Below are 72,089 nucleotides of genomic sequence, written 5' to 3'. Positions count from 1 at the left end.
GAAATGGAGATGTGGAAGTCCCCTCAGAGCAGCATACTGACACGTGGTCTGCCATTCTCAATATGTTGTGGACTATTTACTCATTTGAACTATTTTACCCCTTCTGTTCTCATTAACTTTGCTGATGAAAGGAAAAGGAGTATTTTCATGAGAAATTTTCATTTTAACAAACCGTCACACCAAACACCTCTTAACTTCCTAGGTACACAAGGAGCTTGTTAATAGAGACAGAGGGCCTCTCTTACTAATACATATTAAAATGTGCGTCAAGGCTAATGACTCTGCTATCCAGCCCAGTGAGAATCCAAAACACAAGGGAGCAATACCCAGGAAGGTGGTGGAGACTCACGCTTAGGTCAGATCTGCAGAATTTTTTCCCCCAGTTTCAAGACTTTAATACCCACACATAGTATAAATATGGTAACATTAAAAGTTGTATAATGACAAGACATTATTGAAGTATGCAAAATCTACCACTGATTCATGGAATGAGCTATTTCTGCAAGGAATGAAAATGATGTGTTGATTTCAATCGAACTATTCTTACTTGCACCAGCTGCAGATCAGGTTCAGGATATGTAAAAGTGCCATTATTAGGCATAGTGTTTATGTATGACATTTTTTTTATTATTGCTCATCACTGATGTATATTCCCTTTCCTTTTCTACTGCTGTAGTATTTAGAGAGATGAAAAATTAAAAGAAGTAGCCATTTTACTGCTGTGCTTGTCCTTTTTCTCTTTATTCTTAATACTAAGCAATATGCTTTTTTTCTACATGTTTTTCAACTCTATTATGTATAGAGCATCAAGTTATATTCACAGAAATGATAGTCAAAGAGAGACAAAAATAAAATCACTGGATGTTGATAGCTTGGTCTGTTTTGTTGTGGTTTTTTTTCTTTAAAAAACAGTGTACACCAGAACTAAAAGAAAAGAAAAAAGAAAAGAGAAAAAAGAAAAGAAAAAAAAAAAAAAAAGAAAAAAAAAAAGAAAAAAAAAAAGAAAAAAAAAAAGAAAAAAAAAAAGAAAAAAAAAAAGAAAAAAAAAAAGAAAAAAAAAAAGAAAAAAAAAAAGAAAAAAAAAAAGAAAAAAAAAAAGAAAAAAAAAAAGAAAAAAAAAAAGAAAAAAAAAAAGAAAAAAAAAAAGAAAAAAAAAAAGAAAAAAAAAAAGAAAAAAAAAAAGAAAAAAAAAAAGAAAAAAAAAAAGAAAAAAAAAAAGAAAAAAAAAAAGAAAAAAAAAAAGAAAAAAAAAAAGAAAAAAAAAAAGAAAAAAAAAAAGAAAAAAAAAAAGAAAAAAAAAAAAAGAAAAAAAGAAAAGGAATAAATAGAAAAAAAGGAATAAAGAGAAAAAAACTTGTTGTAGGAAGGTTTTAAGCCCTGAGGATTTATTTGTACCTGCCGGGTTAGAAATAGCCAAAGAGCAGAAATAATGATCAGACAGACAAATACACAGCCACAAATAAGCCTGTGCCATTGCTCCTGGCAACTGTTCATTATTTAAAACAGTGCTACTTTGAAGAGAAGCAAACTGCTTGAGACCTGCTCTTTGTATAAAGGTAGTGGAAGGCTACATTTAAAGATCGAGCATCCTGAGAGATCTTTGAAGGTAAAAGGCAGTTTTCCAGAAACATCTCTTGTGATAGGTATTTGGAAACAGGATGTGATGTGTTCTGAGTAAATCAAAAGTGTTTACAAAACTGCAAGTGCCTATCTATAGCAGTTCACAAGGGCTTGTATATATCCATGTCATTTTGGTGCCTTGTGCTGAACCAAGTCATTCAATTTAAATATTGGTATGATTTACATACTCAGTGGGCCAAATTTATTCAAAGAATGTAAATAGGCTAGTAAATGTCACAGTTTGTTAGAACAGAGGGGGAAAATGACATCCACGCAAGCTTTTGATTGTATCCACCACAGAATGAATCAGAAGGAGTAGGGACAACCCTGACTCTGCAGGATTGCATATGACCCTTCATACATTAAAAAGGGTTGTTTGAATATCCCACAGGCACAAATATAACTAGCCCATTCACTCAGAGAGTAAATAGTTTTTACAGTGCCATTGAACTGCTAGTTGCCTAATTTCCACCATGAAAAAATGCACAGGGAGCTAGTAGTTTTGCTTAATCTTTTTCATCTGGCTACTCTGCATTTATATTAATTCAACATGCTTTCCTGAAGAACAACAAACTGACCAAATACAAGAAGGGAGCTTCATGCAAGGTGATGGGGCAACAACATTTGCTGCCTTCTTTTTCTTATTCACTTTATCTTCTGAACAACCACATTGTAGCCCAACAGTTTATCAGACTGACACATCTGGTTGTGTTCCTGCCTGATGTGATGTGGCATAGCCCATCAGGTACTTGAGAATCAAGTTCTACTTCTCCATTTTGATAGCGGCCACTCAGCCCCAGTACAGGCTGCTTTTAGTGACTTTATTTGCTTTGCTTGTTTAGCATCACAGTAACACTTATTTGAGTGTTAAATAGCACAAGCAGAACCAAAGTCACAAACTTGTGATGCTACTTTCAGTATCCGTTGTTCCCTCTCAATGCTACATGACTACACTGGTGTCTCTACAGTTTATCTGGATCCCTTAATTTTAAAGAAAAACGGAAAAATCATAAATGGATGTTTTTTCCAATTTCATATTGTGCTCCAGGTATGTCCCACAACATTACACAACCACCCGTACTTTTCTCTTCCCCTGTTATGACTGTCTATTTAAAACTCAGTTCCTCCAAGTGACACCAAATTTACAGACACAAAAACATGTGCAGTTGAAGAACCTCACTGCTTTGTTTGTAGGTTTCAGTTTTAAGTGAATAAAAACAAGTCTCTCTGGTTTCAAGTCCTCAGAAATTCTCTCAACCTCAAAGAAAGAAGCTCGTGTGCTGAGGTATCAGCATACAGGTGAAACCAATAATCAGGAAATACACACCAGAAGAAACTTAAACAGTTCAATTTGTTCCATTATTTTTATTATTTTCAGCTAAGAATGATGTTACATAAATTAATTGTACCTAGTGTTTTTTTACTGTAGTTTGTATTTGGTCCCAGTCTTCTGTGAGTGTCAGTGAAAGTATTGCTTTTAACACAAGGTCTAAAGGTTTCTTTGTAGTGAATAAAAAAATGTATTCAAGTAATATTTTTCCCCTTAAAAACAAATATTTAAATAATTTTGACCTTCTCTTTAATTATGTATAACAGTGCCCACTTTCATCCTCAGACAAGCCCCATACTTAGAAGATCAGGTTTGCACAAGGACTGCAGGCAGTTCTGAGCCAGTGTTTGAAGACCTCTGAAAATGGGCCTAACGTTACTTGCCTCCAGGGTGGTTCTCAGAGTTATACTCTCATCAAGTGCTTGTGCTAAAGAATTAGCACTATTATACAGGAATGAATTCTGAGTGCCTTCAGCTGAATTAAAAGAACAAAGGGAGCTGGATTTTATAAATTTCGTAAGGGATTTTAGTGGGTCAAATGCAGGGAGGGAGACTAATAGAATGGCATGGATCAGTTGTGTAAATGAGAGAGCATAGCAGGTTACTTGTTTCCAAACTTAATCTCCTTGCTCTGGGAAAAGAAGTTAGGGTAATGTTTACAGTGAGAGCATTTTTTGCAGAATCTCTTCCTATCCATCAATCTTCTCCTCAGTAATATGGAGAGTTTGTTTTTATGAGCTCCAAAATCTATTTTATCGTTGAAAAATGTAGAAGCATGGATTACTTATGGTCTGTTTCCATTTGATTTGGTGTGTGGGGATGTTTTTTAAGAAATGAACCCTTTGGCTTTTGATTGCCTTGCAATTGCCTAACTTAACCGAGGTCACAAGGACAAATTGAGATTTAGAAAGGAAAAATGTACTTAGGTCTGAGGATCTGCTGTGCAGTTGCATGATCTCATCATCCACAAACTCATCCTTTCCCACAGCCCTTCACTGACTTTGCCACTTGTACTCCCACTATCCTTGTCAAGGAGGGTGTAAGAAGAGGACAAGTGCTCTATCCACACTCATCCCCCAAAGTACAGCCGGCATCTCCAATACCATGTGCATCGCAGAACAAGGAGGATTATTCACTGAATTTCACTGAATTTCACTGAATTTCTAGAGTTGGAAGGGACCATAGAGATCATCTAGTCCAACTCCCCTGCTGAAGCAGGATTGCCTAGAGCTAGAGCATGTTACTCAGGACTGCATCCAGGCGGGTTTTGAAAATCTCCAAAGAAGGGGACTCCACAACCTCCCTGGGCAGCCTGTTCCAGGGTTCCGTCACCCTCACCGTGAAGAAGTTTCTCCTCATATTTGAGTGGAACCTCTTATGTTCCAACTTGTGCCCGTTGCCCCTCGTCCTCTCGGTGGGAACCACTGAAAAGAGTCTGGCTCCCTCCTCCTTCAACCCTCCCTTGAGATACTTGTAGGCGTTGATAAGGTCTCCCCTCAGCCTTCTCTTCTCCAGACTAAAGAGTCCCAGCTCTCTCAGTCTCTCCTCATAAGGGAGATGCTCCAATCCTTGAATCATCTTTGTAGCCCTACGCTGGACTCTTTCTAGTAGTTCCCTGTCCCTCTTGAACTGGGGAGCCCAGAACTGGACACAGTACTCCAGTTGTGGCCTCACCAGTGCAGAGTAGAGGGGGAGAATGACTTCCCTTGACCTGCTGGCTACACTCTTCCCTATACAACCCAAGATACCATTGGCCTTCCTGGCCGCAAGAGCACACTGTTTACTCATTGTCATTTTACTGTCCACCAGGACCCCTAGATCTTTCTCTTCAGTAGTTGCCTCTAGCGGGTCCACCCCTAACCTGTATTGGTGCCTGACATTCTTCTTCCCCAGGTGCAGGACCCTACACTTTTCCCTGTTGAACCTCATGAGGTTCTTCTTTGCCCAGCCCTCCAGCCTGTCCAAGTCTCGCTGGATGGCAGCACAGCCCTCCGGGGTGTCAGCCACTCCTCCCAGTTTGGTATCATCAGCAAACTTGCTGAGGATACACTCTGTCCCCTCGTCCAGGTCACTGATGAATATATTAAACAGCACGGGTCCAAGTATTGACCCCTGGGGGACTCCACTGGTTACAGGCTTCCAACTTGAACCTGCTCCATTAATAATTACCCTTTGGGTCCTGTCACACAGCCAGTTCTCAATCCACCTCACTGTCCCCTCATCCAGCCCATACTGCCTCAGTTTCCCAATGAGGATGTTATGGGAGACAGTGTCAAAAGCCTTGCTGAAGTCAAGGTAGATGACATCTGCTGCCCTCCCCTCATCCAACCAACCGGTTATGGCATCATAGAAGGCTATCAGATTGGTCATACATGATTTACCCTTGGTAAACCCGTGTTGCCCACTTCCAATAACCCCCCACTCTTCAACTTGTTTGGAGATGACATCTAGTATGAGTCTCTCCATCACCTTCCCAGGGACAGAGGTGAGACTAACTGGTCTGTAGTTCCCAGGGTCCTCCTTCTTGCCCTTTTTGAAGACTGGAGTGATGTTGGCCTTCCTCCAGTCCTCAGGCACCTCTCCTGTTCTCCACGACTTCTCAAAGATGATCGAGAGTGGTCCAGCGATAACGTCTGCCAGCTCCCTCAGCACTCGTGGGTGCAACCCATCAGGCCCCATGGACTTATGAATGTCCAGTTTGGCCAAGTGGTCCCGAACCTGGCCCTCCTCTACTAGAGGAAAAATTTCCTCTCTCCATACCATCCCCCTTGCCTCTAAGGCCACAGATTCATGAGGGGCAGTCCTAACAGTGAAGACTGAAGAAAAGAAGGCATTCAGCAACTCTGCTTTCTCCGTGTCTTCCACTACTAGGGTGCCCACCTCATCCATCAGTGGGCCCACATTATCCCTCACCTTTCTCTTGCTGTTAACATACTGAAAAAACCCCTTTTTGTTATTGTTAATATTGGTGGCCAAGCTGAGCTCCACTTGAGCCTTGGCCCTTCTAATTTTCCCCCTGCATATCCTCACCGCTTCATGGTATTTCTCCTTATCTGCCAGGCCCTTTTTCCAAAGATTATAAGCCTTCTTTTTGTTCCTGAGTTCCAGCCGAAGCTCTCTATTTAGCCAGGCTGGTCTTCTTCCCTTCCTGCTTGATTTTAGGGACTTGGGAATAGCTTTATCTTGCGCCTTTAAGAGTGCCTCCTTGAAGAATGACCAGCTTTCCTGGGCACCCTTGCCCTCGAGGACCATCTCCCAAGGGACACCCCCAATCATGCTCCTGAAGAGGCCAAAGTCTGCCCTTCGGAAGTCCAGGGTGGCAGTCCTGCTGGCCCCCCGCCTTGCTTCAGTGAGAATTGAAAATTTTATCATTTCATGATCACTTTGTCCAAGACGGCCTCCAACGTTTACATCCCCCACAAGACCTTCCGAGTTAACTATCAGCAGGTCCAGTAGGGCACTTTCCCTGGTCGGTTCCCTCACCAGCTGCGTTAGGAAGTTGTCTTCCACGCATTCCAAGAATCTCCAGGACTGTTGCCTCTCTGCTGTGTTATATTGCCAGCAGATATCAGGGAAATTGAAGTCCCCCATGAGTACAAGGGAGAGTGATCGTGAGGCTTCTGTCACCTGCCTATAGAATACTTCATCAGTCTTTATATCCTGGTTTGGGGGTCTATAACAAACTCCCACCACAATGTCTGCCTTACTGGTCTTCCCCTTGATCCTTATCCACAGGCACTCGACACTGTCATCATGCATATTGCTAAGTTCTAGGCATAGAAGACTGTTCTTAACATAAAGGGCCACCCCACCTCCTCTCTTTCCTTGCCTGTCCCTTCTGAAAAGTTGGTAGCCATCAATTGCAGCACTCCAGTTATGCGAGTCATCCCACCACGTTTCTGTGATGGCAACTAAATCGTAGTTTTCTTCCTGCATGATGGCCTCCAGCTCCTCCTGTTTGTTGCCCATGCTGCGTGCATTCATGTAGATGCACTTCAGCCGGGCTAGTCTTCCCACTATTTTTCCGGAAGGGCTGGCACATTTACCTAATATCATTGGTGCGCTGTTCCTGGGCACCACTTTGGTAGCCCCGGTTCCAACCCCGTCCCCCTTCAAATCTAGTTTAAAGCTTTCTTGATAAGTTGTGCTAACTCCCGTCCCATTGTGCTTTTTCCCCTTTGGGTTAGGCTTCCCCCATCTGCTGTAAGCATCCCTGGTGACCTGTAGATCATTTTATGTTCAAAGAAGCCAAAGTTCTGCTGCTTGCTCCAGTCTTTTAACCATGAGTTGATTAGTTGCTTCTTCCTACTTACCCCTTCGTCCATCCCTATGTCTGGTGGGATAGCAGAAAACACCACCTGTGCTCCTGACCCCTTGACCAGTTGTCCCAGAGCCCTGAAATCCCTTTTAATTGCGTTGAGGCTTTTGGTGGTCGCCTCATCATTGCCCACTTGAAATATCAGTAAGGGGTAATAATCTGAGGGATGAACCAGGGAGCGGATTTTCCCTTGTATGTCCTTGGTACTCGCTCCAGGGAGGCAGGTAACCTCCCTGTGGGATGGGTCAGGCCTACAGATTGGGCCCTCTGTTCCACTGAGGATGGAGTCCCCTATTACAATCACCCTCCTTTTTTTTTTTTGTTGATGAGGTCTTGAGGCTTCTGTGTGGGCGACCCATCCAGGGTGCCTCACTGGGGAGGTCGTCCTCTCCAGTCTCCTTTGCCTCGTCCCCAAAATCCAGGACTCCAAACCTATTTTGCAATTTTAACTGTAACTGGGGGTGTGAGGGAGGCTGTTGAGGGTTCCGCCTGCCTCTCTCTTTTCTCTTCCTTCTGCCATTCAGTTATGAAACTAACAGGAATGCATCAAGTGGTAAATACAAGAGGGGTAACCAGAATCAAGTTATTAGTGTGCATTCAGCAAACTTAAGAGGTATGTGAGGAATGAAAGAAGCAGCAAACCCATATAACAAGTAGTTTTATCAACTTCGGGGGGCCAAATGTGGCTCTACCGGCTTTCATTGACTTTTGTGATGTTACTCCAGAGTGAATATGGTTTGTAGAGAGATTAGTTCTCTAGGTGTAAATGACACCCTCTCATCAGCCCCTATTTTGCTTTCTGGAAAACTGGTTATGTCTTGAGAGCATGGAATAGGGCATGAAACAAAAGGAATAAGAGCAATTACCATTCAAGGTGGATATAATTAGGCCTAAATCAATGTGATAGAAATTAAGTACCTCATTTTTATAAGATAGCAAACTGTGCAAGATACAAACAAATTAGAGATTTTTTTTATTTTTTTTTACAGTAATAGAGGCTCCTTGGAAAGTAAACAAACAGCAAGCACTAAGAAGGTTTTTGTCACAGCACTAATTAAAATCCCAGCCAAGAAAGAGAAAAATACCTTGGATTTAACAAGAGCAATAAAAACATTTTTAAAAGAACATATGGACAAACCGCCTAACAAAACACTTAGATTATTACAGGAAAAAATATGGAATAAATGCATGTGTGCAGAAACAAGACAATATGTCCTAAATGAGAATTTAGAATTGAGGAACAAGGTTTCATGGACAGTTTTAGTAAATGCAAGAATTGGGGTTCCCTTTAAGCATCTGATAGCCTCTTAGTCACGGTCTTGGAAACACTCTCATGGCTCCAGGACAGACCATTAATGGGCCAGATACTCCACCTTTACTAACTGCATCTGGAGCTGTCAGCCTGTGACTCCTCCAGGGGACAGAGAAGGAAAAAATATCACAAATCTCAGTAGAGATAGAACAGAAGAAGACTTCAACGTACATCTGTTAGCTAAACTGGAACAAGGGAGGTGCAGATGAATGTTCCCTTCTCCAGCTGTGCAAGAGAGGTGCTACTCTCTAGCAGGAGGACAGTAACAGCTAACAGGCAGGGCATGGGGCATGTTAACCTCTTCCACCACCTCATCTGGTTGCAAGGATTAGCTAGAGGAACTGAGGTGGCAAAAAAACGCTTAAACACTTACCCATTTAAACCCAAAGCCAAAAATCAAAACTGAAAAATCAGTTTTGTGAATGTTCTTGTACGGTGGACGCTGAAAAAATGTGATCCAAGTTTTGTGTGTGTGAGTGTGTGTTGAGACACTCTACTGGTTCTAATTATTAAATAAAAGACCAGAAATTTTGGATAGCTGGATTGTAAATCACATAAACATCAGAAAATAACAAATGCTGGAAATTAATTTACTTTGGAAAGGGAATACCTCATAATCTTTCGATCACTTTATAATTTTTTACCAAAGAACCAGTAAAAATAAACTAATGTTAACTCTATGTTTGTAAGATGAATACATGGTTTCCAAAACAGAATTATATTTCAAAACAGAGTAAAAATTGTCATGTATAAGATATGACAATTAGGGAATTATTTCTCCTTGATATATCAATCATAAAACACAACAAATTGGCAATGAATAAATGGGAAGAAGCATAGTAAATAAAGATGGGATGATCAGGTAGGGTAAGTAAATGGGAAACAAGTAAGAGATGCTTGGAGAACACTTTTTACACGTACTACTTGAACAATTTCTGGATTATTCAAGGGACAAGTCAAAGACTGATGCTACTAGGCTTAGAAAACAAAATTCTTAATGAGGAGGAGATTTATTAGAAGGAAAGAACAGAACCAACTAACAGGGACTTGTACCAATATCACCAGAACTTACTGTATCTTTCTTTTGTATTCCCCAGTCACAGAAGAAGACTGGCTACACTGTCCCCCAAATCCAGAGTGTTTGCATCCAGTCTTACATTCACTTTCTTTCTCCCTAAACTCTCTTAATTTGCTTCAATTACCCAAATATAGGTCTGTACTACAGTTTGACATATCTTAGAATATAAAAGGTATGTATAAAAGGTATCCACATGGGACTAATATACATGAGACCACTGGAAGACCTACATTCCTCAGGATGATGGCTGGAGGCAGGATGTTCAAGAGTGTCTATTTAGCTGAAGCATGTCTGTTTTCCTATGGTTTTTCAAAGTGTCCACACTAATGTTCTAGGCTTTCTACACTTCATATGTTGTTTTCCTGCTTGCAAAAGTTCTGGCCTCCTTTTGTTATATTCATGGGTCATTACCTAGGTTTTATGATGCACTGAGAGTTCTTCCTCACATTTTTTCACTTTCCTCAGACCCTTTGCAAGACGGTGCATTAAAAAATGTATACTGAGTCCACTTATAATCAGAATTGCTAGCGATATATCCTTAAATATATATGTGCATCTCCTGTTGATAAGGGATGCTCAGTACAATGCATCACATTAGGGAGTAAAATTTGCTCCTGTCACTTAATGTAATGTACATCACATGGACCACAGTATTAACAGTTAACTAGTTGAAGCCTATAAGTTGATTAAAACCTCTTTATCAAAAGATTTTTGTAGAAAAAAGGACTGCTTTGTTTTCCCACGAAATTTGCATTTTCCAAAACCTGAAAAATACAGCTCAATCAGTTGAAAATCCACAGTGTTAAAAAAAAAAAAAAAAAACATTTTTACTAAAAAGTAAAGCCATTTTATTGACCATTAAAAGTGTCAATCTTTTCCTTTTTTTTTTTTTTTTAATTTAAATAATTAGAAATTAGTGAATGCTTATGAAGACCTGGTCATTTCTTTGCTTTCTGTCTCTCCTTTATCCCTTCCCCACCTTTGTGTTCACCAAAAAAATGCATTCAAAAGCGAGACCATCATTTTAACTTCTAAGCTTTAATACATGCCAGCCCGTGCTGCAAAACTTCCCAGCTCTTGAGTTCAGACTCCTGGCCACGGGGACAAGGTTGCAATACTCCTTTACAGTCACCACTTCCAGAGCTCCTAGGCATCCTGCCTGTATGTAGACCAAGGTCAAGATATCCTTTTTAGTCCTTTAATCATGATTATTTTAACTACATATTTTTTATAGATTCATAGGACAATTTAGGCTGGAAGGGAGCTATCACTATTATTAAGGTCAACCCTCATCATTCAAAGCACGGCCAATATCATACAATACATTGCTTTCATGAATAATACCTGTTTTAAGTCCTCAGCTTGTAAGGAATATAGCTATTATCAATTTTATAAAATTAGAACGATAGGGTAATCTGATCTATTGTAGCAGAGCTTGGAGGAGAAGAAACGAGAAAGAGTAATGAAAGAAAATAACAGGAAGACTGTTTTTTCAGGAAGCTAAGTTCTTATTTCTCCTAAAATATTTGTTTCTTAATGAAAACTTGCAGCTATTCCAAAGTATTCTGGAGTCTGGTTTTGCATTTCCCTTTGGAAGGGACCTTACTGCACTGTTGTAATTTAACCACTAAAACTTCCACACCAGGAAGAGGCCAGGGGCAAAGTTGCTCTGATTTTTACACTGTCCCAGCACTGTGTTTTATTACTGCATCCCCTCAGGTCCCTATGCTGCAACAGATATCAAAGTCAACTTTCCAAATCTATTTTTACAATAATTCAAGCTGTTTTAATACCTTTTTTTCCCTTTCCCATTTTCCATCTGTAGCACGTTTAATGTATGAAGCCAATTATATGTGAAAATGTAAAGTGGTCTGAGTTAATGAAAAAAATAAAGACCACATGTACACATGAGGACTACAAGCTCTGTTTTATTCCTTGCATTTGTCCTATGCAGCTGAATATAAATACAGTTTTTTTCAGCTTGTTCAGAAATGTTGTTGGTACTATTTACTGCATTCCCATGTCTCAGTTTTACTCAAAGTAGATGTAAACAATAAATAAAATTATTGCTAAGGTTACTTCTTTTTTTTTAAGTGGCTCTTATAATCAGAAAAGTGATGCTATAAAAATGATATCTCAGTGTTTCACATTTATTCTCCCTCAGTGACTTCTTTATCAAATGTGCTCATTTTGCAAGTCAAAACAAGATTCTTCTCACTGCCAGTACTGCAGCTCCACATGTTACTTGGAAAGCAGGCAATATTCTTCTCCTCTCTTTTTAAGTGATAAAGGTTTCAGAATAAAAACCATACCCACCTATATGAATGATGGTGCAGGAAGTAAACCACAAGGCTTTGAGGTTCTACTTTGCAGTGCAGATAGTGGAAAACATGTATTTATAGTTAAATATATGAAAACAATACAAACCCTGAGGCAAGTATTTGGGCCGCCATTTTGTGGGTTTTTGCTGATTGCAGTGCCTTGACTCCAACAACAGGCCTGGAGGTATGGGAAGCATAGACATTAATGGAGCAGTGATTTTGAATAAAAGTATCAATGTTTAAAATAGCTGAAATCATATTGAAGGGTTGTCTTATTAGTCAACATCTCTAGCGAGCTGACTGAGAGGTCAAGTCCGGATCTGGTTCAGAGGACATCCCCTTCCCTCTGGTCAACTGGGAAGGCAGTAAACAGAAAAGTGCTGTTATAAAGGGACGAAAGCAAGTTTTGTAGATAGGAGTCAGGTCTTCTATCCACCATAGTTTCAACAACTCAACTGCTGGAGAGAAGCAACAGCATCCCAGTGACATTTATGGCATAGTTTCTAGTAAATTAGTGAGACTCTGAGGGCCCTATTTAGCCCTGAGTGCTACTGCAACAACAACTGTAAATGAAAAAGTACTCAAGCCTGTGTTAAAATTTTGTGCGTTGTGTCAGTTTCCATGTTTTCTGGTGGACTTTTGGCATATGTATGTAACAACCAAGTGAATCCATAATCAAGGTTATAGATTGTTTTCCACCTTGAGTTGCCTTCTGCCTTCTTGAAAGCAGGCCTATGTTTTTTTCAGATTACCTGTTGGTCGTCAAAGGTGAAGTATGGTTTGTGTATAGCAGATACGATTCACACAGAACGACTGCTGGAACAGAGACAGAATTAAGGCTGCCATTTGAATGCTGCTTTGCCTTATTTTACAATATGTTAGTGTTAGCATTTTTTGGATTTTTAGGTTGTATATTTGAAAAGTATATTTATGGCACTAGCTGTTTCTTGCTAAGAAATAATGTCTTCCAGTTTTACATGGGCAGGATCAGAACTGATTGCTTGTATGAACCTGAAGACTTCTGTTAAAACAGTGAAGGAAAAGAAAAAAAAAAAAGGAAAAAGATAAATTTAACAGTCTTTGCTTTGGGAATGATAATTTTTTCTCTCTCATAAATTTAACAATAGAAAGCCTGTTCTTACAGTAGGCTTAGAAAACATAAAATTTAAAAGAAGTACAAATGGCTGACACATTTAATTTAAAAAAAAAAATAATATTTGCTCTACCTTGCTTCCTTTGGTTTGCTTGGACCAAAGCAAAATCATTCTTTCTACCACCTGTTAGCTATGCAACCTATTGTTTGTTAAGCAGCCAGGATCAATTTACAAACCTTTTGTTCAAACAATCATTAAGCAGAGTAAATGAATGGCATATTATGTACTGTTTCTGATAATCCAGTTAAGACAACAACAATACATCTCTAATAAACATTTTCAAAGTTTCACTGAACTGTCATTGGAGGAACTGCTATATTGATCATTCTCTCTTTTCTTCTGTACTAAAAGGCTGTATTTATACAGCTCTGATGTCTATCAAAAGAATAATCTTTTCTTCAATAATTTTTATTTTATCTGAGCTCTTAACACATTTGACACACTGTTCCTTAGAGTCTAGAATTTACAAATGGCGCTTTGAATGGCATACACGGATTCAGTGCAAGGTCCCTAAACATATGTTTTTATTTAATTGTGGAAATTGTTCCATAGTTAATTGTTCCATGGGTCTACGTGTAACTCTGAAATTTTATGTGCTCAAATATTTTGTTGAATGTGTGTCAGTGCCAAACTCCGATTATCAGATCTCCTAGGTGTTCATTTACATACGTATCACCCCAGCAAACTTTCCAGGGCTTAACTTCTCTCATATTTACTTTCTCCCATCCCATCCTCTCCACTCAGCTTTAAGCCAGCATGCATTCTAAATTTCAGTGAACAAAACACACTGCCCTCTCACAGATATTGGTGCAATTCACATGATTTGCACCAGAATAAGCAACAAGCAAGCTGTGTTTACAGTGAATACATTTTACTTTAGATGTTCAGCCTTGGGTGCTGGCAAGTTACCCTCAGAATCTCCTCCAGCTTGCCCTTTCCTCGATTATTTTTTCCCCCTGGCAGAAACCACTGAATAATTTTTTTCCTTTACTACTGTTTTTTCTTTCTTCGCAGCTGCCTCTCTTTCTCTCTACTATACAGCTCACCCACCACAAATAGCTATTCTAATTGTAAATAAGGTAGGCAGATGCTGAATTGTAGCTGTACATAGACTACCCAAATTAGCTGTAGCTCTAATCACATTTCACCTTTCCTGCCTGAAATGGACAACAACCAAAACTGGCTGCTATTAAAATTCTGCAAAGCATATTAAAGGCAAACTCACCAATAAAGTTTCACCATGTTTTTCTGAGCCATGTTTATCTGGTTCATATTACTGGAATTTATGATGTCTGTGTAGTACTGGATCTTTGCCCCCTACTTTCATTTGCTTTCCCCATAACTGAAAAGCTAGCCTAGGTTAAACAAAAAACATAGCAGCTATAATCAGTAAAAAGAGAAAATCAGATGCCGTGTGAGATGTTTGAGTCAAGCAGCACAGTTAGAAACTCAACCTAGACGTGCTGTTGATTCAGTTTATGTGTAATGCTGAATAAGCTGGATGCTGTTCTCAGGACCCTTTGTTTAAAAACTGAGTACCACAGAAAGAATTTCAGCCAAGTACTGTCCCACAGCAAATGTAAAAGTAATTTCATTCCTTTCTCTTTTCTTCAGATTACAGGCAGTCAAGAGTCATACAGAGACAGAAAATCTATTCTTGGATTCACTGGAATGGGTGAATCAGTTCAGATTAAACAAGAAACAGCACAAATTTTTGACTGAAACTTCAGCCAAACAAATTCAGACAGTCTAGGGTACAAAGAAGTTTAATTATCTTTGTGTTATTCTTTCTAGCTAATCACTTAATCATTTCTAGTCAAATCAGAATTGAAAATTTGAAAATAACAGAAAAAAATACTCTCATGTTTTTTCCAAAACCTAGAGGCTCTTTGTAGACATACACCTAAGTGTATGCAACATATTTTTTCACGTCTGGCTGCATTTGGAAGCAAATGAATGCACAACAGGAAACTATAATAAATCATTTCAAAAAGACTTAAAAATGCATGCTGGGGCAGATATGCAAATTAGCCATTTGTAAATGAGCTTCTTGATAGAGTACTAGTAGATGGATCCATACCTCCTTCCTAGCTAGAACTGATGTGCAATGCATGTGTCATATTTAAATCCTGCTATCTATTGTTTGAAGACCTATTGTTTGAGTGTCAAACAATCCATTCTATTTAGCTTTGAATACAATATATTATATATGAAAATCTAGTAAATCACAAAAGCCAGACAAAGCAGAAGAGTGCACAATATAGGATTGCCCATTTGCAAATGTTTGGGACCTTTCCGAGCTTCTGCTACTAATGATGTTACCGTGTGCTGCTGGAAGCTTTTTTCCAAAACCTTCAGGATTAATTTGCTATCAAAATGGATGACAAGCATTCACACACCGAATAATGATATTTTTAATTCATAATTTATCATGTTATGTGATGTCATAAATTAAATAAAGCTATATTAATTCTGAGTGAAGACATCCTTTCAGTGAATAGCAATCAGCTCCCACATGACTGTACTTTTCAGACAAAGGGGGAGGGTGTGTGAAATATTTCTCCTGTAAGGAAAAAGTGTTTTCAAAACCTGGTTGAGGGAGTTTGCAGGAAGAAATGTCTGGAACAATAAACTGAATACAATCACTGTTAAAACAAAAAAAGAGCACTGCAGACTAAAATGTCTGTTTAAAATGTAGAAATAAGTCTGATGTCACTTTTCAGTCTTCCTCATTCAAACAAGGTGGTATTTGTTGCCAGCAAGTTTTGTTCCAGTGAGGATCGGACATAAACGGAGTGCCAGACTGAACATCCTTTTTCTAGTGGAAAACCTGTGGGTGAAATCATATGTGAAAACTGACATAGAGAGATATTCCACAAATTCTTATTCCTACTAGTTCTTCTTCTGAAGTCAGAGGGTCAAGAGGCAGCATAAGTTAAATGAAATGACAACAGACTGAACACATCTTGAACTACTTCTTTAAACTGACAGATCCAGAAACCCTAATCCATGGGCCCTTTAGCATTTGTTGAAAACACAAAAAGGCTCATCAGACTTCCCATTTGTAAAATTTTTATTCTAACACAGAAGAAAGAGACTAGAAAAAGCTGGATTTGTCAATAGCTGAAATTTATGTCTGATGGGAAAGACACACTTAAATAAAAGGCATGAAGACAGATCAACCAAGTGGCCACTAGATCCCGTCATAGTGGCATTATATTTAATTTACAGCAACTCTGAGTGGATTCTTGCATCAAGCAAGTTTTATGCAAACCCTTTTGTATTCCTATAAAGGGATCTTTATTACCATATCCTTGGAATCCAAGGTCTGTTGCTTCTCTCTGCTGCATGTTGGCTCCCTGTATCTCTCAGGATCTTCAAGGAGGGACTCACACTAGTAAATCTCTTCCTCTTGGGTTTGTACTTCATAGCCACATTCTGCCTTCCAGGATATGAAGAGAGTGTCTCCATTGCTTTTTTAATTCAGGACAGGAGTGTATAAAGTTGCTGTCTTGGAGCACCCGAACTAACTCATTTTGGGATGAAAGCAGTTCTCCATGAATGCACCTAATGGGTTTCAAGCAGCAAAGGACGTTTAACCCAAAGAACTAGAGTAGAGTTCATCCAAAACAATTGCCTGCAATGTGGACAGCGTGGATGTTGGGTCCCCAGTGCCAACTGCTTCACTGCTACCCTGGGCCACACTACTTGCTTAGAGAGGCAGGCCCTCTTCTGCTCCAGTGAGAAAAAGCAGCCTTCTACCCTGCATTCACATGAGGTTTCAGCCTGCTTCACAATATTCAGGAAAAATCAGTCAGGTAACCTTCCTCCCAGGTGTAATGACAGAGAGCACAGCCCATTACATTTAAGTAGGAAACTGAGCAAAAATCAAGCAGTTCTAACAACTCCCAGCATCTGTTGCACTTGTGAATATCACAGGAGGGAAGGCTTCACTTTTGGCTAGAGGAGTCCTTGGGGAGGTAGGAGTTCTGGCTCAGATCACTCTCTTCAGTTTGCTTTCCCTCCCCTTGCTGGCTGTCTTCTTTCTCCTCAGAGAACTGATGCTGCATCAGATGTTGTGGGAGAGACTATAAGGCATTATCATCTTCATTCCAGGAGATAGCTGAGAAGTTGAAACTAAGCTGCTTGACTATATTTGGACTTCGTGCATTATGAGCATACAGAAAAGAGGCACTGAAGAAAAAATTCGACCAGAATTTAAGGTGCATCTAGATTTTTAAGGGCTGAATGGAGATGTAAATGCCAATGAAACAAAAAAAGGACATTTAGCCACCTTGCTGTTCATTTGCATTGTACAAGGGCCAGATACAAAATCAGCAAGCTAATGGTAGTCAGACTTTTACATCCACACATTTTGGTTCAACATGGTACAAAGACACAACCTCAGTATTGAAAGTAATGACATCCTAATGCATAGCCCTGACTGTAAACAGCACCTATTAAGCCAGACACTAATTTTGCCTAAGGCAAAACATTATCTGAAGGATGGAACTCTTATGACCTTGAGACAACAGTATTCTGCAGGTGAAGCAAGGTGGTACAGTTCATAATTGTAGGTCCCCAGTAATATTTGTACCAGAGCTTGGTATGCTTGTACCGAAAAAAAAAACCCCAAACTTGGGATGCATGAATGAATGTATGCTTAAAACAGTTGAATTCTGCCCAAAGAACTGAATTTCATCTCTGATTGTGTCAATAAACTCCTGTGTCAGATAAGTCAAGTCACCTATATTAAGCTTTTCTTAAATGGCTCTCCTAATTTCTTATTTTCTGGATAATCAGCTTGAAAACCTAAGTCCTGTTTTACAGATATCCTGAATGATGCCATAATTAAAGCCGTGGGAAACACATGTAGAAAATGCTTTAAATGTGCTAAAGGGTTTCAAAAATCAATGGTTTTGTGTTCCGATGTTTGAAAATTTAAGCTGTGGCTTCTTGGTACACTTCTTACTCATACTCAAATGGATACTATCTTCTTAAGTTATATAAGAAGACAACATTTTTTTTTTAATTTTGAAGACAAATTCATTACATAGAGGTAAACATTTTTGCGGTACTTGGCTACCTAAGAAAGCCAGATGGAAGGCTGATAGGAATTTTTTTTAAAACATCGCATATCTCTGTGGCTACACATGAATTCTGCACCCGGGATTACCTGGGTGTCATCTTCACATACCAGTGGTATGATGGAACAAGATCCAGAACTGCACCAGCTCTACTCCTCTGGTTTTTTTCCCTCTATTTCTATATGCACTAGTTTTGATAGAAAAGAAATCTGGTTGAGCTGATCACACCAGGGCATTGTTAAGTTCCAGTCAGCAAAAGTAGATAGAGAATTCACACAAGCAAGTAAGCCAAGAAGAAAGCTATTCTGTTACCAGAGCAGAATTGCACAGAGTGTGGTTAATAGGATACAGAATGCATACTGAAAATAAACCGTATATTAAAAATAGCTCAACAGACACTATCCATCCTCTGTAATGAATGAAACGAGCACGCTGCTAAAAAATATTATGGTAGTAGCAAGACCTGTGGAACACCAAACATAACATGTGTACAAAGTGGACATTTAATGCAGAAAATGGCTCATATGGCTTCAGACAATCTTGGCAATGGAATTTTCTAAACATTATAACCTTATATGTGTTTTACCCATGTATGTAGATTAATCATCATATATTGTTTAATAGTTTTACTTAAGTAAATAGTACTTTAATTCAGGAAAGCATGAGGCTCTCCAATTTCATCAGACAGACAATAGTTCGTAGTAAAGAAAACTATGATACTCAAACAAAGAACATTACATTCTGTCCATATTTCACTTGAAACAATAGCCAAACACATTGCTTATAGCAGTCATTTTGGACATTGCCAGGGCTCTGGAGAGAGATGGGAAAGCTGCTGGGCAGAGCCGTCAGGTGTACTAATGAGATAAGGGAGCTGGAGAGTGTCTTTGAAAATAGTTGTTGGAGAAGTTAGGAGGGGGGAGTTTGGGCTTTTGGGTTTTTTCATTTTTAGGCCACAAATGCTGCAAGAAAGATTTGTATTGCATATCTCAAAGGAACCCATGTAGTATACCTGTAAGAAATACCAAACAATCATAAGCAGTACCCAGCAACTTCTGCTCTCAGCGTACAGAGATGATGAAAAGGAAGCTAAACACCAAATTGAATAACACAGCCTCTAAAATAAATCACCGTATTCAGTTCAAGTGTAACCAACATTCTCAACATTCTTTTGGCAAAACAATAAGAAACTACTGCCAAGTCAACACAGTCTTGTAGATTCAATTCATTTTTAAAATGTTGCATTCCTTCACTTCTAGAGCAGAAAATTGGTGTGTAGAGAATATTTAAGAATGTATCTTCTTTCCATATCAGATATTCCAGATATGACTGACCGGCCTGCTTATTCTCTTGGAAAAAAAATAAATCAATAAAAACAATTAGTTAAGTGGAAATTACATGTTTGATGGTTCAGCAAAGTTCAATTATTTCCAAATGTGGGTATCCTAACCTTTGTTGATGAGTTCAAGTAATTTAGATTATTCATGCAAACTAGAAATTAGTTGGAAAAAAAGACTTTTGACTTATAAAATTGTTTCAGCTCATTTTTCCTCTTGATTATGATTTCTACTTGCTTAAAACATACACATTTTTTTCCAAAAACATACATCATGTGGGAAGTAGAGATCTGAAGAATTTTCAGTATTTCCTCTTACTCTGCAAACTTTCTATTACTAGTCAGTTCATGCTCCTTAAATTTTACATGTATTTCCTTCCACTAAAGATGACAGAAAATATGATTCAGAAAAGGCATTAAGCTAGATTTCTTCAGCTTAATGAAATACTTCTATTTTCTATTTGAGAAAGAAACAATATGAATATAAAACTTGCATGTGTGTTTCTGTTCTTTCAAAGCTAATGCTCTTTGGATCTTTTGTCTCATAAACCTCTGGGTTTTTCTGGAATAAAATCACACAAATAAATGCTTTGTATATTTTAAAAAATAAAAATAACTCATTATGGTTTTTTATGAACATGAGATGATCATATCTCTTTTGAAACACCTCTATGCAAGTGTAAACTACAAAATGTTCTCAGATCTTTAGGAGATCAAAAAGCTCATAGCTTTGAAAGTCAGCCTCAGTTAACTGCAGAAACTTCTTCACATTTGTATATTTTATGATAGTTAAAATTTTGAATATTTAAAGTCAGAACTGAGATCGACAGAAAGTGGGGTAAAATACTTCTCTCATGATTTTGTGGTCATATGAATTCAAAGGAGGCTACTCTGCAAACCTGCTTGCAGAAGAATTAATTTTGGAGGTCTTAGTCAGCAATAAAATTAGTCTTTTAAGACACACAGATTTCTTCCGAAAATCTGTCCCTGATGATTTCACTAAGACTTTGCTTTGACATAACTGGGGCTTGCGTACTGAGCTACTAGAGATAACTAGATTTGCCCTCATTCTATCTGAGAAAGAATATTGTCTTCTTCCATCCATTGAGGTCCTGCCAAACCAGTCTCTTTTTCAATGAATGCAAGTATGTGGCCAGCTCGAGATGACGGGACTGGCAATCAAATGCCTTTCAGCTAATACATTACAAGATCTTCCTGTCCAGTAGATCTGGTGAAGGATGTAACAAAGCATGGATGAACACCTTCTCTTCTCTTCTCTTCTCTTCTCTTCTCTTCTCTTCTCTTCTCTTCTCTTCTCTTCTCTTCTCTTCTCTTCTCTTCTCTTCTCTTCTCTTCTCTTCTCTTCTCTTCTCTTCTCTTCTCCTCCTAACTGAAGATTAAGATTCAAGAATTATGTACTTGAAAAGCGAAAGGTGAAATTCATGTCTGCTGTATTATCTCACTTGCTAGTTTTTGTCACATCTCAAAATTATGTAGTGCACATTTTTGTCAAAATTTAAATTAACATTAGGGATTGGGGGCACTATAACCGACTACTCCAGCAAGCAACTATTTCTTTACTTTCCAAATGCTGTCTCCTAAGAAAAGCCTCACATAAAAGAAAAACAGAATAAAATGTGGAAATAGGAGGAAGCCAATGGAAAACCAAACCAATCAAAGTTCAACACAATAGCTTAGAGCTATATTTAGGCACACACAGCTGGGACACAGGGAAGAAGACTAATTATGGAGGTTAGATGGGTCAGAAGTTAGGAAATTAACCTTAGATTTAGAAGCTTTGGATTCAACTCCCTACTGTGTAACAGACTTTCTAGGTGAAACTGTGGTCAATTCCTTTTACTTCTGACTTGAATTCAATTCTCTACATGCAAAATTGAGAACAATAACACTCCCCCAGCACATTACGTTGATGATTTTCATTATTTGAATATTGAAGTTGCTTAGAGAATATAGATTTGGATAAGGGCAAACAGAAGGACAGAAGCAATAAGGCTTTTTGAGAAGCTAAAATGCCTCCAGAGGGGAAGTCTCCAAAATAATTATAGCCATTAAGACAAACTCTGCCTTCACTGGGTTGCAATTCAGATGGATGAAATTTATGCTGTAATGTCACCCTGAGTATTTATTCCTTTAAATCTTCTCTTTTTCTTTTGTTAAATCAGAACCCTAACATTACTTTGGCCCAATTTTTGAGCTGCAGTAGAGTGGTATTTATTAACATGTTGCTCTTTTAGTTTAAGTCTATAATTTAAAGCAACTATGAAAGTCAAGATTCAGTAAAACCTATGTCAGGAGGTTCACCGAAGCCCTGGTAAGGATGGCACTTTTATTGAAACTGGTCCAAAATTATATTAATTGCACAGTTTGTGGTATTACATAGACTTAACTATTGGACGTTTGTCCTTTTTGTGCTGCCCTGAGTATAGAGCAGTTTGTGAAGACCTAGCTGATGATTGTATCTGTTTCTGTACATTAGTTTCATTTAAAAAATTATTTTCTAGGCCTTATGTTTATTGCTTTCAGTGTGAGTTGATGAACTGCTGAGACTGATCCCAGAAAAAAGGTGGGGTGAAGTGCACCTACACCAATGCACACAGCTTGGGCAACAAACAGGAGGAGATGGTTGATCATCTTGAGTGCCATCACAGGGCACATACAGAGCAACCAGGTGATCAGGCCCAGTCAGCATGGGTTTAGGAAAGGCAGGTCCTGCTTTAGTAACCTGATCTTCTATGACAAGATGACCTATGTAGTGGGTGAGGAAAAGTCTGTGGATGTCACCTACCTAGATTTCAGTAAGGCCTTTGACACCATTTCCCACAATATTGTTCAGGAGAAACTGGCTGCTCATGGCTTGGACAGTTGCACTCTTCATTGGGTAAAAATCCATCTGAATGGTCGGGCCCAAAGAGTTGTGGTGAATGGAGTTAAATCCTGTTGGTAGCTGGTCACAAGTGGTGTTTTCCTTCATAGAAAACAATCCAGGGTTTTGGTCAACAGTCAGCTGAATACAAGCCACCAATGTGCCCAGATGGTCAAAAAGGCCAATAGCATCCTGACTTGTATCAGAAATAGGGTGGCCAGCAGGGCTAGGGAAGTGATTGTCCCTCTGTACTTGGCACTGGTGAGGCCGCACCCCGAATACTGCATTCAGTTTTGGGCTGCTCACTACAAAAAAGATGTTGAGGTATTGGAGAGTGTCCAAAGAAGCGCAATGAAGCTGGTGAAGGGTCTAGAACACAAGTCTTATGAAGAACACCTGAGGGAACTGAGGTTGTTCGGCCTGGAGTAAAGGAGGCTGAGGGGAGACCTTATCACTCTCTAAAACTACCTGAAAAGAGGCTGTAGCAAGGTGGTGTTGGTCTCTCTCCCAAGTAACAAGCAATAGGACAAGAATAAATGGCCTCAAGTTGCACCAGGGGTTGTTTAGATTGGATATTAGGAAAATTTTCTTCACCAAAAGAGTAGTCAAGCATTGAAACAAGAGGCCCAGGGAAGCAGTTGAGTCATCATCCCTGGAGGTATTTAACAGACATGTAGATGTGGTGCTTAGGGACACAGTTTAGTGGTGGACTTGTCAGTGCTAGGTTAACAGTTGGACTTGATGACCTTTAAGTCTTTTCCAACCTAAATGATTCTATGATTCAATGTAACACATAATGCTTCTCTGAAACCCAGCATGGCCAGGACAGTTCTAAATTGCAGCAAATCATGAGATTCCTCCTCAAAGGAGATAAGCCATGAAAAGACGTTTCATGGGGAAGATTAACAGTAGCAAAAATAGTCAGACCAGCCAATAGTTTAATTTATATGCACACCCACAGTCTTTCTTTTCCCTATAGCAAATACATAGACAGTTCAGCTGTCTGCAGCTTTCTCATGCCTTTCCAGAATCCCTGTATATAATTTATTCACATGGGCATTCCATGGGCTATAGGGGAGTAAGAGCAATTAACTGGGCAGTATAGCCTAATGGAGTGTTAGCACTTGCTATTATGTTCCCCTTATTTGCATCACCTGTTCCAATACCACTTCTTCAGAGGCATCTGCAAAACTGCACAGCCCTCAGCCCCACTTGTGCAGGTCGTGTTCTTGATGTGGCCTCTTAAATGGAACAATTTAGCCTCAGGGAAGTGAGTCACACTTCAGTTAATGATGATGCAGAAGCCAGTAGGGGACAGTGTAAAGGTTAACATGAATATTTTGCAGCTGATATATTAACAGAATCATCCAGTTTTCCTGGGAAGAGAACGGTTGCTCTCCACCAACTTGTTCCTGCTCTTTATAAATGATTGTAAAATAAAGAAGATCCAAAGCATAAATTTAACTCGGGCAAGAACTTATTAAACAGTATCCAAAGACAGGAGCAAATAATTCCAAATATTTTTAAATTGGTTTCATCATCTATAAATGTTGATCTCAATTTGATAAAGTAATCCCTTCATATCACTCCCAGTGACTCCTAAGTCAGTCAGCTATAATTTACAGCTGTTACATGGCTTTAAGCCCCTCTGATAAAGCATTTGAGTTACAGTCCATTGAAATCAATTAAACGGCTTATCAGTAGGCTTTAGACTAAGCTAAAAGGACAATAGAAAAGTTCAGAGATTTAGTTGTTTGTTAAAAAGCAAGAATGATCAAACATTGATCAGTAACTTACTTCCAGATGTTCTGAAAATGTCTGCACATATAACATTTACAGTGGTGTAATAGGTGTAAAAATGTCATTTTGAACAAATGAAAACATAATATAGAGAGTTTAAAAACACCTAATTAAAGATATGTACAGTATTATTGTATAATAGAGATATATCAGATTTCAATTAGCCTATGAATAAATCTATCAGTATGGATTTAAAAAACAAATTCAGTCATTTTTCTTAACTGAAATCATGACTCTGACTATATAATAAGAGTTCCCATCTTAAACAAAAATAAACCCCAGAAATTCAACCACAAAATGCATATTGCAGAAACAAAATTTGCATACCTATGAAACCCTACAAATGAAGAGTTTAATCTAATATTCTACATGCTACTTCATACCTAACACTGTTTTCATTATTCTTATTTTATATAGCAACTCATGTTATTTAAGGGCTTCTGTTGAGATTTTCAGTCTTTTATGTGGATTTAAAGCAGGACTTGTAAACGCTGCTCTAAGGAAGGTCTAGGGCGTGGTTCTTGGATTTTTCTCTTTGGATATTTGAAAATAAACAGCTTAGGTCAATAGATTTTCAGACAGATTTGCTTGAGATATCTTTCCTAGAGCATAAGACAATATCGTTTTCCTTAGTTGTCATCCCCAGCTCCCACACCAGTAGCACATCCAGCATGTAGAGTCTTGAAGACAATCCAGGACTCTAATGGGAGCAGTATAACCAATATAACAATGACCAAAACTGTAGGTCAGAAAAATAAAGATGAAATGTCTATCCCTCACACCTACATGCCTAAAAAATTATTTCCATGCAACTTTACCATCTCAGTATGCTTTTCTTCCCTAGCTACTTTTCTTTTTACCTTTTCTCTCACACAGTTTAAAAATAACAAACAGGAAAGAAAAACATTTTCCACACAGGAATTTTATTCATTGCTTCCAGGGTTCATCTGGTGTGATTCAGATCTCAAGATCTTGAGTGACAGCAAACACACCACTCAACCCTGCTGAAATAACAAGAACTGACCCGGACCAGAATCACCTCTAGTCAATTCCATGTTGATTCTGCGCTCCAAAGATCTTGTGCACAGAACCAAGAAAACGGGGAACTTAAATAGAACAGACTACATGAAACATAGCCCAACTTTATCTAAAAGTATGTGGTAGATTGTATGCTAACCCAAGGGAAACATTCATGGTCCTATTAGTATGCTATATAGTCCCCAAAGGACCAAAACCAAAGCTACCAGTGAGAGTTATTTATTGGGAAAAAATTTAAATGTGCTGATTAATTTTACTTCTAGCAACTGTTATTTTGTGTAACTACTGAAATAGTACCTTGTGCTATAGGATTCACAGCTGTGACAGCAGCCATCCGTAGTAGTAATTGCATACAACATTTCTTACAACTGAGTCGAGTTTGTCCCCATTTGGCCCTGGCATGAAAGCTGCTCATAGATACATAAACCATCGTTTAAACAGCAGATGGATCAGGAGGAGTGGGAAATGATCCCACTCCCAACTTTACTCCTGCCAGTACCTGGCTGTGTCACTTGGCCGTTGAACTTGGCTGCGATGGCTGCCACCAAAGGGGAGAGACAGGTTGCGTCACCCGGTGGCCTGGAGCTCTGCAGTTCAGCGCTGGGAAGTCCCTTCGAGAAGCAGCAGTCATTCTCCATGGTCCCTCCTTGTACCCTATAGGCAACAATAGTTTCCAGGCCAGTTCTCAGAGCAGGGTTCCCCCTGCCCATCCCAACACAAGTTTACCTGCACAGGGTTCTTGAAGCCATTTCTAAGAAAAAAACAGTATTCTTTCAGCCTGTCCTTCCTCTTTTCCTTTAGTAAAACTCATCTTTCAGAGTTAAAACTGAACATGTCTTTTTGTGTAAACAGGAATCCAGCCTAAGATTTCTCTGAAGGCACTCATAATCAAGTAGCATAAATCATATAGTTAACCTTTTGACACAGTAATTTTAATTAATGCGTTTTTAATCATACATGACAAGGTATATCTGCTAATGAGTGGTGACACAGGCTAGAGAAAGGAGTCTAGTATTGAGCCTCAGGAATTCTGCAATAAGTGTGACTGTATTACTGACCTGTGCGGATTTCAGCAAGTAGCTTACATCCCTGTTCAGGAAAGCTCCGAAGCTGAAGTTTCAATATGTATGTATGAGTTGCCTATAGACATTCTGAAGTAGTTTTTTGAATCAAAGCCTTCAATTCCAGGCAACTTTGTATCTCAGCCTGGACAATGGAGACTATTTAATTTAATTGTACTCTCATAAGAACAGAAGGATAATTTAGAAACTTTTTGAGGCTAAAAGATGTCACTCACATCCCCCTCTTGAGATAGTTTATTTATAAATCTGTTCAGATGAGTTTTATTTCTTAAACACAGCTAAAGAAGATGGAGAAAAAATGCTTTTTTTCCATGTAATGTTATGATGTGTTTGATGGTCCAGTTCAGTAGAAGATCAACAGCATATGAAGATTTCCCCAGAGACCTTCATCGTTACTGGTATAGATCTCAATTCAACACATTTATTGCTCTGGCGCTTTTCACAGATGGCTGTGACACTAGTTTTCCTCCTTGGCTTTTTTTAGAAACTGTACTTTAAAGAAAACAAGCTGGACTAACAAATCTTGTTAAGATTCTAACATAAAGCACTAAAAGGATAGAAAAAGTCTCAGTTAGGAGTGAAATGTACCATATGCCCTCCAACAACTATGCATCATGTAGAACCACCTTTGTGACTGTCTTATTGCTCCCAATTGTACGTGGATATATGTAGAGATAAAACTTTCACTCCAAGCTGTAAATTTCTTTCTTTTCATTATTTTTTTTTAGTTAGTTCTGAAAAATACTTTTTTGGCATAGTTTTTTTGTGAGTGATTTTATATAGATAAATAGAGCTAGGTAATTAGTAGCTCCATAGACATCCTCTACTATGAGCACTTTTAGTTCAAGAACGCAAGCCAATTTTAATTAATGGGGCTGAGTTTTTAACCTACTTGCTTTTTATAGGACTTATTAAAGATAAAAGTGATGTATGGAGAGTCACTGTCTTTCAGTGTATGCTATAACCCTTATTTGCATAATAAAAGAGACTATGCATAAGTGTAATAGTAATCATAAATGTATGTTAATGAAGACATTTATAGACATATGAAAATGTATAGCACGTAGGGAAAAAAATCTAAGTTATTAATGTCGACAGATTCAATACAGATGATGTTATGTATGTTAATATTATTATAAATCCTTATTGTTATTCATAAGCTTATATTAATATTGTCATTATGAATCATATTCTGTCGGTTCCCAAGAGAAAATAAAAATACATGATGGCAATATATAGTGGCAAAGTGGCACTGTCATGTTTATATTAATGTCAAGTTCAAATTAAAATTAGTTCTAAAATTAGTGACAAAGACATTGTTTCGCATTTAAAAATAACAAGCATTTGTGTTAATGCTGCTAATAAATTGATATTGAAATAACCAGCTTCAATAACTAGAGACTGAATGTGTTTGTTGTCAAATTAAATGGAAAATATAATCTTTTGAAGCTGTCATTACTGGCCAATGAATAAGGAAAATGATGTGCACTCTTTGCCTACGAATGTGATGATTCTGATTCTTTTTCCTGATAACATATTTATTTTGCCTTGCACTTGGTTTATGGGTTTTTCACTGGTTATTTTTGATTCTTATGCCACAAAAGCCTGGTTCAAGGCTTGCTGAAGGGATGCAAACACAAGGTAGCCACTGGATAGCCTAGGGTTCACTGAGCAGTACTTCACCTTCCTTCACTTCAGCTTCAGTTATGGACTATAAGCAATGTTGTATTACCTTTGGTCCAGTCTACTGCTAAAAAGAATCATGATAGTACAGAATCACTGAATGGTAGGGTTGGAAGGGATCTTCAGAGACCATCTAGTCCAACCCCCCTGCCAAAGCAGGTTCATCTAGGGCAGGTTGGACAGGACTGTGTCCAGGTGGGTTTTGAATACCTCCAGAGAAGGAGACTCCACACCCTCTCTGGGCAGCCTGTTCCAGTGCTCTGTCACCCTCAAAGTAAAGAATTTTCTCCTCATGTTAAGATGAAAAATCCTGTGTTCCAGTTTGTGTATGTTGCTCCTTGTCCAGTTGCTGGGCTGCTCTGAGAAAAGCCTGACCCCATCCTCTTGACACCCACCTTCTAGATATTTACAAGCATTGGTGAGATTCCCTTTCAGTCTTCTCTTCTTCAGGCTAGACAGACCCAGGTCTCTCAGCCTTTTCTCTTAAGAGAGGTGCTCCGTTCCTTTGATCGTCTTTGTAGCCCTCCACTGGACTCTCTCCAGTAGTTCTCTGTCTTTCTTTCAGACTACTATTCATTACTGATTTTCCAGGTAGGTACAGAAGAATCTGCCAACCATGGCTCAAGGCCAATAAAAAAAGACTTCAGGGAATTGGGAAGGGTGGTTACGGGATCTGGGGCACAGGTTATCTTTTCATCACTCCTTCCTGTAGCAGGCAATGATGCTGGGTGGAACAGAAATATTCAGTCAATTAACACATGGCTCCGTAGCTGGTGCCACTGCCATAAGTTTGGATTCTTTGACAATAGATTTGACTGTACAACACCAGGCCTGTTAACACCTAGTGGGAGGTGTCTCTCTCAAAAGGAGGAGGATGTCCTTGCCCAAGAGATTGTGGGTTTGAGTTACAGGGCTTTAAACTATATGGAAGGGGGGTGATATCAGGCTTATCTATGATAAGCTTTGGGGTACCACACCAGGGTCAGAGGGACAGGGTGCTAGTAAGGGCCTTCAGCCTGGTTCCCTGAACCAAGCTGGTGACCCTTCACTACAGTCAAAGTCTAATGGAGATGAGCCAGCAGCTCCTGGGGTAGATGCAATGCACAAACATCTGAGAGACACTCCAGGGGGTATTCCCTGAAGAAGGCAGCCCAGCCAGCAGCACAGCTGAAATCCCTCTACGCCAGTGCACACAGCATGGGCAACAAACAGGAGGATCCCTTTGTTTGCTTCAGTAAATTTCCACTTATTTTCTAACGAAAGCTTTAAATAAGAACTTACATATGTACTTAATTTAAGGGTGTTATTAACATAATGACTGAAATTGTTTCACCTTTCTTCTCTAGCATTTTCTTCTCAGCATAGAGTTGTTTATTGCATATATAGTACAGTCAGCATTTTTGTACTGTTTTCACCAGACAATGTAAAGTCCCTGGGGGCTGTTAATCAGAGCCACAAGGTTAAGCTTTGCGCCATGTTTTCTCCTATCTCCATTTTGTTTTGCTTGGGCCAAAAACATATGGAAAATCTACATAGAAATAGGACTCATGAGATTATTATTTCCCAGACAGAGGTTAAAACAGTTTTAATACACCATAACATATACTGAGCTCCACTCATGAGAATTAATGTTTGAATTGAATTAGGTTGCTACTCTGAAGAGGATTTAAGAAACTCTAATAGTTGATCCTCTGAGAAATATAATAGCTAAACATGGAGAGTCTCATTTTAAAGTTGAGTTGTGTATGGATTCTCACAGACACAGTTAACATGCTTCTTATAGTGAGCAGTACATACAAATGAGCATCTGTGTCACAAATTACTCTGACCATACATAAAAAAACTATCTCTTCATTCAATCACTTAATTTTCATGTTTATTTGCCATAATATCGGTAGAGCTTTCAAATTAGTCTACTGAGAGCACTTGTCCTTGGTTTTTTAAATATTTGGGTTTAACTAAGGATATAAAAATCTATACAATGAAAAAAATGTGCACAAGTTGTATGGATTAAAAGATACTTCTATCCATTCTTCTATTCCCTGACAGGTTGTCCTTCATTCAGCCTATGCATTACTGGTGTCATAATGGCTTTGGTAAAAGCAGAAAACCTAAATAGATGGAACAACCTTCCCCAGTTGTTATCCCACTTGGGAAGACAATTCCCATTGTCATTCACATGAATACAAACCCACTGGGTTGGTACCACTGAGCTGAACCAAGTTATTCTGTAGCCACACTGGTCAAAACCTGACAATCTACATGGGAAAAGTTATTTCAAAATGAAACTTAACTAATAGTCTACATTAGTACCTGTGCACAGATTACATAGACAGTAAGTATACAGAAAAATTTCTGACAGATGATAAATCCAAGAAGAGAATCTAACTTCAAACTAAGCAAATTCAAAATGAGAAAGAAATATTACATCAAATCCACCCGATCAGAATTGATAATTCTGTCTGCAAAGCCCTGATCATAATTTCCTGCTCAGGAAAAGATGAGCTCATAATGCATGGGACCTTATTTCAGACAAATACTTTAATGGTGTGATTAGTTTTAATAATATAAATTATCCCATTAAAATATATTTACCAAATCAGGGAGTAAAATAGCTCAGGGCTGCATCCTTCAGTCTCTTTTAGTAAAGCACTCTCTTTTAGCCTAGAAGCACAGACCTTTGCATGTAGGTCTTGGCAGAAAAGTAAAAGAGAACTGTGCTCTAAGAAATGTTTGAAAGCTGAATTTTCCACTTAATGTGCAGCATTAAAATCAAGGGCCTTCCTTTAGATGTATTTTCAGACTGTCTTGATTTGTGTATAGATTGCCTTCACGTAAATCAGTGATGGTGCTGCACTTGGATCGTCTATTTCTGATACTATCAAGACTGGAGAAAAAGACACCGTTTCCTCCCTTCCTTTTTCTGCTCCCCTGCCTTTCATTTGGGAAGGATGAGAAACCATGTCTAAGCCAAGGAAAGGAATGAAACACAGACAAGCTACATATCAATCTGCAGCTTAAGCCTGGCGTGAGATCAGCCTCTAAAGTGCTCTCTTTCAGAGGAGCAGCTTACCTACCTTCTATAAGTATGTGAAAGTCTGTTTCTTTTCTACGTTTTGTCAACACTTGTTTATCTCATCCTACCAAATCTCCTTGAATTGAGTTGCGTGTCTGCAAAATGAATCCAAGGCTCAAACAAGCTACTGACATTCTCTGCCCCCACCCGAGAAAAGTTTCTTTTTTCTCTTGGCAATGATCCATGACATTTAAATTCTGTCTTCCACAACAGGCTTATAGAAAACTAAAGAAAGAATTACAGTGCCAGTGAAGGAAGCATAACTCCATCATTCTTATTTAAACCAGCTGGCAAAGCCAGTGAGGATAACATGAATTTTCTTTACCAGCCTATTTCTTGACTTTTTACATGACTGTCTTTCCGAACACGCTGTAGTGTGTCATTCTCAAGATCCTACTATTGGTTGCCGGAACAGCAATAATCTCCATGATGGTGAAAGAATAAGGGCCCTGAGACAATATTTGAGTTTGTCAAGGATCAGTTTGAAACCCCTTTTAACAATGCTATCAAGCTGCTGTTTTATACGGAAGTGAAAAACTTAAGAAACTCCTCTGATTAATCCAGGCTCTCAGCTGGCTTCTTCCTGGCCATGTTCATGCCACTGCTGGTCTGGAGGGACTCCAAACCAGACGGTCTGGCTGTCTAACTTTTAATGTTAACTCAAGACAAAGCTTTTCTTTGATATGTGGCCTTAATAAAGCGGCATTACCAGAAACCTCGTCTCTGGGGTCTACAGCTAGTCAAACTGTAGGGAAAGCAAGTCCAGACTTCTGGAAAATGCATTTCCTCGAAGAGATGTCCCGTCCAATGTCACCTGATAAAGCTCCTATGATTTCATGGCAGAACTCTGAGCACCCAGGCCTACTTCTCACTGAACTTTACCTCAGATTTTGTATTCCATATTTTTCTTTTCATTCCTGATTACAAAGAAATTAACTCTTGAGATCATGTACAAACCTGATAAGAAACATGTAACTATACTTTTCCCTCTTTCCTGCAACGCTCTATTCTGTCCCTCTTATTTTTACCTTAATATGATTCACAGAACAATAATAATGAGAATGAGAAAGACATGCTAAATGCATTCTTGTAACTATTAGTGCATGATTGCTCTCTGACATATGCTCTCCAGTGTTTTCCCCAATCTTGCTGTAAAAATGATAGCATTCCCATGGGGAAAATACTTCCATTAAAAAATACACTGTTTTTATATGCAGCTTATGTTTATTTAACCATAATGTCATTCTAAGTTTGGGACGTTCTCAGCATTTCCTCACACTGTTTCATAATTATACATGTCGTATATCAAGTCATCCATTTCTATATTTGGTGTTTGGCTAAGTAAAAAGGTAGGGACTGGTCGTTAAATCCCTCCTTCCATTGTTGTAACTCTTTCCTTTCACTTCATTCTTCCGTATTTATTATTTCCTTGCTGTAGGTGACAGAACTGAAGGCAATAGTCCAGGTGTGATCTGACTGGAGAGGTACGATAACAATGCTGCTGTGCTGAATGATTGTTCCATTCGGTTACTGCACAAAATCACATTGCTTTTTATTGCCGCTGCAATGCATTGCTAACCCCTACCTGGCTGTTTGCCTGCTTTCAGCCCCAGATCTCTTTCAGGATGAGGCATCTCACCGCTGCCTTCTCCTGGAATACCTGGGCTTTGGAAGCATTTTGGTTTTGTTCTCCAGACAAGTTGCATTTTCTGTCTAGACATGTGTCAAAGTATCCCCTTATAGGAAAAAAAAAAACTTTTAGTCAGTACATCTAGGGACATAAAAATAGCAACATTTCCCCTGGCTGGTTTGGTGAGATTTACTTGCTTTCTCATCATCCTGCAGAAGCAGAAAAGTACTAGTTTCCATATCAGACAGATCCAATCATCCAAAGAAAACACATGAAACCCAGTTGGTACTCACCAGCTCCTTATACACACATGCATTTATTAGCACTTAAAGATGCTTGATATCATAAAATGTAAATTAGGCAGCATAAGCTTTGCTGTTACCCTCGTCTTGAGTTCAGACTACCTTCCAAACTCTTTTAACTTTCCAAATATCTAAAGAGTTTCCCTGAGCATAAGGAAAAGGAAGAATTGTACCAAGAAACTTGCTGACCCCTTTCTAAATGTCATGCAAGTGATTCTGAACATAGACAAATCTTTTTTCTCTCGGTTCCTATGGTAACATCCACCTCTACTCTCCTTTATCACCATATAGCTTATTTCTCATGTCTCTAGGTATTTTCTTTCTCTGCTTCCCAAAATGCTTAAATTGAATATACTTTCCATATTTACTCCTTATGTGATTTGACACTTTCCATATCAACGATGGAAACATTCAGCAAGATTTCAAGAGAATCTTTCCCCCACCCCTTGGCAGAATCTCTTCAACTTCACTGGGGGAAAGGGTGGGTTGTCAGGATTTCCTCACAAACCTATTCTTATTTTAGATGTGATTCTCCCAAGGAGGCGATGGATGTTCACCACTGAGAAAGGTAGATGGGGTGGCTGGAGATCATCTGCAGCTTGTCTTTAGTTTTAAAATCACACATTTGCCTGTAAAATTAATCAAGGTGATAACTGCAGCATCTATTTATGTGCAGGCAGAAATGCAAAATGCAGGTTGGGCAGGCAATTTTAAATATTTTGCCTCTTGTTCTATAGCAAAGTGATACTTGTGACAGATTCAGTGCATTATACCTAATTGTAACTTTAGAAAAAGCATAACTTCAGAAGAAAATATTACAGACTGTGAGTGATATTATCTTCAAGCCATGAAGAGATTGTGTAATTTCTGGGGACATGGGAAGAAAGAACTGCTTTTCTTAATTGTCTAAGACCAAGGACTGGAATAATATTACACTGTATAACATGACCTGGTGAAGAGCAAACTTTTATTTGACCTTGAGATTAATGATTCTTCACATCTTTAGTTATAACACTACTTCTATCTCCCCCCAAAAAAGAGCTGTTTTTAACAAGGGTTATATCATCAATAAAAATTACAATGTTGTCCCATCAATAATTTTATCAGCAAAGTTGGGGCGTAGAAATCTCTAGTTGCAAACAGAAATAAACATCTGTGGATGAAGAAGAGGGAGAAATTTTTTAAATCAGTTCTAATACCAAAGCCAATTCTTACACCAAGTCATGGAATTATCACTAAACAGCAATGATGGAACAACATATTGAAGTGTGATAAGAAAGCCAGCTAAAGAGCAAGCACTGGGCATGTTTCTAAAAAAGGAAGGCCTAAGTAACCTTCCACTACCAGAGTTTTTTTGTGCTCTTTGCATTCTTACTAGATGATGCACAGAGAAGATAGTCACATTTATCATTTTAAAACATGAAAGAATTTCAGACAGGACTTGCATTTGGGGGCACATTAGTCTCAAGGTTGTCTTTTTGTCAATGTGCTGTAACATTATTGCACTCAGGGTGCACTGCTGACAGTCACTGCTCTGCAAAAATGACAGAAAATGGGGAACAGGAGTAAGCAGTTTCACTTCTTGCACACAAAATGTCAACTTAGCTGTTATCTTATGGCCTAAGTGATTAGCAGAAATACACAATCATTTCTGAGGCTGTTTACTGTATCTGCCACAGAGGCAGCCAAATTCCCAAGCTATCTGAAATCTTTTGCTTCCGATTCTCAGGGTTGCCTGCTTATGTTAGAGAGGATGCTTCAGTCTCTCACAGTGATTTTGCTGCCAAATTTTTGTGTGCCGTTGTTTTATTTTCTAACTCACTTCCCTTTAAATAATGTTCTCTTTTACCAGGGGGATGAAGTGATCAGGCACTTTTCAGTACAAAGAAGCCACCAATCAAACATTTGTTGCATAATTTAAACATGTGGCGAGGGAGAGACTACCGGTATAATTCCATTGTGTTGTTTACCCAGCGTACCCAGATAAAGTCCCTGAAGGCACTGTAAGCATACAAAAAAAAAAAAAAAAAAAAAAAAAATCGAAAGGGCATGGGTTTAATATTTTTCCTAGAACTTTTTTTTTTTTTTTTTTTTTTTTTTTTTTTTTTTTTTTTTTTTTTTTTTAAAAAAAAAAAAAAAAAAAAAAAAAAAGCTATTTCCGTCTTTCTCGTTCTCTAACTCCCTCATTACACACTGGGCTTTCTTCCAAAATACCGGAGGTCAGTCTGAGGGGCTTTTTATAACTTAATCCTTAGAATCTGGGATCTACACTTGTTTTTTTCTTCACTTAAAATAAAAAGAAACATTTCTTTCTGATTTAGGCGACTTTTTTTTTTTTCCCTAAAGAAGAAGTTGGATTCTTAACTCCATCAGGAATTCCATTTTCTTTTCTTTCTTCCAAATGTGGCTGGCTTTCAAAAGGCTTTTAATTATCTAATATAAAATTGCCTGACTTGTCTCTTCAAATGTCTCATATAAAGCAGAATGCTTAAGTTTGCCCCCTTTGACAGACTGTAGTTAAAGAAATATTTTATTTTCTAATTCTGAGATAATTTATTATGATAAATAAATGATTTTATTATGGTAGTGAATTACCCCTGTAATTGTTGTTATATTGGCTTCAGGGCTTGCTAAAAATACATGTTTCTGTTGTAATAATGCTTTCATACTTATGTATCTTACTACGATACTTTTTAAAAATATATGCTATGATTGTAATAAAAATACTGCATTTATATATTACCTTTCACCAAGAAAGACACTAGATCATCTACAATATATACTCATGATAAGTCATGGAGTCTCTAAAGGGAACTTTAGCAGGAAAAAATTGGTTGATTTTCTTTGGGTGGACATGGAACAAACTTGAGTACAAGCACTCTGACCTTCTATTCTTTATACGAAATTAGATCCAAACACCAACTGTCTTCCACTAAACCACTATTTGAAAATTGCGTCATTAAACATTAAAGAGAAGCTTTATCTAGGGACACCACAGGAACTGTGTATGAATATTCCATATTCCAGGGTTTCTCATACTACAGTCCCTGGAAATCATAGGTCAAAGGCATCACCACCCCCTTCTTTGGAGAGCACACGTTTTTCCTGTCCTTTCGTAGCAGACATATGATAAAACAGGCAAAAAGTCAAACTCCAAAAATGGTATGCAATAGAAGAGAAATGTATTTGCTGTGTATATTCACATAATGGTAAACTGAAAAAGAGGTGTCATCCTGCAGAATGCAACACCTGCAAGTGTGCCTCTCAGTCATTCATTTTACACTGAAGCAGATGCAGTGAGAAGAAGGAAAAAAGTACTCCAACTTCTGAGCTTTTCAGGGGAAAGTCTTCACTAGATAGTGTACTACGTTTTGCTTCAGTAATGACAGAAGCAGAACCTGTGCTCGCGTTTAGCACCAAAGTACCACAGCGGTATTTGTTCCAGACTTAAATGTGCTTCCTACTGACTTTGATTGACAACTCAAATCAGATGCCTAACCCTTTGGTTCCCCAAGGGCTTTACCAAAAAATTTTGATATCTCGATAGAAAAATATGTTTTAAGGAACCTATCCTTGTAAGTATCATCCCAGACCCAGAAGTATGAGCTCTGCTCCCTATATATTATGAGAGAATCGAGTGCCTTAAAGGTATGATTCAAAAGCTCATATCCTCACCTTGGGAAGGAATCAGCCTGTCAACATACAAATCCAAAGGGGTAAACTCCTGATTTTCTTTTACATTAGTACCTGTGAGCCAGGACTGTCCATAAAACGAGATTCAGACTTGTATTCCTCACCTCCTAACACTATTTCTGAGTGTGAGTTTGTGGAGTAGGATATGAGGAGTCTGGTTTGGGCCAACCAGTTTTCATGTGGACAATAATTTGACATCTCCATGACATGTGGGGAGTTGCTTAACTGCCTTAGCCAAACAGAACCAGAAATTAGATGGTGTCGACAGAAATCTTATTCTGGACTTACATTGGACCTGCAAGGCCAGATATTTTTCTGTATCTTCTCTAAGAACTGGAAATCTTCTGGAAATAACTCCCTCACCCACAGGGAGCGATGTGAGTCAGAAGATATTTTGGTGCTTTATTAGTCACCTCCTGATCAGTAGACCTAACTGGAGAAGTGGCAAAGGCCATGTTTTTAGCTTTGCAGAGAGTGCCACTATATAGATTTGGGACCTGGGTTGGAGGATATCACCCAGCGTCCTTCTCAAAGTTAAAATAAACTAGAACATAGAACATATAGAAACATGTAGGTTGGAAAAGACCTTCAAGATCACTGAGTCCAACCATAAACCTAACATTGCCAAGTCCTCCAAATAAAATAGCAAGCAGGACACACTTGTGCCTTAATGGCAAGCTAACTACAAGTTTCTTAGTGACCAGTGAACAGTGACTTAGTGAACAGTTCTCAAGGAACTGAGACTGCAGACTGATGTTTCCTTACCAATTACATTCAGGAGTGTTCCCCAATTTCTATCTTAAAAGGCAGCTGTCAGTTCCTATTGCAAATTCTTTCCTTTCACAACTTTGCACCTAATGGACTGATTTCTGAATTATCCTGGTGTTTCCTTAACTGTAATAAGAAAGTTCTTTCACAAGAGAATGTTGGGCCATCTCTAACTCAGTTGATAAAATCACTGCACTTGCAACAACAGAAACACCAGTATCTACAGAAAGTAAGGAGGGGTTTCAGTGTTACTGAAGCATTAGCCTGGGATGCTGAGTTTTGGTAATAAGAAAATGGCTTTTTCCCTAACAGTGTTAATGATCTTAGGGGAGAAAGGTATTTAACGTGATTGCATAGCCAGCAAGAAATTTGACATAACAAGGCTTTCTGGCTTTATAACCTACATTCACTTAGGTAGGTGATCTAGCTGCCAGCCTGCTGAAAATTACCTGTTTAGTGGTACTCAGTGGTAACTGATTTCCAATGCAAGAATTTATTGCCATTGTTGGTTTCAATATCTTTCCTATTTGCTTTTGTTAGTGGTGATGGTTTTGTTTGTTGCATTCTTTTGCTATCTTTTATTTCAAAACTTGAGACTCACCAGACCAGAGAGTCTCAGATTATAAGCAATTATGACCAGATCTCATCACATCAGAAGGCCTCTATCTTTCTCGTTAAAACGAATGAAAAGACCTCACCTAGAAACTGACTGTCTAAATGAGAGGAAATCATAGAATCATAGAATCATATGGGGTTGGAACGGACCTCTGGAGAACATCTAGTCCAAACTCCCCCGCCAGAGCGGGTCTACCTAAAGCATGTTGCACAGGAACTTGTCCTGGAGGGTATTGAATGTCTCCAGGGAAGGACATTCCACCACCTCTCTGGGCAGCCTGTTCCAGTGCTCTACCACTCTCACAGTAAAGAAGTTCCTCCTCATGTTTAGGTGGAACTTCTTATACTCAAGTTTGTGTCCATTTCCTCTTGTCCTGTCCCTGGGCACCACTGAGAAAAGACCAGCCTCATCTTCCTGACACCAATCAATGGATTGATTATTAGTGCTCCAGATTTGTAGCTATGGAAGGGTTGGGGGCTTTTTGAAAAAACAAACAAACAAACAAACAAAAAAACCCCAAACAAACAGGATAAAAAAAAAAACACCAAAATAGCTCACATAAATCACATCATAAGAAAGAGGTTTAGTCTTGAATGAAGAAGTATTTGTTATAACTGGAATTTATAGAATCAGAAGAAATATGTTAGCAATACAGACTTGAACAGTTTAACAACCATAAAAAAATCCTTTACTCTATTTATTTAAATAATGCATGAGCTAAAAATAATACTGAATATTTAGAAAGAAATTAAAAAGGAGAAAAATGTAATTTGCTAAAGTAATATCTGAGTGTGAAACTGTGATTCCTAAACTATGATTTTCAAGTACCATGTGCCACTGAGACATGTGTCTAGTGCTGCTCCCCACCAGGTCTTACAGGAGATATCGTTACAGAAGCTCTTTACTGTTGCCAGTCTTTTTGGAGGAAATTTTAAGGAAATCAGTTCCTATTCTTCTTTTGTTCCTTGGATTTCTTAACAGGTAGCAGTTTCATGATACAAATATTTGTCTGTTAGGTTCCTGAGGGAAATTACCAAGCTCTTTCATATATATCACATAGTTCAAGGCACAGATTTATTTCCTGGCATTTGAAATAATTAAAATAATAATAAATAAATAAATAAAGCATAAGGTGAAATTTTAATGAGATGGAACTGTATTCAAGTGTTCTCTATGAAATGTCCTTCTCTTATTGTTCTGTGTAGTTGGGGTTAGCTCTCTGCAAGGTCAAGTATTTCTGATCGGATTTGGAAAAGAGATTGACAGGCACTACTGGGCTTATTATTAATATTATTCTCTTGTTTGAATCTGATTCCAGTTTTCTGGGGATCATTTTTCCCCAAATTTTTGAAATGCTAACACGGAAAACCAAAAAGTGGACAAGTCTTTCTTAAACTCCTGTAGGTATAATTTCCAGGGACATCAAGAACACATAAAGTATAATGTGTAAAATATTCACAGTATAAAATACCTAAAGGATTTTGCTTTTATGATTAGTATTCTGAGTTGGTGTACTAACTGGTAAAGTGGTTGATAGTTGATGTGAGAAGTGACTCCAGTGCATATTGTTGTAAATGTCAATATCACTGAAAGGCACAAGAGTATGAAGGGGCATCCAGTTTCTGCTTTATAAATAAATAAACTCCACTGACATTCTAGGAAGAAAGTTCTGGAATAAATTTGTCTTTTCCCGTAGCCTTCCTTTGTCATATATACCCTGATTCACTTCTGTCAAACTACAAGACCAGGCTATTCCAAAATGGAAAATTTCCATTTGTTGTGATTCTAAATGGCTTAGATGTTCTTGCAAAATTCTGCTACAAGTCTTGTCTCATTTTAAAATTAAACCCCACTTGACTGTCTTTTGGACTGAGATGAAGGCCATTATGCCACTTATTAGGCACCTCCAGCCTGAAAAATGTGTCTCCATAGAAAACAAGACAGGTCTTGTAATCTGCTGCACCTTAAGAAAATGTTATATTTCCCTAATTTTGCAAAATAACGGTCATTCTTATTTTTAAAAAAGCCTTTACCAATGCAGGAAATTGTTCCTGTAATCTAACATAGAGGGCCAGATTCTCAACTAATGTAAAGTTTTTTAGTGCCATCAGTTTCAAATTAGCTAGCCAATGTATACCAACTATGGATGCAGGAAAGCTTTATGTTAATTATCATTCAATTTATTGAAACCAAAGGATGAAGATACAATGCAGCCAGATTATTCCTTCCTAACGTTGTCAAAATCTTATTGATGTTGGCAATACCAGTCCGACCAAACAACAAAGAGGAGAGATTTGTGTAAGCCAAGTACATGTGTGCCTTGCAGGCCTGTCTCAGAGAAGGTGGCAATTTCCTCTTGCCCTTTTTCAGTATTCTTTCTACATAGCTTTATGAAAAGTTATAATATTCCCAGAGACATAGAAAAGATCCAGCTAGTCTTACTTACTCAGAACTGAAAGCTTTAAAGGTTAGTCTTGAGGGACGTTATTACACTGCAGGTCAATAACGCCTGGTAACCTTTGCCATGTCTCCTGAGGGTGAACACACATTTTATGATACCCCATTCTGCTACAGATGAAATCCTTTGGAAAGGGTGGCTTAAGGTTAGGAACTGTATGGAAAAATCCCCTGGAGGATGCTTCTGTAAGGGGCCTGAGCACATGTGGAACAGCAGCATGTTTGCCTCCCCCTGCCCCTCGCTCTGATATCACTCCGTCTTCAAATCAAAGGTACTAATGGGATTCTCAGCTCTGACAGAAGCTGATAAAATATTTTAGATCCATGCTGCCCAGACCAGCTATTTCAAAGGGAAGCATGTGAGATTTAGCTGCTGATGAACACTACGTTTCAAAGCATGTGACAGAAGAGACTGGGTGAGGATTTTATTTGGGGTGGGGATATCGGTTAGGGGTTTTTTGGTTGTTTTTTAAGATCTGTCCAATTTAAGATTGACTGTGCTCTTCTCAATTTACAAGTTGAAGTTTCTGCTCCTTCCTTTTTGAGATTTCTCAGCTAAGCATAAAAATTGCTTCAGGAAATTTTCAGTGGAGAATCATTTCAATTTTGTAATGCATTTGTTTCAACAATCACCGTGCTCCTTATTGTAATCTCCTGAATTAGAACAAACATGCTAGATTTTGCTTCAGTGACAGGCTACAGTGTGATAAACTCAGTTTTTAAGTTACAGTCTATCAGATTATAGTAGTAAGATTAAACATTACCATTTGATTTATTTGAACAATCATAGCTAAAGGAAATACTTGAAATCTGGCATTAACAGCTATAGTTTTTGATGCTTATGTTTTCCTCATTTACTGTGCATTTCGGCAAATCAATAGGTCACTTCCTTTTTTCAGTTAAAAATGATTCTATGGTGTTGAAAATTCAGAAGTTTCAAATGGAAAAGAACAAAAAAATTCTGCTTTACCTCAGAAATCCATAGAAAATCAAGGTATTTAAATTAACATTCTCTGACTTCTGCTTATAGCAGAAGACTGGCTGCAAAATTAAGCTCCCTATGTAGGCTGCATTTCTTAAATTCTAGAATGCTTGGATCATCAGTCCATTGTCACTGATACAAACCGGAAAAATTAGCAGAGAAAATCATATCTTCAGCTGACATAAATAAACTGCACTCAGCTGAAGCCTGTTGTTCTGTACCGACCTGAACAAGTTACGAATCTGGTGCTTTAATGTGTAGGAGGAAAAGTTCAATAGTGCAAGAAGTTCATATTGCAGCAAACCTTTCTGATTTGGCTGTAAGAAATCTGCTTCAGAACCAGCTCTGCCTGTTTTGGTCCCAAAAGCTAATACCACAGTGCATTGCAATCCCAAAGTAAAGGGTTTAAAAATAGTTAATTACTTTAAAGGGGCACCACTGGCATGATTTTTGCTTTTGTTTTATTTTTACTTTCTTTTTATCCTTTCTACGTTCCCTGCCTAAAGGCTGGCTTTCAGATTTGGAAGGGGTCAAAAATCCAATCTACCTTTGCATTTGCATCTGCATTTGCAACATCCATTTCTTTCTTTGGCTGTTAAGTAAGGTGTAGCTTTCGTGCTTTCTCTGGTATGAAGAGAAGTCCTTGTCAGCCTCACAGAAATCAAAACAATGAGGAGCGTGGCTGGAAAACATGCACAGTAGAAACAAAGACATGTTGATGTAGTGTTGCATTTTCTTGTCCATCTTTCAAGGAGTGACAATTTTCTGTTAAGAATGTGTGTATTTTCCATTAGGATTAATTACTCTTGTAGATCCATATTTAGGCTCACACAGACACATTCTGATTTTCCAGGCTGCTGAGCATTGAATCAGGACAATCACATCTCGAGTGCTGAGTGGGTGTCACCTAATCAGCTCTGCTCCACACACTCCTGGGTGTAGGGACACACCTCATCCAGCTCTTTGCCAAACACTAGGGGACATCCCTTGCTCTTCTCGTCACATACCAGGTGCCATCTACAAGTCCTATATTCGAAACAGTCGCCCTGTGTGGCTCACTCCCTTAGATGCAGCCTGACACCACAGCCTCTGCCCATAGTTTTTCACACCAGAAAAGAGGAAACTCAAGTTACTTCTTTAATGGCTCAGTGGGACATAAGTAGGCTCAGCACTTCAGAAAAGCAGGCCACTTATTTAATCACCTAAATGTGGATTTAGGTTCCTATTGTTGAGAATCTAGGCCGCAGCATATGGGCCATTTTCACTGGGACACCCTGGCTGCTTTTTCATTGCTCTAGCAAACAAAGCAGCCATAAATCTGGCTGGGTTTATGGCTGTTTTACATTACTTGAGCAGCAGAAAGCAGCTAGAGAACACTAGTGAACCTGTCCATATATATCAAGTGCCTTGACATTGTCCTTTTTAACTGTCAGATTTTTCAGAGAAATAAATCCATACCTTTTAATGTCTGCTGCGTAATGGACAAGGACAGTTAAAGAGCAGATTTCTCTGTTTTCTTGGCCTTTCCACTGCTGAACTCTTAGCTCCTCTGGCAAGACTTTCTTTTCCCTTCATTTAAACAGAGCTACCCATCTTGAACTTCTGGTTGCAAAACAGTGGCAATATAGAAATGATTTCACCTTTAAGTGCTTGTTAGGTAGCACAATATGCACTTTCATTATCACCAGTCAGAGAGCACATAAACTGTAACACTCTATTTTTCCAGCACCAGAAAAGGTGGCTGCGTAAGTGAATGTATCCCAAAGCCTCCTGTGATGGGACGATAAACCAGGTCTGTTGTGCAGCTGAAGGTTTAATAAGCCATACGTATCGTCCTTCCTATGATGAAGGGTGTTCATACACACTTACAAGGGCTGTATATCTGGGGTCACACCCTGAGAAACAGTCTGTCATTTTGCATTTGCTTGACCATCTCTCCATCAGTCATTTGCAACCATTTAACTATACCTATTTCCTCTACTCACGCAGGGGAGTCTGATTTGACAAGTACATTCGTTGCACACACAAAGATTTCAGGTGAAAACTTTTAATCTGAACAGACCTTTACCTTATTGTACATCACAGCTGGCAGACAGCCCTGCCATTGAACTTGTCAATTCCGTAGTTAGAGACTGGTTAGGAAGTAAGCCAAATCACAGGGCTATACATTGAAATGCAATAGATGTACTCTGACTGCATAATAGGTATGTTCTGTGCTGGGAACAGTCACTTCGCAGTTACTTCATTTTCCACTTTGAGGCACCCCTTCCCTAAAGAGTATTTCAGTGCAAATATATCAACAATAGAAGAAGGCATAATAAATAATCGGTAGAAATAAATCACATATAAAACATAATAGCATAATAACAAATTGTATGATTTTCTGCAAATGCATTCTCATTGCAATATACTGTTGGAGGCATTAAAGAGCTAAAAATCTATTTATGCTAATTATTTTTGTCACTAGTAGGGAAGACAGCTGGGAATTGTCACAAACATAGATATGGTCTGTGTTTTCTTCCCTAACTAAACTATGCAATGGCCTTCCCACGGGGGCCAGTACGTGAGTCACCACAACTGCTAACAGCAGCCAGCATGTACGTTGTATGAAAATGTCTGTATGTATTTAACTTCAAATCAGAACTGGTGTAATTGCTTCTGCTGCATACAGGAATATTTCCTCTTGCTTTTACACTGAATCTGAGAATTTGACTATTTTGCAGACATCAGAATCAACCAAGTTTTTACTTCATCAAAAAGAAGTCAGTGTGCAACCATGATAGTGTCACTTTTTGATAATACCTCTACAGCTTTCCGTCCTACTTTTGCAGTTTTCCTTCAACTAAGATTTGCTGAACTTCCTTAAGCATACTGCAATTTTCATTCTTTTTTAAGCCCAACCAGCTCTTTCTTTGTAGCTGAAAGAGGGATTGATGTGAAAATATTTACAACTCCCTCAGTTGCTGTGACAGTTTGGAGCAGCTTTTTCTTGGGTCATCTACTGCTGACCCAAAGAGCTGAAATCACCACAAAAAGCTTCCTTTTATTCACGTTTCTTCTCCTGGCCATGCCTCTGATATGTCTTCTCTACCAAAGGCAGTGATAGCTCCCTGTGCTGATGGGAGCCCACCGAGAGAAGTCACAAAAAATATTTACTCAAAGCAGACAGTCAGATATGTTTGAATTACAGTACATACACATAGCTACCAAATTTTTGGGTAACCAGCAAGTGATGATATAAATGACTTAGTGCGATGTGCCAGCCATACTAGACATCAGTGATAGGTGCTCTGTGTTGGCCATAAATATCTGCTCAGTGTTCAGTACTGTGAGGTGACAGTGTTTGGGTCTGGACTCTGATCCATCTCAGAAAGTCTCATGAGGCAGAGCTAGAACAAAAGGGCATTTTATTAATATAAAAGTAGCACTCATGTGTTGGACTAGGACCCCTTCATTTAGTCAAACATAAAACTGGAAACAGTTCCTTCCCCACAGATAGAGTAAATCATGGACTTGATTTACAGCACATCTGCAGTAAGTGCCCATGTGCGTGTTTTTGTCCCACAATAAATGTAAAGTTCAGAAGGAAAAAGAGGGAGAGATGCTTCCTACAATTATTTATATATTTAAATACAGCATATATTATATTCTTCTTCACCTTGAATAATACTTTATAGTCCAAGTAATATTACTGGAATGCAAATACATTGTTATAATTTGGATATACATATATCCACACACCATGTACATGAGCAAACCTAGTTCAATTGGAACATTATATTGCGTAGGGGAAAAAATTGTGCCAGCTATAATTCCACGAGCTGTATTCAAGACATCTTTGCTATTTTGAGAACTCAGCTATTAATAGCTAGCTGTATATTTAATAATATGCTACTGTTAGCATATGTTAAAGAATCCAAGTCTTCTTTTCGACAGTAAAATTGACATAAATTTACTTGTTCAACTTTTGTGGGGAAGGCTGAGGTCTGAAATAGCAGTGGTGTCACAGGTTAAATCACTTCCAGTGTACGCTAGCTAGCTCTGCCAATCATCATCTGAAATTTCAGGGACAGGGTGAATGATGAATTTAATTTCTCCTTTGTTGTCTTTCCCAAACATATGTGTTGCATCAGTAGACATATCCTGGGTAAGGGATTTCCCATTGCAAATGCACCATAAAGATACTGCTGATGAAAAAAGTGGGGCTGTCTTCTTGTCAAAACAAATCCAAACTCTTTTTTGGGGAAATATTAATTTGGGCTTTTAACGTTTTAATTTTAATCTATGTAAATTGTTAATTGTTTTCACATTATTTTGTAACACGTAAATTATAATGCAAAATGGGGATAATATTATATCAAGGTGTAGTAAGAATAATATTATATCATTGTGCAATATATTTAAATATTCTATTGATCATTTTATTGATTAAGCTTTTACATTCTTCTGCATACAATCTCTTTTCTGAATCAAAGCACACTTAGTTTCTTGAGTTGGGTTAAAGTTTGTGACAGCGTATATAATACCAGACTTAAAAGGAGAATGTTAAAAGTAAAATGAATCTCCATTAATTTTACTGGCACAGTTTATCAAGTGGAAAAAATACTGAATATTTAGACTAAATTAAATTAATTTTGTCTTCCCCTTTTCTGCTTAGAATGGAGATTTAGCAATAAAATAATTATACACTGTAATATAGTGTCTGTTACAATCCCAGCCCTGGTACAGTACATATAAAAAATCTATTACACTACAGCTCTAATTTTATGTAAACTGTCTATATTTTCCAGCTCTGATTTGATATAAAATCATAGAATCATTGAATGGTTTGTGTTGGAAGGGACTTTAAAGTCTCTCTCACAGTCACCTCCCAGTAAACCAGGTTACTCAAAGCCCCATCTAACCTGGCCTTGAACACCTCCAGGGATGGGGCATCCACAACTTCTCCAGGCAGCTTGTTCCAGTGTCTCACCACCCTCAGAGTAAATAATTTCTTCCTGATATCTAATCTAAATGTCCCCTCTTTCAATTTAAAACCTCAACCTATCACTACACTCCATGATAAAGAGTCCTTCTCCACCTTTTTTGTAGGCCCCTTCAAGTACTGAAAGGTCTCTATAAGGTCTGCCTGGAGCCTTCTCCTCTCCAGGCTGAACAACTCCAGCTATCTCAGCCTGTCTTCATAGGAGAGGTGCTCCAACCTTCTGATCACCTTAGTGGCCCTCCATTGATCCCATTCCAACTGGTCCATGCCCTTCTTGTGCTAAGGCTACAAAGATGGACGTAGTACTCCAAGTGGGAACTCATGAGAGTGGAGTACAGGGGCAGAAACACCTCCCTCAACCTACTGGCCACACTTCTTTAGATGCAGCCCAGGATGCAATTGGCTTTCTGGGCTGCAAGCACGCTATCGGCTCATGGTGAACTTCCCATCAACAAATACCCCCAAATCCTTCTCCTCAGGGCTGCTCTCCAGTCATTCTCCGCCCAGACTGTATTTGTGCTTGGGATTGCTCTGACCCATGTGCAGGACCTTGCACTTGGCCTTGTTGGACCTCATGAGGTTCACATGGGCCCACCTCTCAAGCCTGTCCGGGTCTTTCTGGATAGCGCCCCTTCCCTCCAGTGTGTTGATTGCACTACACAGCTTGGTGTCGTCAACAGACTTGCTGAGGGTGCACTCGATCCCACTGTCCCCTTTGCTGACAAAGGTGTTAAACAACACTGATCCCAATACCAGCCCACTAGTCCCTGAGGAACACCACTTGTCACTGATGCTGACCACTTCTGGGAAGGTTGCCTAAAGGAAAATGCATTTCCTGACAAAATCATCATAAATTAGCCTGATAAGAAATGCTACACAAAAAGGTAATGTTGGAGAAGAAGTGGTCTATTTGTGACAAATTCAGCTGTTAAAACATCTTGGTTAAATGTGGTTTTCAGTGAAGTAATCCACAGCCTTGTTCTTAAACATTTATTATTCTATATCACCCCCAATATATGTATAATGGCTCTATTTTTTTTCCTCAAGAAGAGTTAGCCTATTCACAGCAAGACATATACCTGAATACCTGTAATTAGAAGGCATGTCTCTGATTTTAACACCCACAGTCACCTTTTTTCCACAACGTGTGGGAGTTGTCCCACCCTGAAACGTGTTAGTGGCAGCACAAATAAATAACATTAAACTCAGATGCCATTGTTCCAAATGTTTGAAATGCTGAGCTACTTTTCATTTTCTTCTTCACATTTACATGTACTAAATGTCTTCTGTGTGCCAGTATTAATAGTATTTATATTTCCTAATCATTTGGTGAGTTCATACAGTTAACAATCCTTACCCACTGTAGTAGTTTTGCTGCAGTCGTGATGGTCAAATGGTATGAAAGAGAGCAGCTTTGTAGCTTTTATTAGACTAACTGACATCGCAGGAAAGCTTTCGAGAACATAAACATTCTTTAGGTTGTTTTCATCCAAATTAAGCATTGTATTGACAACTTGAGCATTTTGAATGGATGTAAGCTAATTAGCTACTGTGGCAGTAAGTCGACAACAACCTCCGTGTTTCCTTGAACAAAGAAGCTTAAAAAGACCCTGAGTGCAGCTTATTGCCTAGAAGAAACGTCTGCATCATTTCTAAGTCATCCATCACACAGGCATCTGAATGTTAGCCACAGTTCAGCTGGCTATATAAAAAATATAAAAGACTGTGATTATACTCATTCCATGACAGGAACCCTGTTTATTAATGTTTTTTTAAATGCCACTCCGCAGGTTAAAAGCTTTATGCACATTAAAATACAACACGTATTTCTACACTGGATTTCAACATATGTTATTCAGCCCTTGTTAGCAAATACAGCTTTATTTTTTCTTCAATGAATGTCTTCTTCTCTGTAACTGCAGATTTCTGTTTATTGGGGAAGATAAGGAAATAATGGCAAATCATAAGATACATTAATGCTACCTCATGAAACAATTTAATAATACTTTCCCCGTTATATATGCCTTAGAAAAGAAAAAATTATCTGTTCCACCGGTAAAATCTTGAACGTTCAGTTTAATATTGAGCAATGTCATTCTTGGTTTTTGGGGTTTTTCACATTTTTAGGTTTTTTTATTTATGATAATCAATTCTATTTCTTTATGTTTGGGTTCTGTTTTTGTAAGTAAGTGATGGCATCTTGGGGCACTGAAATTCAAAAGTGAAGGGTGCCAGACCCAAATCCCGCTCTGTGTGACAGTGATTAAATTAGGCCAGAAAGTACCACAGCCCCCAGTGTCCATGTGGTTAATACTTTGAAAGGACAGAAGCAGCTCCCAACAGCTTCAAAATTGTCCAGCACAGAGTAGCTGCTGTGTGGGCTTTTATCCTCCTACAGATAACGTCAAGCATATCTACTGCTGTGTGCATTCTGCAGCCTTGATAAGACGAAAACTTTTCAGGACCACAAGACACAGTTAAAACTAGAGCTTTTTCTCTATCCACTGGCAGATATTTGGGATTAAAATAGCAAAACTCCAAAAGCATTTTGTTAGTTCTATAGATATTGAGGCCATAAATGCACTTGCGTTTTATTTTTCTGGGAGTTCCTACGAGAAAAGACTGTGTAGCCATAATATATTTAATAATTACAGTAGTTTCAAACAGCTTGAAATACAACCACAGTATACAGTAACCTCAGAGATAGGTCAGATAATTACTGTGCAGTACCAGAGAAAACTTCAGGCAGTAAAAGTTGTTGTTGCTGGTTTTACTGTTAGTGGTGATAATGCAGAACATTTAAGTTATATAATAGATTTATACATCAAATTAATCTTTTCCTCAGCACAATCCTAGGAAAGCACCTTTGTTTCTATGTACCCTCTAAGGTACACCCCTCTGTGAATCATCAGTCTATGTTATTATTAGTCTTCTGCATTAACTGTGTAACATTATGGAAGGTGATTTAAGCAAAGTGACCTGGAGCACTGCAATACAATTCCTGAGCTTGAAAACACCATCTGAGGCACAGGAAGGAAGCGACCTTTCTCAAATGTCCACCTATGCTTTATTTTTTTATTTTGTTTTGGTTTGTTTTGTTTTTAACACCATTTTCTTCTAAGCAGATGAAGGCTCTTTGTCAACACTGTTGATAGAGAACATGAATATGCTATGTATTGTCTAATTAAACACACATGTAGTAAGTGCAACAAGGAGAGAACTATCCATATTAAGAGGCTAAAATCCACAATGAATATTTCTCGTGCCTGAGGTTTTGTCTTGACTGTATGTTTTCTTTGGCAGTGAAGGTAACTTAAAAAGTTCCTGTGTTCCTAGCAGTCCTCTCACCAGTTATTTCTGCTACAGGTATAACTGCTTGAGGAGCTTTTAAAAGTTTGGGGAGATTATTTATTATTGTTTTGTTGCTTTTTTTTTTAACCCGCAAGACTTCAGGGACCCAGCTGAGAATCTGGCATGCAAGCTTGCAGTAGCATGGCCAAGGGCAGCAGAAGTTGAACAGAGAGATGGGAATGAACAGAAATGATCGGGGGAAGAAGGAAGCTCAGCTGAATAACACAAACATGTTGTTACATCCAGAGTTCATGACCCCAATTTTGGCACCCAGTGCCTGGCCTTGAGGATGCCATCGGTCTCAGTAAGATCCCCCCACCACCCAGCAGCTGGCTGCCTGCCCTCAGAGCCAGCACTGGCATGGCACAGCCACCCTGGGACCTGGGACCAGGACTCTGTGAGAGGACTCTGCAAAAAAGCTGGGAGAAACCTCACCTGTCCCCATCCCTCCCCTATTGCTCCAGAGCCGCACTCGCACTCAGATCCTTGCCTGAACAACCTGTTTTTGTGTCTGTGTCGGCCATGCACCTCCTGATCCTGACCTTAACTTGATTTCCAAGCTTAGCCTTGGACCTGCCCCATCCCTATGGACCCTTATGGTGATCTGGGCCATGGCTGACCCTGAATACCATCACCGGACCTTGCTGGGGAACCATGGGGCTGCATCCCATGTGGGTCAGGGCACTGCCCTGCTTGCTGGCTGTCTTGTCACCCCCGCTCCCAGCTCTCTACACCCTGTGGCACAGCCAGCCCTGCTGCTCCCTGACATCCAGTTTCACAACAGTTTCAACAGACCTAAGTTATGGTTGCTGAAGGCCTGGTTTTGTCCATGGAGTCCTCTCTCTCCTTCACACAAGCTATGACACTTATCCAACTTTATATGACACCTCTTCCAGGAACTGGGGCAACTCCAAGAAATCACTGGGTTTTTACAGGGTTGGTTTTGTTTTAATGTTTGATTTGGTAGAATAAGTTGTTCAACTTCATGAAGAATCTCAGCTTGGGAGCAGATATTGGTCTAAGGGACAAGATAAGCAGAAGGAGCTCTAACAGAAGCTACAAATGAGATTGAATGAAAGCTCCTATGCAGATATGAAAGTCCTTTGATTCCAAATCCAGCTCAGGTCTTTATCACAAAAATGACCCAGAGGAAAAGAGACGGAGTTTATTGCCTGACAGTGAAGGAACTTCTCTTCAATCTAGTATTTAATTAGTTATTCAAAATAGAACAGGTGCAATAAGAGATCCTAAACTAACCCTGTAATACCCCTAAGAAGAAGTTTAGGGCAGTAATACACAAGGAAAGAGAGATGGATTTAAAAATGCTTCTGAAAAGAGAGGGCAAACTCTTTAAATTAAAAGTAAACAGTTTTTTTTTCTCATTTTTTGTGCCAAAACCCTTTAATTAAACTTGATCCAAACTCATAAACTATTCCAGTCAAACTTGAAATTATATTCTGCAGCAAATACAAAATCCTACATTTTTCTTTCTGTATTTTCAGATTTCAGTGTTGCTAAAATGATCCTTCATAGATACATCCCTCTTAAGCGAGGCCTTCTTCACCAGCAGTTGCTGCAGGTGGCATCTGTATCAAACCATTGGCAAGGACTCTGGAATATGATTCCTTCCAAAGTAAACTGGGGAAGTTATTTCCCCAGCCTCTTTTCCCGGCCATCTCTGAAAAAGATTGTCTACATTGCAGATGCAGCAGAGCAAGTGGTAGGTCTACTCCTGACATGACCATAACCAAGGGCAGTCAGTGATTTAATCTGTGACATATTTCCACTTTGAATGTCAACCACCAAGCAAACATCCCACTTGATTAACCCAGACAGTAACTTCAACAGGAGCTGGTAACTGGGGTCACAACCTTTCCAGCTGCTGTCCCCAAGTCCAGCACAAGTTGATAGGCAGGGTAGGGCAATCTGAAATCATCAAGTTAGCTGGTTATAAGAAGTTAATGCTTTTCATTCGAGTCACTGATCATTTGTCTATTCCTAGCTACTTTTCAGTGATGGTCATGCTTGTCCATTTTATTTTTCATGGTAGTGCTTTAGGACCTTCTTAGCCCTTGTAGACAATCACTAGCCTCTGTGCTGAGATTGTTTAAAGCAGTATAAGCCACAATGGACAATGATCCTGCACCCTCTGATGTGCTAGCATCATTTCTTGACTGACTGGAGAGTAAGCCAGTCCAAAGAATCAAAAAAAGAATCAAAAAAAAAAAAGGTTTGGGATGATTTTATCTCTCTGAACTGCTCCATCCTGAATGATATACACGTGCTGGTGGCAGCAAAAGAAAAGGAATGGAAATATCTTTCAGGAGCTGCCAATAGAGGCAGAACCATGGTCATGCTTACTTAGACTGACTGAAGCTGTCACAGGACTGTCCCCTCTGGGGACGGTAATTTCCAGCTGTAGGCAGTAGACTCTTGAAAAACAGTAGTTCAGTCACTTGTGATTCTGTGACCACAACCTGAGGTTAATGGCTGACATTAACTGTGTCATGGTTAATGTCATAACGTAGCTGGCATTCAGTGTAAATGACAGAAATTTTAGGCAATGGGTGTTTGAGGCTAGTAAACATTTCAAGTCTAAGTCTCAATTAAGTTTCTTGTTTAGTAGCCATGATAAAATACCCTCTCAGATTTATTAATGAGTTTGATGGATATGAGTGCTAATGAAAACGGACAGGTAGGTAATGAGGGAGGTACAGTCAGAACATAGGATTAAAGTCAGGTACAATTAAAGTTCAGCTCCCTAGTCAAACACAGGCTCCTTTGGGGCCCTAGGTAAATCATTTATGCACAGCCTCTCAGTCTTTAAAGAGAGGATAATAATATTCATTATCTTCACACGTACACCTTGAGAGTATGAGCAGTTTTGCTGTATCTTTTTTTCTTAATTCTCAGAAGTGCCCAGCAGATTACCAATATCATGATTACAATACTGGGCAGAGCCGGAGCGAGGCAGATGCTGCGTAGGTTTCTTCACAGAGCTCCACTAATGTATTACAGACAACTTTACCCCTTATCAGTTATGCTATTCCACTCGAAGCTTAAGACAAGCTGCCAGGAAAATACCTGCTACCTGTGGGAGTGATGCCACATCATGAGACAATCAGTGCCTCTCTAATGCTATTCCCAGCGGAGCTGCCTTTAAACGCCACGTCTCTAGGAGTGACTTGAAAGACTCGGCAGACAATAGCAGCACAAATGTCAGGGACCCAGTAAAGGAGAGAGCAAAATACCTGTCCTACCCAAAGGTTGTAAAACAGAACCAAACAATGCAGACAAATTGCAGGGGAAGGAGAGGAGGGAGGCAGTTAGTGAGAGGGAGAGAAACCACTACATCAAGCCATCTGGATTAAAACCAGATCAGTCATTCTAAATTGGTGCTTGAGTGCTGAGCAAATGAGCTAGAGGAAGAAAAAAAATCTGTGTGTTTGTGTAGCTGCATCGTAGGGCATTAAGGAAGAGGTGTTTTACATTTTAAGCAGAGGAAAGTCTGTGCACAATCTATTAGGTCTGGCTGATATTATGAAGCTGTTACTAAGAAGTCAGGTGTATTTTGGGATATCCCCATGCACATGTACTGCTGACCAAGGTCTGCATTACAGCCTTTTCAGAACCGAGGCAGCAGTTAGTAATTAAATCTTAATGGTTATCTGCTGAGATGAAAACACTTGGGACAGTGAGAAACTGACGTTTAAGAGGCTCACCTCTCCATAGAGAGGGAATCTGGAGCCAGGAAGAGTTACTACAAGCAAAACAAAGATATGGAAGACATGGATAAAGAAAAAAAAAAAGCAAAGAGATAGCGAAGGAAGAAGAGATGTGTGTATTTGTTGACTTACCTGGGGACAAGAAAAACAGGAGTTACCTCATGAGCTGCAGAAGCAGCTTAGGTTGTAACAGAATGAAAAGAAACTCACGCTGGGAGCATAAAGAAGAGTTGTTATTTTACATAGGTTTGAAGATTTTCTTGCTCTATTTAGCAGAGAATAAAGATAATTTGTTTACAGCACCACATGCACCTGAGAAATGAGTTGCAGCTCAGCATGCTCATGCTAGCTAAAATTCAGGAAAGGGTAATCTGAAGCAAGGACAAACCTCAAGGACTGAAGTTAATCCTAGGACTATACAGATTCTGTTCAGACTTCAAGGCTTAAGGCACACATGTTCCTGGTGTCTGGTCAATGTCTAGCCGGGGAGCTTAGCCAGATCTATGACATGTAACATGGGTTACGTGCCTTTAAACAACTGAGCTTGCGCTTTGCCTTCAAATAGGATCAAGTGTAACAGAACTGCCTCCAGACCAGGAGGTAGTTCATTGCGTGTCAAAGTCTGTCCAGAAAACAGGTGAATCCATGTAGACAGCAATCCATTTCCTTTCTTCCGTTGCATTTTCTGCTCAAGTAAAATTTATCTCCACTGGTAAATCTACTGGTCATCTTTTAAAGGCAAAAAGCATCAAAAAGCCCATTTTAAAAAAAAAAATAATAATTTTCCTTTTTTTTCCCTTTTTTTTTTGTTACATCTACAGTATTATTCCAACTGGTGTGAAATTGCTGTATGCTCAAGTGCTTAGATTCGCTGCCTGTGAGAAGTGGTCCGGCATGGCCAACAGCTCCAGGAACATGGGGAAAATGACAGGGGAGGTGTTATTTAAAAGCACTTCACTCATCAACCATGCCAGCCAAAGACTGGAAAGGGTAGTGGAGGGCAAGTTTTACCCACAAGTATGTACTTACCTGTATGCAATGGAATAATTGCTGCTATTTGCACTATTATCCTGCAGATCTTTTTTTTACCATCAAATCTGGCTGAAATAGCCAGCAGATCTGAAAGTTACAGAAAAGAACACTAGAACATACTGAGGCCATGTAAGTAACCTGCATTTCCTTAGACATATTGATATTCTCCAAATATCTTGAAATTACCTTCTCAAAGGTGTACAGAGTCCTGATTCATCTTCTTTCCTCAGTTAGACCTGTATCAGAATGATCTCATGTATGGTAAAGGTTGCTGTTTTGCTCCTCACTTTAGTTTCAATTTAACTTAACCTAACTAAGCTGAAGGAAAGCTCAGTCCCCTTATGATAGAGGCTGAAAAACAGCAGGTGTTTCACTGTCCTTGATAGCACTCAAACTTGCTGAGGCAAGAAATAGCTAATGCCATATCCCAGACTAATCCTGCATTCTCAGGAAAACCCTCTCCTTGGTGATGTCCAGGGGCTGATATTTTTCTTTAAAAAAATAAAAAATAAAAATACTTAATACTTTCAGCAAGTTATTTTTTTATCTTAAAAACGCATTACTTCCTTCAGAAAGCAGCTCTTAAAATCAAAAGAAAAATCAGCTTCTAAAATCAAATCAGAGGCACAACCTGCTTGTGAATCTGTCAGCTTGCAATATCTATGAACTGAAATTCCTTGCAGCCCTAGAGTCATCATATCATTGGGTTTAATATTTTTCCTAGAACTTTTTTTTTTTTTTTTTTTTTTTTTTTTTTTTTTTTTTTTTTTTTTTTTTAAAAAAAAAAAAAAAAAAAAAAAAAAAGCTATTTCCGTCTTTCTCGTTCTCTAACTCCCTCATTACACACTGGGCTTTCTTCCAAAATACCGGAGGTCAGTCTGAGGGGCTTTTTATAACTTAATCCTTAGAATCTGGGATCTACACTTGTTTTTTTCTTCACTTAAAATAAAAAGAAACATTTCTTTCTGATTTAGGCGACTTTTTTTTTTTTCCCTAAAGAAGAAGTTGGATTCTTAACTCCATCAGGAATTCCATTTTCTTTTCTTTCTTCCAAATGTGGCTGGCTTTCAAAAGGCTTTTAATTATCTAATATAAAATTGCCTGACTTGTCTCTTCAAATGTCTCATATAAAGCAGAATGCTTAAGTTTGCCCCCTTTGACAGACTGTAGTTAAAGAAATATTTTATTTTCTAATTCTGAGATAATTTATTATGATAAATAAATGATTTTATTATGGTAGTGAATTACCCCTGTAATTGTTGTTATATTGGCTTCAGGGCTTGCTAAAAATACATGTTTCTGTTGTAATAATGCTTTCATACTTATGTATCTTACTACGATACTTTTTAAAAATATATGCTATGATTGTAATAAAAATACTGCATTTATATATTACCTTTCACCAAGAAAGACACTAGATCATCTACAATATATACTCATGATAAGTCATGGAGTCTCTAAAGGGAACTTTAGCAGGAAAAAATTGGTTGATTTTCTTTGGGTGGACATGGAACAAACTTGAGTACAAGCACTCTGACCTTCTATTCTTTATACGAAATTAGATCCAAACACCAACTGTCTTCCACTAAACCACTATTTGAAAATTGCGTCATTAAACATTAAAGAGAAGCTTTATCTAGGGACACCACAGGAACTGTGTATGAATATTCCATATTCCAGGGTTTCTCATACTACAGTCCCTGGAAATCATAGGTCAAAGGCATCACCACCCCCTTCTTTGGAGAGCACACGTTTTTCCTGTCCTTTCGTAGCAGACATATGATAAAACAGGCAAAAAGTCAAACTCCAAAAATGGTATGCAATAGAAGAGAAATGTATTTGCTGTGTATATTCACATAATGGTAAACTGAAAAAGAGGTGTCATCCTGCAGAATGCAACACCTGCAAGTGTGCCTCTCAGTCATTCATTTTACACTGAAGCAGATGCAGTGAGAAGAAGGAAAAAAGTACTCCAACTTCTGAGCTTTTCAGGGGAAAGTCTTCACTAGATAGTGTACTACGTTTTGCTTCAGTAATGACAGAAGCAGAACCTGTGCTCGCGTTTAGCACCAAAGTACCACAGCGGTATTTGTTCCAGACTTAAATGTGCTTCCTACTGACTTTGATTGACAACTCAAATCAGATGCCTAACCCTTTGGTTCCCCAAGGGCTTTACCAAAAAATTTTGATATCTCGATAGAAAAATATGTTTTAAGGAACCTATCCTTGTAAGTATCATCCCAGACCCAGAAGTATGAGCTCTGCTCCCTATATATTATGAGAGAATCGAGTGCCTTAAAGGTATGATTCAAAAGCTCATATCCTCACCTTGGGAAGGAATCAGCCTGTCAACATACAAATCCAAAGGGGTAAACTCCTGATTTTCTTTTACATTAGTACCTGTGAGCCAGGACTGTCCATAAAACGAGATTCAGACTTGTATTCCTCACCTCCTAACACTATTTCTGAGTGTGAGTTTGTGGAGTAGGATATGAGGAGTCTGGTTTGGGCCAACCAGTTTTCATGTGGACAATAATTTGACATCTCCATGACATGTGGGGAGTTGCTTAACTGCCTTAGCCAAACAGAACCAGAAATTAGATGGTGTCGACAGAAATCTTATTCTGGACTTACATTGGACCTGCAAGGCCAGATATTTTTCTGTATCTTCTCTAAGAACTGGAAATCTTCTGGAAATAACTCCCTCACCCACAGGGAGCGATGTGAGTCAGAAGATATTTTGGTGCTTTATTAGTCACCTCCTGATCAGTAGACCTAACTGGAGAAGTGGCAAAGGCCATGTTTTTAGCTTTGCAGAGAGTGCCACTATATAGATTTGGGACCTGGGTTGGAGGATATCACCCAGCGTCCTTCTCAAAGTTAAAATAAACTAGAACATAGAACATATAGAAACATGTAGGTTGGAAAAGACCTTCAAGATCACTGAGTCCAACCATAAACCTAACATTGCCAAGTCCTCCAAATAAAATAGCAAGCAGGACACACTTGTGCCTTAATGGCAAGCTAACTACAAGTTTCTTAGTGACCAGTGAACAGTGACTTAGTGAACAGTTCTCAAGGAACTGAGACTGCAGACTGATGTTTCCTTACCAATTACATTCAGGAGTGTTCCCCAATTTCTATCTTAAAAGGCAGCTGTCAGTTCCTATTGCAAATTCTTTCCTTTCACAACTTTGCACCTAATGGACTGATTTCTGAATTATCCTGGTGTTTCCTTAACTGTAATAAGAAAGTTCTTTCACAAGAGAATGTTGGGCCATCTCTAACTCAGTTGATAAAATCACTGCACTTGCAACAACAGAAACACCAGTATCTACAGAAAGTAAGGAGGGGTTTCAGTGTTACTGAAGCATTAGCCTGGGATGCTGAGTTTTGGTAATAAGAAAATGGCTTTTTCCCTAACAGTGTTAATGATCTTAGGGGAGAAAGGTATTTAACGTGATTGCATAGCCAGCAAGAAATTTGACATAACAAGGCTTTCTGGCTTTATAACCTACATTCACTTAGGTAGGTGATCTAGCTGCCAGCCTGCTGAAAATTACCTGTTTAGTGGTACTCAGTGGTAACTGATTTCCAATGCAAGAATTTATTGCCATTGTTGGTTTCAATATCTTTCCTATTTGCTTTTGTTAGTGGTGATGGTTTTGTTTGTTGCATTCTTTTGCTATCTTTTATTTCAAAACTTGAGACTCACCAGACCAGAGAGTCTCAGATTATAAGCAATTATGACCAGATCTCATCACATCAGAAGGCCTCTATCTTTCTCGTTAAAACGAATGAAAAGACCTCACCTAGAAACTGACTGTCTAAATGAGAGGAAATCATAGAATCATAGAATCATATGGGGTTGGAACGGACCTCTGGAGAACATCTAGTCCAAACTCCCCCGCCAGAGCGGGTCTACCTAAAGCATGTTGCACAGGAACTTGTCCTGGAGGGTATTGAATGTCTCCAGGGAAGGACATTCCACCACCTCTCTGGGCAGCCTGTTCCAGTGCTCTACCACTCTCACAGTAAAGAAGTTCCTCCTCATGTTTAGGTGGAACTTCTTATACTCAAGTTTGTGTCCATTTCCTCTTGTCCTGTCCCTGGGCACCACTGAGAAAAGACCAGCCTCATCTTCCTGACACCAATCAATGGATTGATTATTAGTGCTCCAGATTTGTAGCTATGGAAGGGTTGGGGGCTTTTTGAAAAAACAAACAAACAAACAAACAAAAAAACCCCAAACAAACAGGATAAAAAAAAAAACACCAAAATAGCTCACATAAATCACATCATAAGAAAGAGGTTTAGTCTTGAATGAAGAAGTATTTGTTATAACTGGAATTTATAGAATCAGAAGAAATATGTTAGCAATACAGACTTGAACAGTTTAACAACCATAAAAAAATCCTTTACTCTATTTATTTAAATAATGCATGAGCTAAAAATAATACTGAATATTTAGAAAGAAATTAAAAAGGAGAAAAATGTAATTTGCTAAAGTAATATCTGAGTGTGAAACTGTGATTCCTAAACTATGATTTTCAAGTACCATGTGCCACTGAGACATGTGTCTAGTGCTGCTCCCCACCAGGTCTTACAGGAGATATCGTTACAGAAGCTCTTTACTGTTGCCAGTCTTTTTGGAGGAAATTTTAAGGAAATCAGTTCCTATTCTTCTTTTGTTCCTTGGATTTCTTAACAGGTAGCAGTTTCATGATACAAATATTTGTCTGTTAGGTTCCTGAGGGAAATTACCAAGCTCTTTCATATATATCACATAGTTCAAGGCACAGATTTATTTCCTGGCATTTGAAATAATTAAAATAATAATAAATAAATAAATAAAGCATAAGGTGAAATTTTAATGAGATGGAACTGTATTCAAGTGTTCTCTATGAAATGTCCTTCTCTTATTGTTCTGTGTAGTTGGGGTTAGCTCTCTGCAAGGTCAAGTATTTCTGATCGGATTTGGAAAAGAGATTGACAGGCACTACTGGGCTTATTATTAATATTATTCTCTTGTTTGAATCTGATTCCAGTTTTCTGGGGATCATTTTTCCCCAAATTTTTGAAATGCTAACACGGAAAACCAAAAAGTGGACAAGTCTTTCTTAAACTCCTGTAGGTATAATTTCCAGGGACATCAAGAACACATAAAGTATAATGTGTAAAATATTCACAGTATAAAATACCTAAAGGATTTTGCTTTTATGATTAGTATTCTGAGTTGGTGTACTAACTGGTAAAGTGGTTGATAGTTGATGTGAGAAGTGACTCCAGTGCATATTGTTGTAAATGTCAATATCACTGAAAGGCACAAGAGTATGAAGGGGCATCCAGTTTCTGCTTTATAAATAAATAAACTCCACTGACATTCTAGGAAGAAAGTTCTGGAATAAATTTGTCTTTTCCCGTAGCCTTCCTTTGTCATATATACCCTGATTCACTTCTGTCAAACTACAAGACCAGGCTATTCCAAAATGGAAAATTTCCATTTGTTGTGATTCTAAATGGCTTAGATGTTCTTGCAAAATTCTGCTACAAGTCTTGTCTCATTTTAAAATTAAACCCCACTTGACTGTCTTTTGGACTGAGATGAAGGCCATTATGCCACTTATTAGGCACCTCCAGCCTGAAAAATGTGTCTCCATAGAAAACAAGACAGGTCTTGTAATCTGCTGCACCTTAAGAAAATGTTATATTTCCCTAATTTTGCAAAATAACGGTCATTCTTATTTTTAAAAAAGCCTTTACCAATGCAGGAAATTGTTCCTGTAATCTAACATAGAGGGCCAGATTCTCAACTAATGTAAAGTTTTTTAGTGCCATCAGTTTCAAATTAGCTAGCCAATGTATACCAACTATGGATGCAGGAAAGCTTTATGTTAATTATCATTCAATTTATTGAAACCAAAGGATGAAGATACAATGCAGCCAGATTATTCCTTCCTAACGTTGTCAAAATCTTATTGATGTTGGCAATACCAGTCCGACCAAACAACAAAGAGGAGAGATTTGTGTAAGCCAAGTACATGTGTGCCTTGCAGGCCTGTCTCAGAGAAGGTGGCAATTTCCTCTTGCCCTTTTTCAGTATTCTTTCTACATAGCTTTATGAAAAGTTATAATATTCCCAGAGACATAGAAAAGATCCAGCTAGTCTTACTTACTCAGAACTGAAAGCTTTAAAGGTTAGTCTTGAGGGACGTTATTACACTGCAGGTCAATAACGCCTGGTAACCTTTGCCATGTCTCCTGAGGGTGAACACACATTTTATGATACCCCATTCTGCTACAGATGAAATCCTTTGGAAAGGGTGGCTTAAGGTTAGGAACTGTATGGAAAAATCCCCTGGAGGATGCTTCTGTAAGGGGCCTGAGCACATGTGGAACAGCAGCATGTTTGCCTCCCCCTGCCCCTCGCTCTGATATCACTCCGTCTTCAAATCAAAGGTACTAATGGGATTCTCAGCTCTGACAGAAGCTGATAAAATATTTTAGATCCATGCTGCCCAGACCAGCTATTTCAAAGGGAAGCATGTGAGATTTAGCTGCTGATGAACACTACGTTTCAAAGCATGTGACAGAAGAGACTGGGTGAGGATTTTATTTGGGGTGGGGATATCGGTTAGGGGTTTTTTGGTTGTTTTTTAAGATCTGTCCAATTTAAGATTGACTGTGCTCTTCTCAATTTACAAGTTGAAGTTTCTGCTCCTTCCTTTTTGAGATTTCTCAGCTAAGCATAAAAATTGCTTCAGGAAATTTTCAGTGGAGAATCATTTCAATTTTGTAATGCATTTGTTTCAACAATCACCGTGCTCCTTATTGTAATCTCCTGAATTAGAACAAACATGCTAGATTTTGCTTCAGTGACAGGCTACAGTGTGATAAACTCAGTTTTTAAGTTACAGTCTATCAGATTATAGTAGTAAGATTAAACATTACCATTTGATTTATTTGAACAATCATAGCTAAAGGAAATACTTGAAATCTGGCATTAACAGCTATAGTTTTTGATGCTTATGTTTTCCTCATTTACTGTGCATTTCGGCAAATCAATAGGTCACTTCCTTTTTTCAGTTAAAAATGATTCTATGGTGTTGAAAATTCAGAAGTTTCAAATGGAAAAGAACAAAAAAATTCTGCTTTACCTCAGAAATCCATAGAAAATCAAGGTATTTAAATTAACATTCTCTGACTTCTGCTTATAGCAGAAGACTGGCTGCAAAATTAAGCTCCCTATGTAGGCTGCATTTCTTAAATTCTAGAATGCTTGGATCATCAGTCCATTGTCACTGATACAAACCGGAAAAATTAGCAGAGAAAATCATATCTTCAGCTGACATAAATAAACTGCACTCAGCTGAAGCCTGTTGTTCTGTACCGACCTGAACAAGTTACGAATCTGGTGCTTTAATGTGTAGGAGGAAAAGTTCAATAGTGCAAGAAGTTCATATTGCAGCAAACCTTTCTGATTTGGCTGTAAGAAATCTGCTTCAGAACCAGCTCTGCCTGTTTTGGTCCCAAAAGCTAATACCACAGTGCATTGCAATCCCAAAGTAAAGGGTTTAAAAATAGTTAATTACTTTAAAGGGGCACCACTGGCATGATTTTTGCTTTTGTTTTATTTTTACTTTCTTTTTATCCTTTCTACGTTCCCTGCCTAAAGGCTGGCTTTCAGATTTGGAAGGGGTCAAAAATCCAATCTACCTTTGCATTTGCATCTGCATTTGCAACATCCATTTCTTTCTTTGGCTGTTAAGTAAGGTGTAGCTTTCGTGCTTTCTCTGGTATGAAGAGAAGTCCTTGTCAGCCTCACAGAAATCAAAACAATGAGGAGCGTGGCTGGAAAACATGCACAGTAGAAACAAAGACATGTTGATGTAGTGTTGCATTTTCTTGTCCATCTTTCAAGGAGTGACAATTTTCTGTTAAGAATGTGTGTATTTTCCATTAGGATTAATTACTCTTGTAGATCCATATTTAGGCTCACACAGACACATTCTGATTTTCCAGGCTGCTGAGCATTGAATCAGGACAATCACATCTCGAGTGCTGAGTGGGTGTCACCTAATCAGCTCTGCTCCACACACTCCTGGGTGTAGGGACACACCTCATCCAGCTCTTTGCCAAACACTAGGGGACATCCCTTGCTCTTCTCGTCACATACCAGGTGCCATCTACAAGTCCTATATTCGAAACAGTCGCCCTGTGTGGCTCACTCCCTTAGATGCAGCCTGACACCACAGCCTCTGCCCATAGTTTTTCACACCAGAAAAGAGGAAACTCAAGTTACTTCTTTAATGGCTCAGTGGGACATAAGTAGGCTCAGCACTTCAGAAAAGCAGGCCACTTATTTAATCACCTAAATGTGGATTTAGGTTCCTATTGTTGAGAATCTAGGCCGCAGCATATGGGCCATTTTCACTGGGACACCCTGGCTGCTTTTTCATTGCTCTAGCAAACAAAGCAGCCATAAATCTGGCTGGGTTTATGGCTGTTTTACATTACTTGAGCAGCAGAAAGCAGCTAGAGAACACTAGTGAACCTGTCCATATATATCAAGTGCCTTGACATTGTCCTTTTTAACTGTCAGATTTTTCAGAGAAATAAATCCATACCTTTTAATGTCTGCTGCGTAATGGACAAGGACAGTTAAAGAGCAGATTTCTCTGTTTTCTTGGCCTTTCCACTGCTGAACTCTTAGCTCCTCTGGCAAGACTTTCTTTTCCCTTCATTTAAACAGAGCTACCCATCTTGAACTTCTGGTTGCAAAACAGTGGCAATATAGAAATGATTTCACCTTTAAGTGCTTGTTAGGTAGCACAATATGCACTTTCATTATCACCAGTCAGAGAGCACATAAACTGTAACACTCTATTTTTCCAGCACCAGAAAAGGTGGCTGCGTAAGTGAATGTATCCCAAAGCCTCCTGTGATGGGACGATAAACCAGGTCTGTTGTGCAGCTGAAGGTTTAATAAGCCATACGTATCGTCCTTCCTATGATGAAGGGTGTTCATACACACTTACAAGGGCTGTATATCTGGGGTCACACCCTGAGAAACAGTCTGTCATTTTGCATTTGCTTGACCATCTCTCCATCAGTCATTTGCAACCATTTAACTATACCTATTTCCTCTACTCACGCAGGGGAGTCTGATTTGACAAGTACATTCGTTGCACACACAAAGATTTCAGGTGAAAACTTTTAATCTGAACAGACCTTTACCTTATTGTACATCACAGCTGGCAGACAGCCCTGCCATTGAACTTGTCAATTCCGTAGTTAGAGACTGGTTAGGAAGTAAGCCAAATCACAGGGCTATACATTGAAATGCAATAGATGTACTCTGACTGCATAATAGGTATGTTCTGTGCTGGGAACAGTCACTTCGCAGTTACTTCATTTTCCACTTTGAGGCACCCCTTCCCTAAAGAGTATTTCAGTGCAAATATATCAACAATAGAAGAAGGCATAATAAATAATCGGTAGAAATAAATCACATATAAAACATAATAGCATAATAACAAATTGTATGATTTTCTGCAAATGCATTCTCATTGCAATATACTGTTGGAGGCATTAAAGAGCTAAAAATCTATTTATGCTAATTATTTTTGTCACTAGTAGGGAAGACAGCTGGGAATTGTCACAAACATAGATATGGTCTGTGTTTTCTTCCCTAACTAAACTATGCAATGGCCTTCCCACGGGGGCCAGTACGTGAGTCACCACAACTGCTAACAGCAGCCAGCATGTACGTTGTATGAAAATGTCTGTATGTATTTAACTTCAAATCAGAACTGGTGTAATTGCTTCTGCTGCATACAGGAATATTTCCTCTTGCTTTTACACTGAATCTGAGAATTTGACTATTTTGCAGACATCAGAATCAACCAAGTTTTTACTTCATCAAAAAGAAGTCAGTGTGCAACCATGATAGTGTCACTTTTTGATAATACCTCTACAGCTTTCCGTCCTACTTTTGCAGTTTTCCTTCAACTAAGATTTGCTGAACTTCCTTAAGCATACTGCAATTTTCATTCTTTTTTAAGCCCAACCAGCTCTTTCTTTGTAGCTGAAAGAGGGATTGATGTGAAAATATTTACAACTCCCTCAGTTGCTGTGACAGTTTGGAGCAGCTTTTTCTTGGGTCATCTACTGCTGACCCAAAGAGCTGAAATCACCACAAAAAGCTTCCTTTTATTCACGTTTCTTCTCCTGGCCATGCCTCTGATATGTCTTCTCTACCAAAGGCAGTGATAGCTCCCTGTGCTGATGGGAGCCCACCGAGAGAAGTCACAAAAAATATTTACTCAAAGCAGACAGTCAGATATGTTTGAATTACAGTACATACACATAGCTACCAAATTTTTGGGTAACCAGCAAGTGATGATATAAATGACTTAGTGCGATGTGCCAGCCATACTAGACATCAGTGATAGGTGCTCTGTGTTGGCCATAAATATCTGCTCAGTGTTCAGTACTGTGAGGTGACAGTGTTTGGGTCTGGACTCTGATCCATCTCAGAAAGTCTCATGAGGCAGAGCTAGAACAAAAGGGCATTTTATTAATATAAAAGTAGCACTCATGTGTTGGACTAGGACCCCTTCATTTAGTCAAACATAAAACTGGAAACAGTTCCTTCCCCACAGATAGAGTAAATCATGGACTTGATTTACAGCACATCTGCAGTAAGTGCCCATGTGCGTGTTTTTGTCCCACAATAAATGTAAAGTTCAGAAGGAAAAAGAGGGAGAGATGCTTCCTACAATTATTTATATATTTAAATACAGCATATATTATATTCTTCTTCACCTTGAATAATACTTTATAGTCCAAGTAATATTACTGGAATGCAAATACATTGTTATAATTTGGATATACATATATCCACACACCATGTACATGAGCAAACCTAGTTCAATTGGAACATTATATTGCGTAGGGGAAAAAATTGTGCCAGCTATAATTCCACGAGCTGTATTCAAGACATCTTTGCTATTTTGAGAACTCAGCTATTAATAGCTAGCTGTATATTTAATAATATGCTACTGTTAGCATATGTTAAAGAATCCAAGTCTTCTTTTCGACAGTAAAATTGACATAAATTTACTTGTTCAACTTTTGTGGGGAAGGCTGAGGTCTGAAATAGCAGTGGTGTCACAGGTTAAATCACTTCCAGTGTACGCTAGCTAGCTCTGCCAATCATCATCTGAAATTTCAGGGACAGGGTGAATGATGAATTTAATTTCTCCTTTGTTGTCTTTCCCAAACATATGTGTTGCATCAGTAGACATATCCTGGGTAAGGGATTTCCCATTGCAAATGCACCATAAAGATACTGCTGATGAAAAAAGTGGGGCTGTCTTCTTGTCAAAACAAATCCAAACTCTTTTTTGGGGAAATATTAATTTGGGCTTTTAACGTTTTAATTTTAATCTATGTAAATTGTTAATTGTTTTCACATTATTTTGTAACACGTAAATTATAATGCAAAATGGGGATAATATTATATCAAGGTGTAGTAAGAATAATATTATATCATTGTGCAATATATTTAAATATTCTATTGATCATTTTATTGATTAAGCTTTTACATTCTTCTGCATACAATCTCTTTTCTGAATCAAAGCACACTTAGTTTCTTGAGTTGGGTTAAAGTTTGTGACAGCGTATATAATACCAGACTTAAAAGGAGAATGTTAAAAGTAAAATGAATCTCCATTAATTTTACTGGCACAGTTTATCAAGTGGAAAAAATACTGAATATTTAGACTAAATTAAATTAATTTTGTCTTCCCCTTTTCTGCTTAGAATGGAGATTTAGCAATAAAATAATTATACACTGTAATATAGTGTCTGTTACAATCCCAGCCCTGGTACAGTACATATAAAAAATCTATTACACTACAGCTCTAATTTTATGTAAACTGTCTATATTTTCCAGCTCTGATTTGATATAAAATCATAGAATCATTGAATGGTTTGTGTTGGAAGGGACTTTAAAGTCTCTCTCACAGTCACCTCCCAGTAAACCAGGTTACTCAAAGCCCCATCTAACCTGGCCTTGAACACCTCCAGGGATGGGGCATCCACAACTTCTCCAGGCAGCTTGTTCCAGTGTCTCACCACCCTCAGAGTAAATAATTTCTTCCTGATATCTAATCTAAATGTCCCCTCTTTCAATTTAAAACCTCAACCTATCACTACACTCCATGATAAAGAGTCCTTCTCCACCTTTTTTGTAGGCCCCTTCAAGTACTGAAAGGTCTCTATAAGGTCTGCCTGGAGCCTTCTCCTCTCCAGGCTGAACAACTCCAGCTATCTCAGCCTGTCTTCATAGGAGAGGTGCTCCAACCTTCTGATCACCTTAGTGGCCCTCCATTGATCCCATTCCAACTGGTCCATGCCCTTCTTGTGCTAAGGCTACAAAGATGGACGTAGTACTCCAAGTGGGAACTCATGAGAGTGGAGTACAGGGGCAGAAACACCTCCCTCAACCTACTGGCCACACTTCTTTAGATGCAGCCCAGGATGCAATTGGCTTTCTGGGCTGCAAGCACGCTATCGGCTCATGGTGAACTTCCCATCAACAAATACCCCCAAATCCTTCTCCTCAGGGCTGCTCTCCAGTCATTCTCCGCCCAGACTGTATTTGTGCTTGGGATTGCTCTGACCCATGTGCAGGACCTTGCACTTGGCCTTGTTGGACCTCATGAGGTTCACATGGGCCCACCTCTCAAGCCTGTCCGGGTCTTTCTGGATAGCGCCCCTTCCCTCCAGTGTGTTGATTGCACTACACAGCTTGGTGTCGTCAACAGACTTGCTGAGGGTGCACTCGATCCCACTGTCCCCTTTGCTGACAAAGGTGTTAAACAACACTGATCCCAATACCAGCCCACTAGTCCCTGAGGAACACCACTTGTCACTGATGCTGACCACTTCTGGGAAGGTTGCCTAAAGGAAAATGCATTTCCTGACAAAATCATCATAAATTAGCCTGATAAGAAATGCTACACAAAAAGGTAATGTTGGAGAAGAAGTGGTCTATTTGTGACAAATTCAGCTGTTAAAACATCTTGGTTAAATGTGGTTTTCAGTGAAGTAATCCACAGCCTTGTTCTTAAACATTTATTATTCTATATCACCCCCAATATATGTATAATGGCTCTATTTTTTTTCCTCAAGAAGAGTTAGCCTATTCACAGCAAGACATATACCTGAATACCTGTAATTAGAAGGCATGTCTCTGATTTTAACACCCACAGTCACCTTTTTTCCACAACGTGTGGGAGTTGTCCCACCCTGAAACGTGTTAGTGGCAGCACAAATAAATAACATTAAACTCAGATGCCATTGTTCCAAATGTTTGAAATGCTGAGCTACTTTTCATTTTCTTCTTCACATTTACATGTACTAAATGTCTTCTGTGTGCCAGTATTAATAGTATTTATATTTCCTAATCATTTGGTGAGTTCATACAGTTAACAATCCTTACCCACTGTAGTAGTTTTGCTGCAGTCGTGATGGTCAAATGGTATGAAAGAGAGCAGCTTTGTAGCTTTTATTAGACTAACTGACATCGCAGGAAAGCTTTCGAGAACATAAACATTCTTTAGGTTGTTTTCATCCAAATTAAGCATTGTATTGACAACTTGAGCATTTTGAATGGATGTAAGCTAATTAGCTACTGTGGCAGTAAGTCGACAACAACCTCCGTGTTTCCTTGAACAAAGAAGCTTAAAAAGACCCTGAGTGCAGCTTATTGCCTAGAAGAAACGTCTGCATCATTTCTAAGTCATCCATCACACAGGCATCTGAATGTTAGCCACAGTTCAGCTGGCTATATAAAAAATATAAAAGACTGTGATTATACTCATTCCATGACAGGAACCCTGTTTATTAATGTTTTTTTAAATGCCACTCCGCAGGTTAAAAGCTTTATGCACATTAAAATACAACACGTATTTCTACACTGGATTTCAACATATGTTATTCAGCCCTTGTTAGCAAATACAGCTTTATTTTTTCTTCAATGAATGTCTTCTTCTCTGTAACTGCAGATTTCTGTTTATTGGGGAAGATAAGGAAATAATGGCAAATCATAAGATACATTAATGCTACCTCATGAAACAATTTAATAATACTTTCCCCGTTATATATGCCTTAGAAAAGAAAAAATTATCTGTTCCACCGGTAAAATCTTGAACGTTCAGTTTAATATTGAGCAATGTCATTCTTGGTTTTTGGGGTTTTTCACATTTTTAGGTTTTTTTATTTATGATAATCAATTCTATTTCTTTATGTTTGGGTTCTGTTTTTGTAAGTAAGTGATGGCATCTTGGGGCACTGAAATTCAAAAGTGAAGGGTGCCAGACCCAAATCCCGCTCTGTGTGACAGTGATTAAATTAGGCCAGAAAGTACCACAGCCCCCAGTGTCCATGTGGTTAATACTTTGAAAGGACAGAAGCAGCTCCCAACAGCTTCAAAATTGTCCAGCACAGAGTAGCTGCTGTGTGGGCTTTTATCCTCCTACAGATAACGTCAAGCATATCTACTGCTGTGTGCATTCTGCAGCCTTGATAAGACGAAAACTTTTCAGGACCACAAGACACAGTTAAAACTAGAGCTTTTTCTCTATCCACTGGCAGATATTTGGGATTAAAATAGCAAAACTCCAAAAGCATTTTGTTAGTTCTATAGATATTGAGGCCATAAATGCACTTGCGTTTTATTTTTCTGGGAGTTCCTACGAGAAAAGACTGTGTAGCCATAATATATTTAATAATTACAGTAGTTTCAAACAGCTTGAAATACAACCACAGTATACAGTAACCTCAGAGATAGGTCAGATAATTACTGTGCAGTACCAGAGAAAACTTCAGGCAGTAAAAGTTGTTGTTGCTGGTTTTACTGTTAGTGGTGATAATGCAGAACATTTAAGTTATATAATAGATTTATACATCAAATTAATCTTTTCCTCAGCACAATCCTAGGAAAGCACCTTTGTTTCTATGTACCCTCTAAGGTACACCCCTCTGTGAATCATCAGTCTATGTTATTATTAGTCTTCTGCATTAACTGTGTAACATTATGGAAGGTGATTTAAGCAAAGTGACCTGGAGCACTGCAATACAATTCCTGAGCTTGAAAACACCATCTGAGGCACAGGAAGGAAGCGACCTTTCTCAAATGTCCACCTATGCTTTATTTTTTTATTTTGTTTTGGTTTGTTTTGTTTTTAACACCATTTTCTTCTAAGCAGATGAAGGCTCTTTGTCAACACTGTTGATAGAGAACATGAATATGCTATGTATTGTCTAATTAAACACACATGTAGTAAGTGCAACAAGGAGAGAACTATCCATATTAAGAGGCTAAAATCCACAATGAATATTTCTCGTGCCTGAGGTTTTGTCTTGACTGTATGTTTTCTTTGGCAGTGAAGGTAACTTAAAAAGTTCCTGTGTTCCTAGCAGTCCTCTCACCAGTTATTTCTGCTACAGGTATAACTGCTTGAGGAGCTTTTAAAAGTTTGGGGAGATTATTTATTATTGTTTTGTTGCTTTTTTTTTTAACCCGCAAGACTTCAGGGACCCAGCTGAGAATCTGGCATGCAAGCTTGCAGTAGCATGGCCAAGGGCAGCAGAAGTTGAACAGAGAGATGGGAATGAACAGAAATGATCGGGGGAAGAAGGAAGCTCAGCTGAATAACACAAACATGTTGTTACATCCAGAGTTCATGACCCCAATTTTGGCACCCAGTGCCTGGCCTTGAGGATGCCATCGGTCTCAGTAAGATCCCCCCACCACCCAGCAGCTGGCTGCCTGCCCTCAGAGCCAGCACTGGCATGGCACAGCCACCCTGGGACCTGGGACCAGGACTCTGTGAGAGGACTCTGCAAAAAAGCTGGGAGAAACCTCACCTGTCCCCATCCCTCCCCTATTGCTCCAGAGCCGCACTCGCACTCAGATCCTTGCCTGAACAACCTGTTTTTGTGTCTGTGTCGGCCATGCACCTCCTGATCCTGACCTTAACTTGATTTCCAAGCTTAGCCTTGGACCTGCCCCATCCCTATGGACCCTTATGGTGATCTGGGCCATGGCTGACCCTGAATACCATCACCGGACCTTGCTGGGGAACCATGGGGCTGCATCCCATGTGGGTCAGGGCACTGCCCTGCTTGCTGGCTGTCTTGTCACCCCCGCTCCCAGCTCTCTACACCCTGTGGCACAGCCAGCCCTGCTGCTCCCTGACATCCAGTTTCACAACAGTTTCAACAGACCTAAGTTATGGTTGCTGAAGGCCTGGTTTTGTCCATGGAGTCCTCTCTCTCCTTCACACAAGCTATGACACTTATCCAACTTTATATGACACCTCTTCCAGGAACTGGGGCAACTCCAAGAAATCACTGGGTTTTTACAGGGTTGGTTTTGTTTTAATGTTTGATTTGGTAGAATAAGTTGTTCAACTTCATGAAGAATCTCAGCTTGGGAGCAGATATTGGTCTAAGGGACAAGATAAGCAGAAGGAGCTCTAACAGAAGCTACAAATGAGATTGAATGAAAGCTCCTATGCAGATATGAAAGTCCTTTGATTCCAAATCCAGCTCAGGCCTTTATCACAAAAATGACCCAGAGGAAAAGAGACGGAGTTTATTGCCTGACAGTGAAGGAACTTCTCTTCAATCTAGTATTTAATTAGTTATTCAAAATAGAACAGGTGCAATAAGAGATCCTAAACTAACCCTGTAATACCCCTAAGAAGAAGTTTAGGGCAGTAATACACAAGGAAAGAGAGATGGATTTAAAAATGCTTCTGAAAAGAGAGGGCAAACTCTTTAAATTAAAAGTAAACAGTTTTTTTTTCTCATTTTTTGTGCCAAAACCCTTTAATTAAACTTGATCCAAACTCATAAACTATTCCAGTCAAACTTGAAATTATATTCTGCAGCAAATACAAAATCCTACATTTTTCTTTCTGTATTTTCAGATTTCAGTGTTGCTAAAATGATCCTTCATAGATACATCCCTCTTAAGCGAGGCCTTCTTCACCAGCAGTTGCTGCAGGTGGCATCTGTGTCAAACCATTGGCAAGGACTCTGGAATATGATTCCTTCCAAAGTAAACTGGGGAAGTTATTTCCCCAGCCTCTTTTCCCGGCCATCTCTGAAAAAGATTGTCTACATTGCAGATGCAGCAGAGCAAGTGGTAGGTCTACTCCTGACATGACCATAACCAAGGGCAGTCAGTGATTTAATCTGTGACATATTTCCACTTTGAATGTCAACCACCAAGCAAACATCCCACTTGATTAACCCAGACAGTAACTTCAACAGGAGCTGGTAACTGGGGTCACAACCTTTCCAGCTGCTGTCCCCAAGTCCAGCACAAGTTGATAGGCAGGGTAGGGCAAT

The sequence above is a fragment of the Calidris pugnax genome, unplaced genomic scaffold, assembly GCF_001431845.1.
Source record: "Calidris pugnax isolate Ruff unplaced genomic scaffold, ASM143184v1 scaffold51, whole genome shotgun sequence".
NCBI lineage: Eukaryota > Metazoa > Chordata > Aves > Charadriiformes > Scolopacidae > Calidris > Calidris pugnax.
This window is presented reverse-complemented; position numbering follows the sequence as displayed.